The sequence below is a fragment of the Sarcophilus harrisii genome, chromosome 1, assembly GCF_902635505.1.
Source record: "Sarcophilus harrisii chromosome 1, mSarHar1.11, whole genome shotgun sequence".
NCBI classification, from domain to species: Eukaryota; Metazoa; Chordata; class Mammalia; order Dasyuromorphia; family Dasyuridae; genus Sarcophilus; species Sarcophilus harrisii.
This window is the reverse complement of record NC_045426.1, coordinates 167,304,737-167,376,825: the sequence shown is the minus strand read 5'-3', so window position 1 is coordinate 167,376,825 and position 72,089 is coordinate 167,304,737.

The following is a 72,089-nucleotide window of genomic DNA, read 5'->3' as shown; positions in this document are numbered from 1 at the left end:
AGAATATTAGAAATAAATCAAATGGTCACAGTAGGAGAATGGTTAAACAAATTGAATTGTGGTAATGTAGTCAAATAGTATAATGTAAGTGAGATTGACAAATATAAGAAAAAGAAAAGAAGTAAGGAAAGACTTTCATAAAATAATTCAGGGTGGGAAAAAAAAAGGAAGAAGGTAAAATCAGAAAACAACAAAGTACATACTAATTACCATATAAGTAAGAGAACCATATAAGAAGATAAAGGAATGGAAAGAGAGGAATACAATGAAGATTTATAAGGAGACTTAGAAGGAATGACTAAAACATTTCTATGACGTTTTATGAATTCAAATGCATTTTTTTATTTAAAATCTATGAAATCAGACAAGCATTTTTATACCATAGTATAATAATAAAGATTACAGATGAAACTGCAAATCTATTATATGCAACTTGCTATTCTTTAAAGTGTATATATAAAGATATTGTGTTAATTTCTTTTTTCATTTTCTTCCTTTTTATTCCCCTTCTCATGCCCTAGAGATGGCTACCAATAGACACAAATAAGCACACATACATATGTATGTATATGTATGCATGTCTATAAATATATATGTAAATTTTTCTATACATATCTTTACTTATCAGTCCTTTCTCTGGATGCAAATGGTGTCTTTCTTCATATGTCCTTTATTGTTAATTTAGGTATTTATAATAGTCAAAATGATTAATTCACTCAAAGTAATTTGTAAAAACATCACTTGTATACCATACTTTCTTGGTTCAGCTTATTTCACTCTTCATTATTTCATGGAAATATTTCTATGTTTTTCTAATATCACTGAGCTCATCATTTCTTATAGCATAGTAGTATTCTATCACAATCATATACCACAATTTGTTCATCCATTTCTGAATGGATGAACATCCCAGTAATTTCCAGTTCCTTGCCACTACAAAGAGAGCTTCTATAAACTTTTTTAGAACATATAGGTTCTTTTCCTTTTTTCCTTAGTCATCTTTGGAAACAGACTTAGTAGTGGTAAGTCTAGACTAAGTAGACTTAGTGCTGGGTCAAAGGCTATAAGCAGTTTAATAACTCGTTGTGTATAATTCCATATTGCTCTCCAAAAAAGTTGGATCAATTCATAATTCCGCCAAAAGTTACAAGGCAAGTTTAGCTAGTTGCATTTCCACTTAATATTGTTTTTTAAATAGATAACAAAATCAAGATTACCAACTTGTTCAATAAACTTGTTGAACAAATGAATAAAAAGGTAAGTGTGTTCTATATACTGGGCTAATGCATCTGGAGTACAGGCATAAAAGTAAAACAATGCAGAGGGGGGAAAAGATGACTTGAAGATGGGACTATGAAGAATGGCTATGGAAATGTGAAAATGACTGGTGTATGCTAATATTGGCAAGGTTTTTCTCTGTCCTGGGCTACAATTCACAAATACTTGTTGAACTCTGAGTAGTAGAATGTCCTCTTTTCATATCCTCATTTACTTTAGCATTTAATGATGTTAATCTTTTTTTGATATGAGATTTCATGATAGATAAAATATCTTTGGCAGATTTTTTCAGATATTATCATAGATTTAGAATTCTAAAGGATTTAAGATGTCTTCTAGTCTTACTCCCTAACTTTTATAAATAGGGAACATGACCTTTAAAAAGTCTAAATGACTTATGGAAGTTCACTTAGGTAGAAAGAGGCAGAGTTGTGATTTGAACTCAAGTCCCATGACAATAAAGTTCAGTACTCTTCTTGTAGAACTATACTGTTTCCTTATTAGTGAAAATAAATATAAAATAAAGTGAGTTTCTCTGACTTGGTGCATTGTCATTTTACCAGTCATCCTATCCCTTTTTTGATATTAATTTTATCCTCAATATAGTTTTAAAATTAAGAGCTTTTTTTCATTAATATTGGACTTTAATATGCCTAACACTATTTTCAGAGCATTATGGTACCCTTTTGTATACATTCTAATAGCTTGCCCTTGCTTCTGCTTTCTGCATGTGTTTTTTTTTAAGTCTTGATATGTCCACATTTTTTCTAGATAACTCCCCCTTTTTCTTCAACAGAATCTTTGTGTTTATATATCATCAGACTTTTGTTTTTGAGAATATCCTATTTGTATTGGGACAACTTTTTCATCAACTGTTAGATCATGGGATTGTGCTCACGTTTTTCCTAAACTCTTTGAAATTTGAGCTCCCCGAGACTAGTGTGAATGATTTTTACTTTCTTATCTTTCATAAATTCTTATGCAGTGTGGTAATGTTTCTCTATGTTTCTAAGAATTTTGACTTCACCAATAATATTTTCTTTTTTAGACAGAATTAGATCAAGAATAATATTTCCATTCTATACTTCCTTATATTTTGAAGAGTGAAATGATCATAAAGGCAGGTAAAATTGTATCATCAACTATATAAAAAGTATTTATAGCAATACTTTTTGTAGTAGCAAAGATCTGGAAACAAAGTGGATAATAATAATATTAGCTAGCATTTATATTATACTTACTATGTGGCAAGCATTGAGCTAAGCACTTTACAAATATGTCATTCTTCATTGATTGGAGAATGGCTAAGGAAGTTGTGATACAAGAATTAGGGAAGAATTTAGTTGAAGTCTTGGTGATTAAATTCAAGTACTCACTTGTCAAGATGACTCACTTGACATGTGGTCAGAAAATCCACTATGAAGTGGATATAATGAGAGAGTATATCCCTACCATAAGAGACAGCTGCTATAAAGTCATGGAAACAAAAGATAGTATGCTATACGTAAAGACATGTTGGGATGAGCTTACATGTGATCATTGACAATTGTCAAATTTTCAGTGTGAGCATTTACACCTCTGAAATTGATAAACACTAAAAATCAGGATTTAATTTATTGTTTTGTTGATTGATTTCAGAAATAGATGGACATTGTGTTGATAATACATTTTCAATTTTAAGATGGGTCATGTGTACTTAAAAGAAAGAAGACCAATTTGGCTGAATCATAAAGTACAAGAAGGAGAGGAATACACAATGCGCTAGGTGGGAGCTAGGCTGTGAAATATTTTTAAAGAGGAGTTTATATTTTATCTTTAGGTGATAGGGAGTCATTATTTTTTTTTGAAGAGATAAATGACATAGATCCACCCTTCAGGAAAATCCTTTAGCAGCTGTGAGAACTGCCTAGTATGGTCAGAGGGCTGAGGCAGAGAAACCAATTAGGAGGCTGTTGTAGTAATATAGGTTATATGTCACCTGGGTTTCTAGTTAAGCCTAAAGTAATTTGCATGAGATTCTCCTAATTGTAGAAGAGAATGCTAATTTGACCCTTTGGAGGGAAGAAACTTTCTTCTTTCCTTTTTCAAGAGAGACAGATGTGACTCCAGCCTCTCCTCAGAATTCATTTCAGAGAAAAGAAAGAGTAAGATACTCTTGCAGATATCTAGGGGAAGTCTGCTCTTTAACATGACTGACTTTCAATATCCCTACTCAGAGACATCAGGGAATTTCTCCTTTTGGTGAGATCAAAGATTTTCTTGGTTGAGCAAGACCTCATCTTACTCCCATATAAAGAGTTCATTTCTGATTTCTATTTTCTATTTGATTTCATGTGACTAATACTTGGTGGGAAGAAATAAAATTGGCAAGTGTTAAGCTAAGGATTCCCCCTTCTCCTTTAAGGGATTATAAATAGGAAAGCAATTGTTTTTTTTTTGAACCAAAAGTGCTCCTAGATCATCAATATTGAGGGGGGTTGCATATAAAAATAATTCTAGTATAGTAAGTACTCTTCCCATAGAGGAGAGCCTGTTCCATGGTCTTTTCTTCTTTTCCCCTTAAGGTAGTAATTTGGGAGAGGATGTACAAACTTCCAGATAGAGTCATCAATACCTCTCCATTAGCTATCTATTTATACATTTAGGCATTCTTTATAGACAGGACTCTAAATAAGTGGGAAGAGAGAAAGTAAAGACAATAGAAAGCCTTTTCAAAGAGTTTTGAGTTTTTCAAGAAGTTTTTGAGTCTATGGAAAAAGAGATAAAATAAAACCTGAGGAGATACTTAGGTGTAGAGAAGGTATTTTTAAAGGAAGAAGGAGAGCTTGTCTTGTGTGAAAGTAATAGAGAAAAAAAATCAGTAGTTAGAGAGATGCTGAAAATAAAAAGATGATTGAAAGAACTTGGGATCAGTAACACAAGCAGGGGTGTTTAATCTTGGCAAAGACAAGGGTCACCTTATTGATACTAAGAGTAAGAAAGAGTAGGAAATTATGTCAAAGGAATATTGAGATCAAGGGGAGGGCATTCAGAATGAATTATCTCATTTTAAAAATAAATAGTGTGCTTCTCTGTTGAGGGAATGGCTGGAATGGGATGGGGGAGGGCATGGTGTAACTGAAAAAAGAAGAGAAGAGATGTAAAAGTTTTTGTGGGAAGTGAGAATTGCCTTTTTGCAACGAGGACTCAAATTCATTTGGATAATATAAATTTATAGTATATCCTATAAGCATAGTTGTGTGATTATCCTGAGGTCTATTTATCAGGATTTGGGAAGATCAGAACTATAATAAGCTAAGTATTGCTAAGTCTCTATTTGAATTAAATAATCACAAGACCATGAAAGTCAAAGGATGGTAATGGTCACAGAAAGTACAGAAAGGTAGAGGGATCAGAGATCATGATAAATGTGGTTTAGAAGTAGTAAAGAATAGGGAATGATGAAAAATAGAAAGACATGGTTATATAAAAAAGTCTCAGGAGTTTTTGATTAAGGAGACAATGGGGAAATCCAGCAGTGTGATCATTTATTTCTGAGGGTGGCTGAAGTGAAATGGAAGTATAGGATTATAGAATTTAAGGAAAATAAAGAATTGAGAGTTTAGGGAGTTTGAGGAAGCATCAATATAGATGTTGAAGCTCCCTACTATAAGGACAGGAGTTGGGGAGAAGAGGAAGTTATTGAGTGAAGTACTACATTACTTGAGAGAGGAAAGAGGATAATTTGAGGGCCAAAGGACGCAGGACATTCATTGACCTTCCTGGGCCCCCTATTTCATATATCAAAACTTCTTTAATTGTGTGTCATGACCCCTTATGAGGTCATATAACTGAATGTGGGAGTCTCAGAATTATGATTTATCATCAGTAAATATTTGATTGATATTCCTATACCTATATATCCAGGGTCATGTAAGAGATTTTTTTAGGTGAAAAAGAGTAGCAAGTAGAAAAAGTTTAAGAAGTCCTACCATTTACAATACTCCTTTTTCTTAAAGATAGCGTAATTATATATTCCTATATAGTTTTGAAAAATAGTATTTTATTTTTTCCAGTTATGTAAAAAGACAATTTTTAGCATTAATTTTGAGTTCCAAAATTTTCTCTCTTGCTCCACTCTAAAATGGTAAGCAATTGACTATGGGTTATATATGTGCAATCACATAAAATATATTCCCATATTAGTCCCAGTTGTGAAAGAAGAAACAGTTCAAAAGGCGAAAAACATGAAAAAATAAAGTGAAAACTCCTGAGACTCCTTTAAATGACCATATCCTTCTATTATTCTACCTTTCCCTCTGCTTTACCCCTTCTATGCCTATTCTATTCTTCACTCTATCATGATCTTTGATCCCTCTACCTTTCTTTACTTTCTGTGACCATTACCATCCTTTGACTTCCTAATTATGGCCTTGTGATTATTTAATTCAAATCAAGACTCAGCAATTCCATCACCTACTTATAGCCTATTATTTTCCTGATCTTTCTAAACCTTGATTAGTGGACCTAGAGATAGTCGCAAAAAGAATTGCTATAAATATTTTTGTACATATAGGCCCTCCCCCCTTTTAAAAGTACATGATCCTATATAGTTTTAAAAGTTTTCCTGTAGTATTTTGGATTAGAGAGGAAATAAGAGATACATTAAATTCACAGACTAAACTCCGGTACAATGAATCAGTTCCACCAAATAATATCACATTGGTCTGGAAGCTAGAAGAACTGGTAATAATACTGTCTCCATGACTGGCTCTCTTTATGATCTCAGAGTAGTAACATTATCTCTTGTTGCCTGAGTTTCCTCATATATAAAATGAGGATTTGAAATAGGTGCTGTTTAAGGTCATTTCTAGTTTCAACATTTTATGTCTATGAAAATATTACTAAGCTCTAAGAAATGGGTCATAGCCATAGTTCATTTTTTACTGTTTTACAACAAGGTACCAAACACTGAATATTCTCCCCTACCCTAGTCTTTTTTCCCACTAATAATCATCTGTCATACATGGAAAAATCTATTCATACACACATATATGTATGCATACATATGCATGTATATACACACATATATTCTATAATGCCTCAACGTTGGTGATCTCATTTTTTGCTAACAGTGACAAATCTAGCAATCTTCCCTAGGGATTCCAGCTAGACCTCAAGCTGCTGTATTAGACCTTAACAAGCAGAGATGGGGGCTTTCTTGGCTAAACCAATGTATATTATAATAAAATCTCTTAACTACCAGCAGACTATCACTTCCAAATGGGATTTCATCTTTCTAAAGTATTTTACTTTCCAAAGCATTGTCTCGTTCAACCAAGTCAATTATGCAGGTGCATGGAGGACAAGAATAATATAGGTATTAAATTGAACAGACAATCCCCAAATCTCATTTTAATGACTGCATGCAAATCCCATTTTATAGAATACTAGTCTAGAGGAAATTCTGGTTATATGAAAGGAAAGCATCTGCAGAAAATATAGTTTCAAATCTACTCAATACCCCATATCAGTAACTTTCCTTCATTTAAAATGTGTTTATATGCCTTTGCTTCCCTTGTCCGGTGGTCCACCTTCCCGTTTAACAATCTCACCATTGTTACTGCAATCTTCCAACCTTCCCTGGAGGGTATGGGGCTAAGAAACCAGTTTTGGTTTTCTTTCTTGAGGGTATATCTCTTTCCCTTAGTTTTCTTGTTCTCAATTTTATTGAAAGCTATGAACCTACTTTCACTTCTATCTCAGGGTGATTTTCCCTCCTCCCTGCATTTCTTTTTGCCTGACCTCTGCCATTGAAATTCTGAATTGCTACCCATTGCTTTTTATGTTATCTCAGGGTATACTCTCAATTTCAACTTTATGGAAAAATCATCCTTCTCTTCTCTCCTCTATTCCTCAAGATCATAATCATGATATAATCTCTAAAATTATGGGATTTTTTTAAATGTTTCAGTCAATCACATTTATTGAACTTTCACTAATGACTAGGGGCATAGAGCCAATGAATATTACAGAAATAGAAAAGGTGGGGAGAAAGAGAGAAAAAAGGGATCTGGGGTGGGGGAGGAGAAAGGTGATAAGTAGAAGCCAATGAATAGGCAGAGAACTGGAGAATAAAAAGAAAAGAGGAAACAAAGAAGGGAAATTTGAGGGTGGGAACAGAAAAGGAGAGGAGAAAGTAGAGTGGGAAAGGGGGAAAGAGATAATGAAGAATCAGTAGAGGAGGAAAGAGGAGAAAAGGAAGTTCAGGAGCAGAATCAGAAAAAAAGACATACACAGAGAAAACAAAGAAGAAAGGAGAAAGAAGAATAAAAAATGTTTTAGTGAATACAAAAATTGCAAATGGCCAATCCTGTGAAAAGAGAAAGCCAATGATATTTTTGGCTTTTTTCAATGGCACAGTTGCCTAAAACATATTATCAACATAAAAATCTAGGTCTATAAGCTTGCAAATTCTTAAATTTCTCTAAGAGAACTTAGCTTTAAGGTGATGAATCATCTTTGAAATACTAAGATTACATGATGTGTCCAGTATAAAGTTTATAGCCTATCTATAACACCTAATATTTTAAAGAACTTTTTGATGATTTTGAGTATTATTGCCATGATATCCCTTTGGGGGAACATCAGCATTATTACAAATTGACATCATTACAAGTATCCTATCACTTATTTGTATATAGAAAGAAAGTAGAGAGAAGTTATTTAAATTACTCAAGGGATAGCATCACATCAGGAACAGAGCCACTATGCACCTTAGCCAGTAACTGGGGGAGGTTGCAGAACCTCCTTTTCTGGGAATCTTTAAAAATGGAAGATGGCCAGGCTATTTCCCTGACCATGTACAATGGACCCAACTGTTTTTTTTTTGTATAATTTCATCCCTTATTTATAATCTGCCAAACAACCAATGAGTATTCATGACATATATTATGACACATGAACATAGGTGTGACACTTCAGTAACACATGCAAGCACTGAAAATCATAAATAGCCTTTAGAGGTATAAAAGGTGGTAATTATGGGGAAGGTAGGGCCAACTTTAAGATAAGAAAAGAAACTAAGACATATGAAGACATTCTCATCCTCATACTTAGTTGGCATAATGTCTAGAGCCCTGGACCTGAGGTCAAGAAAATCCAAGTTCAAATATACCTAGAGACAAGTTCTAACTGTGTGACCCTGGAAATATATGACCCCAGTTTGTCTCAGTTTCCTTGACTGTTTATAGCACAGTGCCTGGAACATAATGGGAACTTAATAAATGTTTATTTAACTCCTTTATTCATTCTAGTTAATGAATTTTACAAAGAGCACATTTCCCTGTCCTTGAGAAATACGTTTTGAATGCTTTACATGTTCTAGAGAGAATCTACCTGGGAGGCCCCATTCAACTTGGCACTGTCTCACTCTGAAGAGGGCCAGTTTTAAAGCTCCATTTTTCTTGCAACAGATGCTGGGATTTGAGGCCAGATGCCTTAGACATGCTTTTGACACACATGCCGTGCTTAGGCCTGGGAACAAATGGGGCCAAAAAAGAAAGAGATGAGTGGATGAATACTCGTTCTTTCTTTTTGCACATGAAGGTGAATGTTTGTTTTCTTCCAGAAACTTGGCTGGCAGAGAAAAGAAAAAGAAGCTAGAGAGAAAAAAAGCTGAGGCCAGAGAGGGAACTATTAAGGATGATGTCTTTCCCATGAAAGAAAAAAGCCATTGAGCGCTTTGTGGGATGTGCTCTCTAGATACTTGTCTGGCTGGTTTCCTATCGCTAGTTTCTTTTGGAAGTCCCTTCTCAGTCCACCTCCAGGAGGTTAGAAAGAGCCCTCCCTCTCTTAAAATGGTTGCTTGCTTTTCTTTGTATATATCAAAACTCATCATTGTGGTACCCAATCCTGTGAGGTAAATCATTGGTAACCAAACATCCAGATAGTACAGTGTACAGAGTGCTGAGTCTGGAGTCACAAAGACTCATCTTCCTGAGTTCAAATTTGACCTCACACACATGCTAACTGTGTGGCCCTGAACAAATCAGTTAATCCTATTTGTCTCAGTTCTTTATCTGTAAAATGAGCTAGAGAAAGAAATGAAAAACAACCCCAATAACTTTGCCAAGAAAATCCCAAATTGGGTCATGGAGACTTGTACATGACTGAAACAACTCAACCACAGCAACCCAAACAAGGTGTTTCCATTTGGATCAAGTTGTGAACTACACTCTGGCTATAAGATGTGGTAGACTGGGTTCCTTATAGCCAATGGAAATTTAAAAATGGAGGAAACATCATTATTTTTAATGTACCTTTTTTAGTTTGCTTTTTTTTTCATTTTATTTCCTCTCATTTCTACTTTATCTCCTTCTCCCATACTTCACAAAAAAATAAATAAAACTTTTGTAGCAAAATGGATAGTTAATTATGGCAAATTCCTGACTTGACTATGTTTCAAAATGTAGAAACATAACTTGTTTTTGAAACTTCAAAGCACATATAGGCTATGTAAAATATTAATCTATTTCTAGTGTGTTAGTAGTCTTATCTCAGTAACAAAATTACTTGCCTTCAATTGTTATGACATCTCACAACATTTTGTTCTCTCATTGATGTAACTTGTTAGATTTTTTTTCTCTTACATGAAACCTAGTCTTTTCCCAGGCCTCCTCATCTAGACATGGGAGGCCACAAAAAGTAGAAAGAGAACTAGACCTAGGATTGCAGGCCCTAAAGTCAAATCTCAATTCTTGTTCTCTACATCAGAGGTGTTATTTCTAATACAGCTGGAAACAGATTAAAATGTAATTGGCAATTGGACATTGAAGGGATGAATTATAAATTGAGAAATGTCTATCAATTGGGGAATGACTGAATAAGTTGTTGTTTATGATTGTAATGAAATATTAATTTGCTATAAGATTAGCAGGCAGATTTCAGGAAAACCTGGAAAGACTTATATGAACTGATGATATGATAACTGATGTAAAGTGAGCACAACTAGAACATTATACATAATGATAACAGTACTGTACAATGACCAACTACGAATGATTTAGATCTTCTCAGAAATGCAATGATCCAAGAGAGTCCCAAAGGACTCATGATGAAAATACTATCTGCCTCCAGAGGAAAAAATTGATAGAGTTTGAATAAATGCTGAAGCATACTGTGTAATTTTTCTTTCTTCACTCCCTCCTTCTCTTTCTCCCTTCCTTCCTTCTTTCCTTCCTTCCTTCCTTTCTTTCTTTCCTTCCTCTCTCCCTTTCTCCCATTCTTCCTTCCTCTCTTCATTCCTCTCTCCCTCCCTTCCTCTTTCCCTTCTTTTCTTCTTTCCTTCCCTCCCCCCTTCCTTCCTCTCTCCTTCCCTTCCAATATAAATGTTTATCCATTATCCAGGAACAACAATCTTGTAATGACAATCAACTGTGAAGCCACTCTGATCAATATAATGATCCAAAACTATTTCAAAGGGCTCATGGCAACAAAATGTTATATACTTCCAGGATAAACTCTGAGTTTAGATTGAAACATGCTTATTTTTAATTTTTTTTCTTACTTTTTCATGGCTAATCTGGAAATTATAAAAAGTGTGTTAGATTAAACAATTTAATTTCAAAACTGCTCCATTTCTATGTATCATTCTCTTCTGAACTTTATTTTCATCAATATATTTCTTTATTTTGTTGATAATAATTTCTTTTTTTTTAAATTGCATTGCTATTATTTTTCACCAATTCACTTAATTATCTCCCTCTCCTCATAGAGGCTTCCTCATATAACTAACAAATTGAATGTAGTTAAATATCAACACATTGGACATATCAAAAAATGTATATTTCATTCTATATATTACTGTCACCTCTATCCCAAGTGGAAATGATTTGATGATGATGATGATGATGATGATGATGATGATGATGATGAAAATGATAATTCATCAAAGACCAGGATAAATTAATGAAAGAATTAATCTGTGGGTCCAAGGTCAAAGGCTTGAAACACTTTCACTGATGAAGTTTCTCCATTTACAAAATGCAGTTATTCTGTAGGTAGGGAAAAACAGGATACAATATGGCCACTGTTTCCAAGTTATCATTAGACCCAGAAGATGTCATACATATCTCATACTCTACAATGGTATTGACTGCTCCTTTTTGCTTAAAAAATATAGTAAATTCTTGGAGAACTGAAATTGCTGTATTGAAACAGTCAAGGAAATAAGCACTAATCCACACCTTCACCAAAACAGGGATCTTTAATTTTTTTATGCATGTCATAGGCTCTTTTGTCAGTCTGCTAAACCCATTCTCAAAATAATGGTTTGTTGCTTACCCTCATAATCGAAGGAAATGCTAATTTTCAGTTAGAGATTAGTGAAAATAAAGCTGTAATTTTCTTCACAAATTCACAAATTCCCTAAAATATCTTTATGGACCCCTTGTGTGTTTGTGGACCCCAGGCTAAGAATGTCTGGACTAAAATAAACTGAATATTGTCTTTTTTTTTTTCCTTCCATTTCCTTTCTTCTGGGCTTATTTTCACAGGAAATCTCTCTAGGTTTTTGAAGATCAGATAGTTTGAGTCAAAAGCAGCCCAAGCACATTAGCTTTTCAGTTTCAAGTTTCTCACTTGTAGGTAAAGCAATGAAGGCCAACTAGTTTGTTAGTAATCTCTGTGAAAACTCTGCTATCAAAAGAAGCAGAGTTCCCAGAGAGAGATGGGGGGAGCAGAGTGGACACAGCCTCTAGGTGTATTCAGGCCTGGCTTTTGTTAGCTCTGCCACTGACTTAGTTTGATAGCGCTAAGCAGGGCAGCTCCATTCTCTCTGCTTCATCCACAAAAGAGTACAGGGGCCTGACAGCAGAGCAACAATATGAAGGAAGAGGATGTCAATACAATTCATTTGCTTTCAATAGATGATTTTATAAAACATTTACTATGTATTAGGCCCCGGGCTTGGCACTAGATAAAGAAAAAAAAAAAAAGATGACAATGTGTTGTTGTCAAAAACTGAGCTATGAAATGGAATATTCAATTCTCTAGGACAATTGTTATTTTGGGAAAATTGTTTTCTGTATTTCAACAGTCGTTTTTTCATGATTTAAACACACACAGAGATATGTACATTTTTCTTTTGAGTTTTTTTTTCCAGGCTGCTTTCCAATTGTTAGTTTGCTTTCAAAGGTCATTTTCTCCAGGTGTTTTCTAATTTTGCAAAATCTCCAGCTGAAATCACCACTCAGGAGAGCTCACAACATCTCAGGGTTGCCAAGTTCCTGTGCTAACCTCTCACCAAAGTAACTACGAGTTACCTGCTGAAGATTTGGTCCCATTGGCCTTTTCTTTCCCCCTATTTTTAGTGGGGGGAGAATTGTGTTTTTAAAAAAGTTCATTATTTAATTATTACCCTCAGCAATACTTCTTTACAAAACATTTTAATAAGAAAACTGCCATTTTTAGGATCAGCTTTATAGCCTTAAATCATACTCTTTAAAAAGAATCAAATTCCCTCCAGAGATAGAAAGTGACATCATAGCATCATGCTGGGATTTAAAATGACTGCATTTAACTTGAAAACACAGACTTTGTCTTGATTTTTCATGCTGTAATCTGTTCTTTGATGGGTTAGAGCTGCACAAACCAACATACCAAAAGGGGGATCTAAGAAGTCCTGTTTAATATTGGGAGCCCACTTCAATTTATACTCATGTACCTAATCAAAATGTTTCATCTTGTGTGATGGACTCAAATTTCATTTAGAAAAAATGCATCCATTAATAATAGGCCATTAATGAGAAAGACAGGATTATCTAGACCCATTACAGATCTATTCTTCAGCTAAAACATCCAGATAGTGGATGTGTTATTATAGGAACAAGGACACCAGACCAATTTTATTCTGTATTAGGCTTTCTTTGCTATTATTGAAGGGGAATGAAGAATTTTCACCTCTGATGAGATGTAAAGACCTTGTTCTGAGGATGGACTAGATAAAGAATGTCTTCATTCCCTCTCTTACCTCTATCTCCCCCTTTTATTCTTCTTATATATCTATCTATACTTTTTTTCATCTATCTATACTTTAATTACTATTTCGACTATCTGTTGGAGCCAGTTTTGTAAAACAATTGTGTTTTCTCACTTACTAAAATATAGCACCTGTAAGATCTATGATCAAAAATAACTATACATGATTCTAGAAGACCTATATAATGACTACCCATCATTCCAGAAGACTTAATGATGAAACATTATCAAGGATGTGCTGAGATGAGCTTGAACCAGCTCTAGAGTTGATTGTTACAATATTTAGACCTCAAAAATCAGCAAATGATACAAAGCAGGGTTCAATATTATTTTGCTGATTGTCTAAACTTAAATTATTGAGAATGTTAGTAATATAGATTAAACTTGAAAGTGTCTAATGCTTTTAAAAAGTAAGTCGATTGTTAAACATTTGCCAATATGCCACTATATACTTTCCACCTCCTAACAGAAATGTGATAGATTTAGGATATAGAATGAGACACATATATTTTTGCATGAAGAAATGTATTTTATGTGACTGAATATATTTGTTATAAGAATCTCTCTCTCTCTTTTTCTCTCTCTCTCAGTGGAAGGTAGGAAGAAGAGAAAATAAAATTATATATTTTTAAAAATATATAGATCAGGTGCTAAAGATGTGAAATATTGCACGTACTTTTTTTCTTTTGAAAAAAAATTTCTTTACATCATTATCCCTTGCACTCACTTCTGTTCTGACTTTTTTCCCTCCCTCTCTCCATCCCCTCCCCCAGATGGCAAGCAGTCCTATGCATGTTAAATATGTCACAGTATATCCTAGATACAATATATGTGTGCAGAACCGAACAGTTCTCTTCTTGCACAGGAAGAATTGGATTCAGAAGGTAAAAATAACCCAAGAAGAAAAACAAAATGCATGTACTTTCAAATGAGGTTGCTGTATTCTTATTTTTACTTAAATATTTTACTTTATTATAAGAGAACTGAAAGAATGGAAGCAATCTGTAATTTGTATGTAATAAGAAAAACAGCAAATCAATAAAACTTTTTAAAAAATAAATAAGTTAACTGGGCTTCTATCCTAAAGAAATACTAAAGAAGGGAAAGGGACCTGTATGTGCCAAAATGTTTGTGGCAGCCCTGTTTGTAGTGGCTAGAAGCTAGAAAATGAATTGATATCCATCAATTGAGTATCAATTGGAGAATGGTTGGGTAAATTGTGGTATATGAATGTTATAGAATATTATTGTTCTGTAACAAATGACCAGCAGGATGAATACAGAAAGGCTTGGAGAAACTTACATGAACTGATGCTAAGTGAAATGAGCAGAATCAGGAGATCATTATATACTTCAACAACGATACTGTATGAGGATGTATTCTGATGGAAGTGGATTTCTTTGACAAAGAGAAGATCTAACTCAGTTTCAATTGATCAATGATGGACAGAAGCAGCTACACTCAAACATGTATGAGACTGCCTGCCATCTCGGGGAGGGGATAGAGGGAGGGAAGGGAAAAGTCAAAACAGAAGTGAGTGCAAGGGATAATGTTGTAAAAAATTACCCAGGCATGGGCTCTCTCAATAAAAAATTATAATAAAAATAAATAAATAAGTTACATCACCAAAGCAGTGCAGTACTTGGCAGATAAACATAATAAAAGCAGACATGGGGTGAGAGGGTGAATATAGAATCTTGTCCCAAAAATACACTCTTTTTGACTCAGATTCATTTGTGTGAAAAAAACAGAGAGACTCTTGGGTCTTTCTAGTTCTAAATCCGATAATTGTCTAGGTCAGAGATCTGTGAATTCCATCCCAGATATTAGGATCAAAATTAAAAAAAAAAAAAAAAAAAGCTTAGCCTTAGCCTGGAGGTACTTTCCCCGGTTTTGTGTGTGTGTGTGTGTATGTGTATATGTGTGTGTGTGTGTATGTGTGTGTGTGTGTGTGTGTGTGTGTGTGTGTGTGTGTTTTAAGCTGGTTATGATGGCTATGAATAAAAAGTTGGCAGCTTTTATCCGAAAGATATTGGTCTAGCTTCAGTAGGTACCTCTGAAGAGATGCTTCTCATGAGCTAGTAGCAGACAGCAGAGCCCAGCAAAGATTATATACCTAAAGACCATTTAACTCTGTGGAGCAATGGCCAGCAGAATACTATTCCTAGAAAATACCACAAGACTACAAGAGTCCAGCACAGAACTGCTCAGTTGATGTAACACATACAACAATCATTAGGAGTTCCTACAAACCAATAATGACCAGCAGAGACAATCAGAACAACATGCTTTAAAGAAATTCTATATTTAGTCTAAGCAGGGAGTAACTACATTCTGGGCCTTTGTCTCTTTAGAGACTCCTGCTAACCATCTTGGCTCTAATCTGCAGGTTATAGTGACTAGATAATCTCTTCTTAAGGAAAAGCTGATAGCTTTCTAGTCATAATCATCATACTAAGCTAACAAAAGTCTGTAAGAGGACCCTACCTAATATTATCATTATTATTTGTCTTTTCAATTCAGAAATAATAGCCTTTTATCCTAAACATCTATCTTATACAGGGCAAGAAAAATTTTAAGCTCCTCTCTAGCTTAGCATGTAAATGAATTCAAACCCAAATAAAAAATAAACTAAAAAAGCAATGTTATGGTTCATTATCACCTAACCCACATTCTTTCCTTTATTAGGTATATCTGTCAGCTGCAAAACCCCATTGCTTTAGTGCTATATTCTAGCCAGCAAAAAACTCTAGCTGTTTTCTTTTACTGAAATAATTCCTAATACAGTGATATATGTGAAGTAGATACTCAACATGTGGTTATTCAAAGTTAAAAACATCTCCTGAGCCAAGGAGCCTCTTTTTCTAATGTGGGTGGACATTCCTGGCAGTTTCTATAGTCCTCGGAGTTAGAAATATTAATAAATTGGCACAGGAGATAGAGTTTTGGACTTAAAGTCAGAACATTTATCTTCTTTAATTCAAATCTGGCCCCAGACACTGTCTAGATGTGTGACCCTGGCCAAGTCACTTAATCTGTCTGCCTTAGTTTCCTCAATTGTCAAATGAGCTGGAGAAGGAAATGTCAGTTAGCTCCAGTATCTTTGCCAAGAAAAATCCAAATTGAGTTGTGGACAGTCTGACACTGGCTGAAATGACTGGACAACAAACCTGACTACCTTATCTTTAATCTAGTTAGGAAAAATCTTGAAGCTTGAAAGGATTTCCATATAAAGACAAGCAAAAAAGACCCAATATACTTCTTTGCAATTCTCCATCGCAGGATAACTGGTTTTCTAGCTCTTCTCTGAATAATTCATTTCATACCCTGCCTCAATGCCTTTGCCCACTTTTTCTATCATTATTGGAATACCCTCCATCCTTTGCTCCACCATGCAGAACCTCTTCAATCATAACTCAGCTGCCATGTCTTACATCAGTTCTTTTCTGTCCCTCTTAGTTACTAACAGTCTATTTGTTTTGAAATTACAATACTTTGCATGTATTCTTAGTATACTTACTTATATATGTTCTCTATATCCTTTCCCTACCAGTAGAATGCAAACTCCTTGAAGGCAGACAGTTTTATTTTCTTCTTTGAATCTCCTGTGGGTAGCAAACTGCCTGTCACAGAGCAGGTGTTTAATGAATCTTCACTGAATTGGAATTCTTGTACTGAGTCAAACTCATCTAATCCTGCAGCACCTTTGGAATCAGTGTTCCTTTATCAGAACTTTATTTAGCTGAATGGTTTAAATGAAAGAAGGAGCAATCAACAAAATTGTTAAGTAAGTGAAGTTTATCTCTAGTCCCACAGCCTCCTTCTAATAAGTTATAGTAATAATAATAGCTAGCATTGACAAAATACCTATACTATACAAATAGTATAGCCAGACATTATCATAAAAACTTTCTAAATAGTATCTAAATCCCAGAAAGTAAATGCTATTATTATCTTCATTTTACAGATGAGGGAACTGAAGCAAAGAGGAGTAAGTGACTCCTCTTTAGCTCATGACAGGCCAAATTGCTCAGAAAGAGAATTTAGCATAATTGAGGTTTTTTTAAGTTAGATTTTGTGATTTTATAGTGTAAAATTTTTTCTTTACGAAAACTCCTACCAATGTAAATCAGCAAATGTTCCACATCTTATATGTAATGGGGATCTTGGTATGCATCAAACCCCCAGCAGTGGAGGTAACTTGGTCACCAAGAGCTGGATTGCACAATCCACATGTGTCTGAGACTGGACTGGCAAAGCCCAATAACCCCGATTCCTACATCAGTTCACCTTCTGAGAAAGGACCCCACTCAAGCATTCAACAGGAGGTTGTCTTGATAGATTACTGAAGAGGAGAGGGAAGGGAAAGAAGAGGAGAAAAGAGTGGAGAGAAACCCAGAGAAGGATCTTGAAAGCAGAAAGTCTGGAGCTCTAATGGAGAAGTCAGCCAGCCAGTTAATCACTTAGCATTTATTAAGCACTTACTATGAGGACAGCTGCATAGTGCAGTGGATAGGAGTGTCAGTTCTAATTTATGATTAGATCCTTTATGAAGAGGGAAAGGGACCCACATGTGCAAAATGTTTGTAGAAGCCCTTTTTGCAGTGGCTAGAAGCTGGAAACTGAGTGGGTGCCCATCAGTTGGAGAATGGCTGAATAAGTTATAGTATATGAATATTATGGAATAATATTGTTGTATAAGAAATGATCAGCAGGATGATTACAGAATCTGGAATACAGAATAAAGTGTATGAATGAGGCTGTAAAGGCTACTGAAAATTACAGAGAGGCCTGGAGAGACTTCCATGAACCGATGCTAAATGAAATTAACAGAACCAAGAGATCATTACACAAGGTAACAATAAGATTATACAATGATCAATTCTGATGGATATGGCTCTCTTCAACAATGACATAGATGATTCAGGCCAGTTCCAATGATCTTTTCATAAAGAGAGCAATCTGCAAACAAAGAGAAGGCTGAAGGAACTGAGTGTGGATTACAACAGAGTATTTTCACTCTTTTCATTGTTGTTTGCTTGCATTTTGTTTCCTTTCTGATTTTTTTCCCTTGTTGATCTGATTTTTCTTGTGCAACATGATATTTGTGGAAATGTGTGGAAGAATTGCAAAAAAAAGTGTCAGCTCTGAAGTCCACAAAACCCAAGTTCAAATCTGCCTCAGACACTTACTACCTGTGTAACCCTGGGCAATCACTTAACCCTGTTTGTCTCAATTTTTTCAATAATAAACTAAAATAAATGGCAAATCACTACAGTTTCTTTGCCCAGAAAACCCCAAATGGGGTCTTGAAGAGTCCGAAGTAACTGAAAATGAATGAATATCACCACATATCCCAGGCACTAGGGGTAAAGAAAGAGAAAATCATGGGATTTCATCAGGGGAAAGGAGATATTGCCAAAGTATAAGACAATATTTGAGCTTAGTCTTGAAGGAATGCAGGAAAGCCAGAGGGGTAGAGATGAGGAGTGAAAGCATTCTAGTTAGGGATAGTCAGTAAAAGGGTTCCTTCCAAGTTGAGACAGAAGAATAAAGTGTATGAATGAGGCTGTAAAGGCTACTGAAGATACAGATGTAAAAGTCATATGTTCTTTTCCTCAAGAAGCTGCTAACTTCATGGGGCCAATGAGTTCAGGAACCCATCCATCCCTTGCCTTGCTGCAATTCTTCCCCATTGCAAACGATAGCATCAGGCTGTGGGATTTTCAGCTGCAGAGGAGATGGAGGCTTTGTACCATCTGGCTACAGAATAGAATGAAAACTGTCCTCTGAAACAAGGGCCCCAAAGGAGAAGTTGGAGTCTATTTGCAGGTCTTTTGCTTTCCCAAATCTGTCATTTTAGTTGATGGAGAAGAAACACAGAGAAACTCAAATCCCTAAAGTTTCCATGCAAAAACACGGTCATTTCAAAGCACTGAATTAGGTGATGGAATGTCATGTATGAAGAACAGCCAGAAGACCATTGTCTGTTGCACTTTAGACTGGAGGACCGTAATATATAATAAGGCTAGCAACAAAGGAAGGATCCAAGTTATGAAAAGCTTTCACTGCCACACACACAACTTGATATTTGATCCGGAAAGTAATGGGGAACGGCTGGAGTTGATTGAGTAGGTCAGTGAAATGTTTAGATGAACTTTAGGAAAAACACTTTGAAAACAGTGTGAAATTAATCATGCCCAAAATTTTGTGCCTCAGTTTCCTATTATTTCAGATTTTTATTATGAGGGCAGCTGATTGGAAGATGGACAGATATGGGGAGAGGCTTGAGGTAGGAAAGCCAACCAGAAGGCTATTGCAACAGTTTGGGCATGAGATAACGAGACCCTGAAATAAAGTGGAAGTTACTATGAGAAAAGAAATGATAGAGGTGAAAACAAGACTTGGCAACAGATTGGAGGAATAGTTCTGCAGGCCTGGATAGAGGGATGTGTGTTTGTGTGCATATGTGTATGTATTCGTATGTGTATACATAAGTTCACAGAAATGAGAATACTGAGGAACTAGAACAAAATTTAAGCCTTATGTTTTTCTCAGCTCTTTTTCACTTTGGGGAGGAAGTGGGGAACCATTGGGACAAAAACATAATGAGTTACAAAGGGAAATGAAGGCTGTTTAGGGATATCTCCCTTAACCATTACAAGTTGCCAGTCATAAGCTCCTACAGCCTGTTTCATGCTGTAGTGATCAGAGTCAGACTTCTGGGCTGGGTGGGCCCTGAGGATGACAAGGCTTATGGAGTACTTCCTGTCTATGTAGCAATAGCACTAAACTGCTTGTTCTGCCTGTTTTTGCATGCTAAGCTCTAGGGATTTGAGTTGCTCTGTATTTCTTCTACATGAACTAAAATGACAGATTTGGGAAAACAGGAGACCCACTAGTAGACTCTAATTTTTCCTTTAGGGCCATTGTTTTAAAGGACAATTTTCAATCTATTTTGTGGCCAAATGGGGTAAAGTCTCCATCTTCTTGCAACTGGAGTTCCCACAGTTTGATGTTATTGTTTGCAATAGGGAAGAGTTTGTAGCAAGGTAAAGAATGGGCCACTGAACCCACCTGCCCTTTGAAGTTGGTAAAGAAGAAAGAAAGAAAGAGATGTTAGAACGATTAAGGCAGCTAGATAGCACAGCATAAGGTGTTGTACATGTAAGCGGGGTGACCTACGTTTTAATTCTCTCTCAGACACTTACAGGCTATGTAACCCAAGGCAAGTCACAACTAAACTCAGTCTCTGTTTCCCCATAAGTAAACTGGGAATAATAGCACCTAACTTACAGTATAGTTAATAGTAGCAAATTAAATATTTTTTGTAAACCCCTTTGTAAATTGTAAACAGCCATATTAAAGTATGAGTTGTTGTTAAAATCATTCCAAAGCAGGTTCAGGTGAACAAGGAAGTAATGTCCTTAATTTTGGCTATCCCAATAAAACTTTTGATTTATGAGTCAGTCAACATTTGCTGAATACCTTTTTTTGTTTTTATTTTTTTATTAAACCTTTTTTATTTACAAAACATATGCATGGGTAATTTTTCAACATTGACCCTCGCATTATCTTTTGTTCCAAATCTTCCCCATCTTTTCCCATCCTCTCCCTTAGCTGGCAGGTAGTCCAATACATGTTAAACATGTTAAAATATATCTTAAATCCCATATATGTATACATATTTATACAGTTACCTTGCTGGACAAGAAAAATCAGATCAAGAAAGAAGAAAAAAACTTAGAAAGAAAACAAAATGCAAGCAAACAACAACAGAGAGAGTGAGAATGCTATGTTGTGGTCCACACTCACTACCCATGGTCTTCCCTCTGGGTGAAGATGGCTCTCTTCATCACTGTACACGTGGTTTGAATCATCTCAATGTTGAAGAGAGCCACGTCCATCAGAATTGATTATTGTACAATCTTGTTGTTGCCATGTACAATGATCTCCTGGTTCTTCTCATTTCACTTAGTATCAGTTCATGTAAGTCTCACCAGGCCTCTCTAAAATCATTCTTGTAGTCATTTCTTACAGAACAATAATATTCTATAACATTCATATGCCATAATTTATTCAGCCATTTTCCAGCTGATGGGCATCCACTCACTTTCCAGTTTCTAGCCACTACAAAAAGAGCTGCCACAAACATTTTTGCACATGTGGGTCCCTTTTCCTCCTTTAAGATCTCTTTGGGATATAATCCCAGTAGAAACACTGGATCAAAGGGTATGCATAAATTGATTACTTTTTGAGTATAGTTCCAAATTACTCTCCAGAATGGTTGGATTTGTTCACAATTCCACTAACAATGTGTCAGTCCCAGTTTTCCCATATCCCTTCAACATTGGTTGTTATTATTTTCTATCATCTTAGTCAACCTGACAGGTGTGTAGTGGTATCTCAGTGTTGTCTTAATTTGCATTTCTCTGATCAATAGTGATTTGGAGCATCTTTTCATGAAGCTACAAATAGTTTCCATTTCTTCATCTTGAATGGGACTGATTGAATGAAGTATTTCTCAGTATTGAGTCACATAATCCCTACTCCCAGAACTTGGACCCTGGAGAGGCCATTTGATCTCTGAAGGGATAAACTTTGAATCCTGAGATACAGGAAGTTTCAGGATGTGATATGACCTGTGGAGGGCCGCCAGCACTGGTGACCATTGGTCAAGGATGGTCACGTCCTTTCAGTCTATCCAATGAGAAGGCTCAAGTCTTTTGCTTTTAAACTCTGAACAAGCCAGAAGCTGTCAAGGTTCCAGGTACATATGGTGGAGGTGGGATGGCTCCCAGGTGTGTCTAGGCCTCTCTGCAGGGATTAAATGAATGCTTTCTCTTTATACCTGATGGTGTCTCTGATTAGCTAATTGGGAAGGGGGCCTTGCACCTGACATGTCCCACAAAATCTGAAAATTGTTCATTTCCTTTGACCATTTATCAATTGGAGAATGACTTGAACTATTATAAATTTGAGTCAATTCTCTTTATATTTTAGAAATGAGGCCTTTGTCAGAACCTTTGAATGTAAACATGTTTTCCCAGTTTATTGCTTCCCTTCTAATCTGGTCTGCATTAGTTTTTTTTTTTTTTGTTGTTGTTGTTGTTGTTGTTGTTGTTGTTGTTGCTTTTGTTTTTTGGTAACTTTGAACTTAATATAAACAAAGTTATCTATTTTATGATCGATAATGATCGCTAGTTCTTCTTTGGTCACAAATTCCTTTGTTTATAATATCATTCTTTATGTCTAGATCATGATCCCATTTCAACTTTATCTTGGTATATGGTGTTAGGTGTGGGTCAATGCCTAGTTTCTGCCATACTAATTTCCAATTTTCCCAGAAGTTTTTGCCAAATAATGAATTCTTATCCCAAAGGCTGGGGTCTTTGGATTTGTCAAACACTAGATTGCTATAGTTATTGACTATTTTATCCCATGAACCTAACCTATTCCACTGATCAGCTAGTCTATTTCTTAGCCCGTACCAAATGGTTTTGGTGACCACTACCTTATAATATACTTTTAGATCTGATACAGGTAGGCCACTTTCATTTGTTTTTGTTTTGTTTTGTTTTGTTTTGCATTAGTTCCCTTGAAACTCTTGACCGTTTGTTCTTCCAGATGAATTTTGTCGTTATTTTTTCTAGGTCATTAAAATAGTTCCTTGGGAGTCTGATTGATATAGCACTAAATAAATAGATTAGTTTAGGTGGTATTGTCATCTTTATTATATTCACTCAACCTATCTAAGAGCACTTGATATTTTTCCAATTTTTAGATCTGACTTTATTTGTGTGGAAAGTGTTTTGTAGTTTTGCTCACATAGTTCTTAATACTCCCTTGGCAAATAGATTTCCAAATATTTTATCCTATCGACAGTTATTTTAAATGGAATTTCTCTTTGTATCTCTTGCTGTTGGATTTTGCTAGTGATGTATAAAAGTGCTGATGGTTTATATGGATTTATTTTGTATTCTGTAACTTTGCTAAAGTTGTGGATCACTCCTAATAGATTTTTAGTTGATTCTCTAGGGTTCTATAAGTATATCATCATATCATCTGCAAAGAGTGATAATTTTGTTTCCTCATTACCTCCTATAATTCCTTTAATCTCTTTTTCTTCTCTTATTGCCAAAGCTACCATTTCTAATATAATATTGAATAGTAATGGTGATAGTGGGCAACCTTGTTTCACCCTTGATCTTATTGGGAATAGTTCCATTTTATCCCCATTATATATAATGTTTGCTGATGGTTTTAAATGGATGCTACTGATTATTTTAAAGAAAAGTCCATTTGTTCCTATACTCTCAAGTGTTTTTAATAGGAATGAGTGTTGGATTTTATCAAATACTTTTCCCTGCATCTATTGAGATAATCATATGGGTTTTGTTAATTTGGTTATTGATATAGTTAATTATGCTAATAGTTTTCCTAATACTGAACCAGCCCTGCATTCCTGGGATAAAGTTTACTTGGTCATGGTGTATTATCCTGGAGACGATTTTTTGTAATCTCTTTGCTAATATTTTATTTAAGATTTTTGCATCAATATTCATTAGAGAGAGTGGTCTATAATTTTTCTTTCTCTGTTTTTGTCCTACCTAGTTTAGGTATCAGTAGCATGTCTGTGTCATAAAAGGAATTTTTAGGAGTCCTTCATTCCTTACTTTTTCAAATAGTTTATAAAGTATTGGAATTAATTGTTCTTTAAATGTTTGGTAGAATTCACATGTAAATTCATCTGGTCCTGGTGATTTTTTCTTAGAGAGTTGCTTAATAGCTTGTTCTATTTCTTTTTCTAAAATGGGACTGTTTAGGTAATTTATTTCCTCTTCTGTTAATCTGGGAAATAGATATTTTTATACATTTTCCTCCATTTCACTCAGGTTGTCAAATTTATTGGTATAAAGCTGGGCAAAGTAACTCCTTACTGCTTTGATTTCCTCTTCATTGGTGAAAAATTCTCCCTTTTCATTTTTAAGAATAACAATTTGATTTTCTCTTTCCTTTTTCTAATCAAATTTGCAATATTTTTTCCTTGGTCCAATAGTTCTGAAATTTAACCATGATATTCCTTGGGGTTTTAATTTTATGGTCTCTTTCAGGAAGTATTTGGTGAATTCTTTAAATGGTTATTTTAGCTTCTGATTGTATGACATCTAGACACTTCTCTTTGATGATTTCCTGAAAAATAGTGTCTAGGCTCTTTTTTTATCATGTATTTCAGGGAGTCCAGTAATCCTTAAATTGTCTCTCCTTGATCTATTTTCCAGATCAGTTGTTTTCCCAATTAGGTATTTTACATTTTTTCTATTTTTTTTTTTTTTTTGGTTTTGCTTGACTGATTCTTGTTGTTTCATTGAGTCATTCATTTCCATTTGTTCAGTTCTGAATTTTAGTAAATTATTTTCTTCATTTACTTTTTTTTACTTATTTTTGTATTTGTTCAATTGAATTTTTAAATTAGTTATTTTTTCTATGCATTTTTTCCATTTCATAAATTCTGTTTTTTAAGGAGTTATTTTCTTTTTCCATTTTACAAATTCTGTATTTAAGGAGTTATTTTCTTTTTCTATTTCAAAATTCTATTTTTCTGGGAGTTGTTTTCCCCCCATTTTATCAAATCTATCTTTTAATGAGTTATACAGCTTTTCCAAACCTTCTTGCAAAGTTTTCATTTCCTTTACCCATTTTTCTTTTAGCTCTCTTTTAAGATCATTTTAATTTCTTCTAAGGGAGCCTTGTGTGATGGGTTTCAGGTTATATCACCTTTGGGGGCTTCATCCGGAAACAATCTACTTTTAGTGTCCTCAGTGTCTGCTTTTAGGGCAAGGGCTTTACAAGCAAGGGCTCCCTCTATACGCAGCCGCAGCTATGCTGGCTCAGTGCTGACTTACTCCTGGTGCTGGGTGAGCATGGCCAGGTGCTGTGAGATTCTGGCCTTTTAGGGTTCACTATTTACCTTCTCTGTTTGTGTTGGATGTTTTCTAACTTTTCTGCTGATCCACTGGATTATAACCAGGACAGAGTATCTAACACTGCTGCTGTAGATTCCTTTCCATAGATTCTCTGCCCCCATGGTGTCTGCACCACCCCAGGACTACTACACTGTCTGCCCTGGTGTCTGTGCTAAGCCTGCTTGCACTTGGCCACCTCCCTCTGTTCTGATTGAAACAGACTTTTTCTGGCGATCTTCGAAATTATCTTCTGCAAGTAATTTGTTGCACTCCCAATATTCATGGATTCTGCTGGTCCAGAACTAATTCAGAGGCTGGATTTGTGAATTAATCTGAGAGTTGTGAGAGAAGTTCAGGAAGAAACGTGTGTCCTCTCCACCATCTTGGCTCTGTCCCCCAACCTCCATTTGCTGAATACCTAATAAAAGCTAAACACTATGCTAGGGACTAGGAACATAAGGCTCTCTTTTCTGTAATGTGCACAATGACATAATATTTTTATAATTTTTAAAATAGTATTTTATCTTTCCCTGATAACATATCAAGACCATTTTTAGTATTAATTTAAATAAGATTTTAAATATCAAATTCTTCTTCCTCCTTCCCTTCACTCCTCTCTTCTGAAATTGGTAGGCATTTAGATAGAGGTTATACATATGCTATCATATTACTTCATATTAATCACAGTTGTGAAAGAACTGAGTAGACAGATCAAAAGAAAAAGAAAAGTCCACAAAAAAGAAGTGAAATAGTAAGTAAGTGAAATAGTATGCCTCAACCTGTATTCAAAGTCTATCACTTCTTTGTCTGGATGTGGATAACACCATTGTATTGCTGAGAAGATCTGACTTATTCATAATTGGACATCACACTATATTGCTGATACTGTGTAAAATGTTTTTCTGTTTGTGTTCATTTCACTTTACATCTGCTCATACAAGTCTTTCCAAGTTTTCTGAAATCTGTCTGTTCATCTTTTCTTATTGCACAACAATATTTCATTACATTCATATACCACAACTTGGGGCATTCCCCAATTGATGGGAATTTACTCAATTTCCAATATTTTGCCATCATAAAAAGGGCTGCTATAAATGTTTTTGTACATATAGTTCCTTTTTCCTTTTCATAATATCTTTGGCAGATAGACCAAGTCATGACATTATGTCAACAGTTTGGTTGTTCTTTGAACATAGTTCCAAATTGTTCTCCAGAATAGTTGGATCAGTTTACAATTCCACTAATAATGCATTAGCATCCCAATTTCCCACATCCTCTTCAACATTTATCATTTTCCTTTTTTGCTATATCAGTCAATCTAATAGGAATGAAGTGGTACTTCAGAGTTGTTTTAAATGCATTTATCAAGTCAAAAGTGATTTAGAGCACATCTTCATATGCCTACACATAACTTTGATTTCTTCATCTGAAAATGGCCTGTTTATATTCTTTGACTATTTATCAATAGAAGAATGATTTGTATTCTTATAAATTTGACTTAGTTCTCTATATATTTGAGAAATGAGACCTTGATCAGAGACATTTGCTATAAAGATTGTTTCCCAGCTTTCTGCTTTCCTTCCAATCTAGGTTATATTGTTTTTGTTTGTGCAAAAGCTTTTTATTTTAGCATAACAAAAATTATCTCTTTTACATTTTGTAATGCTCTCCATCTCTTTTTTGGCTGTGATTTCTTTTCTTCTCCATAGAACTGACAAGTAGACTATTTCTTGCTCTTCTAATTTACTGATAGTGTCACTCCTTATGACTAAATCAAGCACCCATTTGACCTTACCTTGGTATATAGTGTGAGATGTTGATTTATACATAGTTTATGTTCTATTGTTTTGAAGTTTTTTTCAACAATTTTTGTCAAATAGTTCTTATTCTAAAGGCTGGGTTTTTTGGGTTTATTGAACACTATTGATTATGGTGTCTTGTTTACCTAATCTATTCTACTGATCCACCACTCTACTTTTTTAGGCAGTGTCAAATAATTTTGATGATTAATGGTTTTTTTAATATAGTTTGAGATTTGGTATCGCGAGGCTACCTTCTCATATTATTTTCATTAATTTCCTTTTGTTCTTCCTCTTGACTTTTTGTTCTTCCAGATAAATTTTGCTGTTATTTATTCTACCTCTATCAAATAATTTCTCTCCTGGATCTATTTTTCTAGATTGGTTGTTTTTCTTTGATGTATTTTACATTTTCTTTTATTTTTTTCATTCTTTTGGTTTAGTTTTATTTCTTAATGTCTTATAGAATCATTAGCTTCCACTTACTCAATTTTAACTTTTAAGGAGTTATTTCCCTCAATTAGCTTTTGTCCTTTTTTCTCTTTTTTTGTACTTTTTTCTATTTGATCAACTAAATTTTTAAGGAGTTGTTTTCTTCAGCAGATTTTTGTATCTCCTTTTCCATTTGGCCAACTATACTTTTTTTTTTTCTGAGGCAATTGGGGTTAAATAACTTGCCCAGGGTCACACAGCTAGGAAATGTTAAGTGTCTGAGGCCAGATTTGAACTCAGGCCCTCCTGACTTCAGGGCTGGTACTCTATCTACTGTGCCACCTAGCTATTCTGCCAATTCTACTTTTTAAGCAATTATTTTCTTTTCTGCTGACTCATTTTTCATGAATATCTTACATCACTTTCATTTCTTTTTGAAATTTTCCTTCTACCTCTCTTATATGTTTTTTGAACTCCTTCTTGGCCTTTTCTATGAGTTCTTCTGGGCTTGAAATCACTTCCCATTTTTCTTTGGGGTTTTGCCAATAGGTGTTTTTATATTGTTGTCCTCTTCTTAATTTGTGTCTTGATCTTCTTTGTCACCATGATAACTTTCTATGGTCAGTTTTTTTTTTGTTTTTGTTTTTGTTTTTTGCTTATCTTTTTTAGCCTTGTCTCTTTATTTTGAATTTGAGTTCTTCTGCCAGACTGAAAGGGATAGTATCACGGGTTTCTTGTACCAGAGATTGCAGGTGTTCTCTATTTATCTGGTGCTATATGATGTTGTTTTGAAATCCACAGGGGAACCTCATGCATGGTGCTATGCTGAAGGGGTGTGATGAGAGGTTGCTGACAGTGCTGGAGGTTATAGGGGTCTGATAGTTTATCTGGTGCTGAGCTGGGGTCCTAATGGATGCAGCATGTGCTGAGATGAGTTGAGTGTTTCTGCATTTCCTCAGGACACACTGAAGCATGTAGAGATTTAGCTACTGGAGGTTATCTGTCTTCCTGTGGCTACACTGAAAACAAAATTCTTAGAGTTAAGGCATATACCAGAGTGAGGTCCTAGTATTGGCATTTGCCTGGTCTACTACATGGGGATGCAGGATCTGCTGCAGGTTTGCTGAAGTTGGGGTTCTTGGAGGCTTGCTGGGATGTTTCTTGTCATGTATTGCACTCCCCTTTTACCTGAGTGAGAGATTTTTCCTGCTACTCTTGCAAGTTTCTTGGGTGCAAAGATTGTTTTACTCTGTCTGTTTTGCTAGTTCTGTTATTGCAGGATTCTTTTGGGGCACTATTTTATGGTTATTTGGAGGTGAATATGGGAGAGTTGTCAAGACATCTCCTTTCTGATGTCATTGGTCCTCTTTGAAAATGAAGACCTCCTTTTCTTCCTCATATTCCTCCTCTTTCAGTCCTCATGGGGAATCATAAACTTACTTGTGGATGGTCTGTCTAAAGAACTATACCTTTTTATTATTTATTCTTATCAAGGTGTTTGGGGTTTGGGGCTAAACCTTTTTTTCTTCCCTACTTACTTATTCTATCTTTTTGTTTGCTTGTTTTGCTTTTTGAAAAACTGAGACAATTAAATCTTTTGTCTCATGTAAATTTCATTTATAATTTCTTGAAATATATCTCTGGAAAACTAGATTTTGATAAAACTCATTGGAATTAAAGTGGAGCTACTTGACTATACCTTTAATTTCAAACCACTCTAGCTCTCCCTTGATTGGCCAATACTAGACCTGAGCCCAAGTCTTACTTGATCATTTTTTGAGGTACATGCCTCAGAGTGAGCGTAGCAATTATTTCTCTTCTGCCCAAAAACTCTGAGTGTCTTCCCTTCCCTCATTGATTCTTTTGGAAAGGTACACTAGGCTTTTATTTCAATTCCTACTTGGCCTTTGACTTCCTAAAGGGGTACTGCATCAGACCAACTGAGATCTGAGAAAGACCTTAGTTTTAAAAGGCCAAGGTCTTCCATTGTACCTTGAATAATTTACAGTTGTTCTGACTTATGTCTTGCTACTGTACTCTGATGACTCTGGAGGAGAGGGTGAAACTGATGACTTTGGTTGGGTCCAGCTCACTAAAATCCAATTCACTTGTAAGTCAAGACATCACCCATATAGTTTGCATAGTTTTCAACTAAAATATTATTATTTGGATATTTGTCTTATCTCACCTTACAAATTAAAACCTTTTTGAAATAATGTGTGATTAATTTCAGTATCTCTTTCTGTATCTAATATAAAGAACAGTCACAATATCATAGTTCTAGGGATGGAAAAGAACTTAGAGTATTATATTTACAGGTGCCAAACCATTTCCTAGGCAGGTTGTCTTGCCCATAGTCATACAAGTGCTGGGTACAGCATAGAGTATGCAGCCAAGTCCTCTTCCTCCAGAGCTAGGGCTCTTTCCATAGGTCAATAAATCTCTAAGCCACAATTTAAATTGATAATTAAGATGTTGATGGTTTTGCCATAAAGCCTGAGAGAAGAGAAGCTTTGGTGGAGATACATTCAACCATCCCTAAGCATTATTAAGAAAATAAAAGGGAGATAGAACTGACAAGTTTTAATTTCACATCTTCCACCAACTCTTATTGGACATATTATATTGCAGTTTTATTAAAGGCCACTACTGTTGGAATCTTCTAAGCTTTGGCCAACAACATGCCTGGAAGTTGAACTCCATTAACTGAAGAAGGAAATAGCAAACCACTCCATTATGTTTGCCAAGAAAACCTCAAGTGAGGTCATAAAGAGTCAGACATAAATGAAAAGCAACTAAAAACTATAATAAAATGCTTGAGAAAGCAATATTCAATGAAAATTATCAAGCAGATAATTTGTTGGGGAAATTCTTTGCTCAAAATGGAAATATTAATCTACATTGTTCCTTACCAATCTATGCTTGAAATTCCCACCTTTAGAGACACGGTAAGATATTATTTGTCTTATATAAAGACCCCTCTTAAAATGAAAATATGCTTTGGGAGATGGCATTTTAAGTAAATTCTAATTGAACATGTATCTTGGAGTAGTTGATCAGATAATTAGCTGCTACCTAGTGTAATGGGGCTCTTCTCCCCTGGAGCATGAGTAGTCGCAATTCAAGTCTACCACTGGAAACCTTGGAGCCTGGATCCCTGCCATATGTGACTCATCCTTTGTGCTTCCTAATTGGCTATCCTTATTGCTAGCCCTCTCAGGCCTTTCAGGATCTTTAATGATCACAAAATTGCTCAACAGAGAAAAAGAAACAGGAAGAGCTATGAAAGCAGACAAGGGTCTCCATTACATTATTATGTTGGGAGAGAGAAGGGCCATGCTTCCCAACATCTTATTGAAATAGCATCATCCAATCTGGAGGACTGTATCCAAGAGAGTCACCAGCTGAAAATTTTCTCTTCCTCTGCTAGGTGTGGCACCCTATTTCTGCATCTCTGACTTAGGGGCCAGTTTGGAGACTTAGCAAGTGAATGAATGAAAGACATTTATTAAACACTTACTATGTTCAAAACACTGTGGAAGACAAATAGAACAGGTGATAGTGCCTTCTGTCAAGGAGCGCACATTCTAATGGGGAAAACCACACATATAGGAAAGTTCAACTGCAAGTTGGATAGAAAGGTACCTTGATCCTTAGATGAAACAGCAGAGATATTATCTTTAATATCATTTCCACTGATAAAATCAGGTACAGAGCCAAGAACTTTGTTTTCTGAGTTTTCAGTATCTGTGCTGCTAAAGGGAGACAGATGCAGCACCTACAGAAGCAGTTACAGTTCTCTGAGGAAGGTGTCTGTATGGACAAGGATGAAAATCAGGGGTATTCCTTGGGCTCTTGGGTTTACCTGCCCAAAGGTGGTATGTTAGAGTTTGGTACTGATGAATAAGTCATATATGACCTGAAGCTGATCCCTAAATTTTCCAAATGGTAGACAGGAATGGCAGTTATATATGCTGGAAAGGAGTAAGAGTGTCCCATTAATATAAAGCAAAGCTTTTAGGGGTCAAGACTCAAGTAATCAAACACTAGTCTCTATGCCAGGCATTATATTATGTGCCAGAAATACAAAGAAAGTTAAAAAACAGTCCCTGATCCCAGGGGCTTATATTTTAACTGAAGAGGAAACACATACATATATAGGTACATATAAAACTCAAAAAAATATTAAGTTTTGATCTAAAGAACAGAAATAAGGAAAAGATTCATAGCTCAGGTTCTTACTAGGGCAAGCTAAGGGGAAGGGATGGCAGAGTGTCTGAAGAAATCGGACACCTGTAAGGGGAAGAAGCCTAAAGGCAAACTTTAACTCCTTAACAATCTTATATAGGGCAGGTCCTGCCTAAACACTACCATATGTCTGTGCTATGGCTCAGATTCAGAAATTGGTGCATTTGCATTTGGGCTCCTATTAATACCATTCAAAATGATCAGCTCCAATTTGGAATAAATAGTGGATACAAACTCCTGCCCCACTGGAAATGACTTTTGCTGATTGTCTCTGTGTTTAAAAGTCATCAAAGTGTCTCCTAATGAGGTCATTATTTTGTTTATTTTGCTTTTCACAAATGAAAAGTAATTTGGCAATGAAATTATTAATAACTCCCTTTCAAAATATGTAGACCCTCTGGATAATTCTGAATAATCCAAAATGAAACTTTGGACAGGTCTGATAAGATAAATAGGGTCAGCTCTTTGCAACCAAAGCTCATTGATGGAATAACACTTGTACCACATTGGCCAAGTGCTATGTTCTGCAGATCTTCTAGACTATTGGGAAGAAGGTTGGGTTATCTTTACATTGTCCAGCATCCAGACCACCCACAGGAAGAAAGAAGGGAAAAATAAAAGGAAAACCTCAAAGACATCTGTGAAAACTCGGACAAAAGAGCAAGACAGAATCAGACAGACAGAAAGAAAAGCCTCCCTGGAGCAAAAACAGGAGTATAAAAATGGGAGTTTAACCTTAAAGCACTGCTGAGTTAGCCAGAAGGAGTGTAGGAGTGGGGAGGAGGCTTGGAAACTGACAACTGAAAAAGTGTGGAAACAGAGAAGAGAAAAATAGATTGGAAAAGGAGTCATGGAATAGAAATCACGCAAAGTCCATCACTGGCAATTTAGGCAGGAAAGACAGAAAAGAGAACAGCCAAAGGATGGAGAAATGAACGGAAGTTCTAGGGCAATTCTGAGAATCACATCTTGCCAAATTTTGAAACTACTTTTGAACTTCACAGATTCTGACTTTGGACCCAGACTTGTATATTCAAGTTCTGTCCAGTAGAAATACAACAAAAGTTTCAAGTTGAAAGAGAATAGGATTATGAAAAGGGCTCAGGAGTATTCTTGGACATCCAATGGCTCTTACTAAATGGCATTTTGATGAGTTAAGTATAAATGAATCAGAAACACATGGATAAAATTTCTCTCAAAATATGTAGCTTTTTTTAAGAATTAAAGAGTGAAAGTGCTGACATAATATGTTTGGGGATCTGCTGAATCTATGATATGGAAAATGGAACTGGAGACATTTCACTGAACCCAAACCACAACTGAGATGTCTCAGTTCTTTCTCATCATTATTATTGTATGATCTTTTCCTTTTTTCTCCACTCATTCATTCATGTCTAATATTTTGGAAGATTTGCCCCATTAATGAATTCTGCTCTAACATCTAAAATGATAAGCATCAGAACCTCCATACAGAACTATAAATTATAGTGATAGATACATAGAACATTAGTTTGAACTTGGGAGTGTCTTTGGAGGTTATTAGGCTCATTGACCTAGAGCTAGAGGGGACCTTAAAAACTATCCTACTTAATCTTCTCCTTTTATAGGAATGAAGAAAATTAGACATATGAAATTGAAATGCTTTTCCTAAGATCTGCCAAGTTAATAAGCAAAGGAGAGAGGGGAAAATCAAATGTCCTAATTTTATAAATAAAGAAATTATCAAGTTGTCTATAGGGCAAGAGTTTTCTTCACTAATGGTCAGATTTGAGACATTACTGTACTCTGTCCTGATAATCCTGCTCATATAAAGAAGTTTTGATTTCATCTCTGAAATCACAACTATAGTTGCATAAGCTTATACAAACATGGAAAGCTTATCAGTACCACACTGACCAATATGACTGAGCATTATTAATTCTTATTTGCCAGGTAATAAAAGTAACTAGGTGAGGTTCATCTTTTATATCCTGTTATCCCTTGTTTTTACCCAATCCAATCCATGTAATAGTTAGGCATTTTGTAGTGGGAATTCCAGAGAATGGGCCAGGTGACTAATAAATGAATAGCCTTTCAATAACAAGATTCCAAGATTCTAGTACTCAGGGTCTATTTTTAGGGCAAAGTCTAAACCAGGAGTCTGAGAAGCTGAGTCAGGAGGTGTTATCAGTTCTTCAAAGAGCTGTGGCAGCTGCAAATCAAGAATGATATCCACATTTGCAGGATGAAAGAAAAGTTCTTCATTTCAGGTCAGTTTGTCTAAGCATACCTGAAATACTGATTGTGATCATTATAATAACATCTTGTAATATGGATAGTGATATAATATGTAACACAATATTTATATTTAGGTATACATATGTGTATATATGTAATATATACACACATGTACAGTGCATCTACATAGTGTCTCTGTACAATACGTGAAACAACTGTTCTTAGATTTGTAGCTACCTATGTTTGTACATCTGCAGCCAAACAAAGTTACTTATACAGCTGTCTCTTGGTATGTGAAGCTGCCCCAGATGTAGCCCTCCTGTAACTCTGCTGCTCAGAAATAAATTGTAGGCATACAGAAATATTCCTTTGTTTTCTAGCTCTGCTTAGCAGGTACATTTTCTTTTGGTCCAGTAGGATCAAATTTATAATTTATTTGTTGAACTTCTTCATAAGATTCAAACCCCTGGTGCCTAAAATCACTAACGAGTATTCATGCAGAGTTGTCTTAACTGCAAGAATAAATCCAATTAGCAGATCCACCAGGATTAGAATGGAAGCGAGCCATCTCATTTCAGGTGGAAGGAAGGAAGCATCTTTCTATCAGACATTCTACTTCAACTACCTGGATCTGGCTCTGATATTATGTTCAATTTAGCATCTGACACATTGGATATGACATCTGAGAAACCCTTAACCCCATCCACTTTGAAGATCAAGAATAACATTTAATTTAACCCCATGGTTAATGTTTTCAGAGATCTCTCTTTCTGATCTTTATAATTTTTTTCCAGGAAGACTTTGTTTCTTACACCTGGCAATTTGATAAACAATTTGAAACTGAATGCCAGTATATATATATGGGAGTAGTGGAAAGGAAGCTAGTCTAGCGGGCCATAAAACAAATAAATAGTAACTCGAGGCTACTGAGGGTTGTTTGGACTACCATGGCAGCTCCATAAAGTGTCTTCCATTAGATGGTCTGTTACTGCAAACACAGAAGGTCTCTCAGGTTGCTGGATTACTGACTGGCAGTTTGATGACTGTTTTGATGTTCTTGGGACAACTACATCTTTGAGAAAGTAAGACCTCCCAAGAATCTACAGGTTGTTTATGGCTAATACTTTTCCTCTTTACAAAAACAAAATAAGCTAACTTCCAGTTTTAAGGTTTCCATTCTTTTTATCTTAATCAGATATAACTGGCCCAAAACAATATAATTTCATAGAAATGTATTATATTTTGGTAAAAATTTTAACTTTTTAAGGAACTTTCATGTTAATTGTTATTTTACTCAACCAAGAAGGAGGATGGGGGTAAGAGGGTAGAGGGCAGATAGGGCAGTATTATCTCCATATTATAAATAAAATAGCTGAGATATAAGGGAATAAAATCTCTACAATTTAGGTTTGCCAGGTATATTCTTAATCTCATTTTCTTCTCACAATTGTTTGAGGTTGGTGCTATAGGCATTATTATCCTGGGATAACAAATGGAAATAAATAATAGATGAGACAACTGAGACCTAAGAGAAGTTAAGTGACTTCACAGTACTAATAAGTATGAGATTCTGTAATGTTTAAAATATATTGTTATCCATACATTCTTCCTCCTATTAAAATTGGCTCTCAGGAACTATATTTCATATAAGAATGAATTTTAAAAGTAGAATTTAAAAGTGTTTCCCCTCTCAGAATTGTTTATATTTTAACTGACGTCAAAGTCAAAGTCTCAAGTTAAAGGAATGCAGCCGTAGTAATGCATTGTTGGTAGAATTGTGAACTGATCCAACCATTCTAGAGAGCAATTTGAAAGTATGGTCAAAAGACTATAAAACTGTATCTACCTTGTGATCCAGCAATACTACTACTAGGTCTGTATTGCAAAGAGATCATAAAAAAGGTAAGATGGATCCACAAGTGCAAAAATGTTTATAGTAATTCTTTTTGTGATGACAAAGAATTAGAATTCAAGGGAATGACCATTAGTTGGAGAAATGGCTGAACAAATTTTGGTTTGTGATTATAAGGGAATACTATTGTTCTATAAGAAATGATGAGCAGGGAAATTTCAGAAAGACCTGGAAAGATTTACAAGAACTGATGCTGAGTGAAGTGAACAGAAGCAGGAAAACATTGCACATAGTAACAAAATTTTGAACTGATTAATTGCAATGAGAAAAAATTTAGCTTTTCTCAGCAATACAACGATCTAATACAATTCCAAGAGAATCATGATGGAAAATGCTTTCCATACCCAGAGAAAGAACTATGTAGTTTGAATGCTGATTAAAGCATACTATTTTTAATTTTTTTTTCTTTCTTATGGTTTTTTTTCCCTTTGTTCCGATTCTTCTTTCATAACATGACTAATGTGGAAACGTGTTTAATATGATTGTACATGTGTAATCTATATTATATTGCTTAGTGTCTTGGGTGGAGGGAAGGGGTGGAGGGAGGGAAAATGGAAATCAAGATCTTATGAAAGCAACTGGAAAAAATAAAATACTATTAAGTGGGGAAAAAGAAAAACAATTGAAGGAATGAATCCTTACAATGTGTGCCAAAGGGTTACTTTTCCTGATGTCCCTGAAACCACTTTACTTTGGCTAGATATGAGGTAACCCAAGTCAGTTTTCAAGTTGTTTTCATTCCTGGCCCAATAGATAAACCCAGAATTTTAAGAACTATCTTAAGGTCTCTGAAATCACTATATGTAGATAGTCACCTACTCTGTCAATATGTAAGGTTAATCATGGTCTGCTCCCTCATAGATTTTTTTCACCTTTCTCTTCCTTTTGGAGAATTAAGGAAATTTAAAAATATCAGAGTTCCTGGAGGTGATGTCTGAAGTCGGGGGGTTAGAATTCAGAATTCAAAGCTTTTCTTAGTCTTAGGACCCTATAAGAATTGGCCAGATCCAGATTATCTAGTATCTCAGTTTCTTAAGTTGCGATTGGTAACCCCATATAGGGTCTCATAACTGAATATGAGGGGGTCACAAAATTATGACTTCTTATCAGTAAATGTTTGATTTGTATACCTACTTTATATACATATATCTCGCATAAAACATTTTCAGGGAAAAAAAAGGGTCATGAATGGAAAAGGTTTAAGAACTCTTAAGAACTTAGAGCAAAAACAGTTAGTTGTCAGCTTCACAGGCCTAGATTCTGACATCCAGCTTTCCAAGTCAAGAGTCATATTTCTCCAGAAAAAACATGTTGTCAGACTTGGCTTTTCTCAGCCAAGCAGCTCAATTTTTTTTGAGTCAGTGACATGTCCTGATTAATGAGGTTCTCAGACTTCTGAAATCAATTGAATCAAACTAAAATTAATTATCAGAAGAGTCTGTCAATTCCAAATCCAGCATTTGCCATTGTTTTATTTTTACTAGCTGGACAAATTCATTCTACCATTGGCAAAGAAATCATTTGTGATTGACTGCTAGATGTTTCTGCTAATGGATCTTCCCTGGTTCCAACAGGGCTCTTCTCAAAGTAAACAGCTTAACAAAGAAGAAGAAAGAGAAGGAGGAGGAGAAGAAGGAGAAGGAAGAGGTGACTGAGGACTAGGAGGAAAGAAAGGAAAGGAGGGAAAGAGGGAAGAAGGGAGGGAGGAAAGAAGAGAAGAAAGAAGGAGGGAAGGAAGGATGAGAGGAAGGAAGAGTGAGAGGAAGGAAGGAAGGAATGAAGGAAGGAAGGAAGGAAGGAAGGAAGGAAGGAAGGAAGGGAGTAAGGGAGTGAGGGAAGAAGAAAGGGAGGAAAGAAGGAAAAATGGGAAAAATAGTTTTAGCCTTGGAAAGTCTTTTGCAATCTCATTAACTCTCTATCCAAAAACTCTATCTCCATTTCACTTTTCTCTAACGGTTTTCTCTTTCTGTTCTTTAGGTCTCCATTTTCTATGACAGATGTACCTGAGTTTCTACCTATCTATCCTACTGACAGGTGCCTCTCCAGGGCTCAGGGATCAGTGACTGGAGATGGGGAGGGGGCTGTGATGGTGGTACTGTCATGCTTTAAGGCTCAGGAAATGAGTGGAGGTTATGTGGTTTGCACATGCTTATAATGACTTGCTCAGAAGTGTGTCAGCCGGTACCATCTGTAGTGCCTGGAGCAGTGTCTGGGAAGCCGTGACAACTCAATTGCAGGCCAGAGGTTGTGAAAAACATTGGATAATTACAATTCCCTTTGAGGCAAGAACACTCTCTGCTGCCTGGTGTTAGGGAGGCCACATCTGCTAAACCCATTACTGGAGTCTCTGCTGATCATCAGTATTACAATAAAAATAGCCATCAATCTAGAAAAAATTATAGCCCCTTTGGTTGCTGCTCAGTGAGCCGATCGGATTTGGGGTCCACGAAGTTGGAAGGGCCATCAGTCTTTTATGGAAGCTCCTTTCCAAGCCATATGATTGGTCAAGCAAGAAAAGTCAAATGAGGGTGTCAGGTAGGAATAAGGTATAATATAATAGTCTTTCCAAAGTACAAGACTATTGCATCAGAACTGATTGTGGGAGAGCAGGAAAATGGGCCTTGGATTCAACACTTATTACCTAACTCAGTTAGTGTCTAATAAAGTGTCATAGAGCTAGAATGTAATGCTTTGTATGGTCAATCATCTTTATATTGATTCATCTTTCAGGCCCTTAGTTAGATTTCAAGTTTTTTCAAATTGTTTCCAAGCAGGAACCTTGGTTTGTTGTTGAGTTTTTTTTTTTTTTAATTATTGTTGTTGCTGCTTTTATTTGGGTTGGGTTTTTTTAATTCCTTATATCCCCTATAGTACTTAGCACAATGCTTATAGTGTTGTGTGAATTATTTGGGGCAAACATTTTGTTATAGCAACCATTAAGCATATTTACTTATACTGGCACTAGACTGATTCAGAATATCTGTCCTCAACTTGATTAAATCAGATTGATTTGGTTTTACTACCTTTAAATAGTTCTCTGTCACATGTTGAATTTTGTGCTATGCATACATTTAATTATTCCGTTTTGTTGGGTTTTCAATTTGTTAGTTTTAAAAATGGATGTACAAAAGTTGTATCTCTTAAGAGCATACCTCAACACCTGTTAGAGATATTGCAGGGACTATTGATATATAAAAGTCAAGCATTTATTTCAAGAATCATTAGAGTCCACAATGAAACAAGATTAGTTGTACTGAAGTATAGAGGAAAGTGTGGTTAAAAATTAAAAACAAAATCAAGACCTGATAATCTACAGTAGTAAAACATTATAATTAATTCTCATAAATTCAGCAAAAATTTTCCAGGGGACCAGGGAACTGGAAAGTTTATGATTAATTCTCTTGAAATGTGGCATTAGTTTCTTGGAGTTGGAAGAGCCATGAGAACAGCAAAAAAGCAAATGAATGAATGAATCTGCTAATTATTGCCACAAGGTAAAAAATGCTTGTCACAAGTAAAATCTTATCAAAATGAATGTTGAAAATTACCTTTACCTGTAATTACAAAAAATAAAATACTATTAAGAAATAAAAAAAATCAACATTATACTAAAACTTGCCAGAAAAATTCCAGTTGAGATGATAGTAAAATCTGGGCATCTACATTAGATTATAAAACATCTATTTAAAAAATGGTTTGGAGGTTTTTTGTTTTTACTTTTGTTAGATTTGGAAATCTTGTTCTCATTAAAGAAATAATGAACTCTGATAAATACACTGAGATATGGAGAAACAAAATTGTTCTAGAATTATGGCACTTTCCAAATCAAAATCTAATATTATAACAACCATGCATTCTACACATCATGAAATGTAAAGGAATGTATCCAAGAGATGGAGACAGACATACTTTGGTGGCCTTGGAACTTATCTAATTAGGTACTATTGAAAAATCTTTGTGTTCTAATAAAAACTAGACATGGAAATATGAGCTGTTCATCAATGATATGTTTAATATCTACAGTAATAAAAGTACTCTCTACTAATAAAGAATTAATGATTAAATATTAAAATCTTTTTAACTCAATACAAAATCTGGTAAATAATTTATCATTCCATATCCCTCTTCCCTTTCTCTGCCAAAATTGTAAAACATTATCTATACACACTGCTTCCATTTCTACTCCTCACTTACTCTTCATGCTCTCACTACAATGTTTCCAAAATTATTCCTTTTCTGAAACTGCTATCTCCAAATTATCTTTCCAGTTAGATTATTACAATTCCTCCTAATTGATCTCCCTACCTTGTCTCACTTTTCTTCAGTCCACTCTCCTTACTACTGCTAAAGCGGTTTTCCTTATGTGTGGATCTTACCACATCACTGTCAATTTAATAAATTCCTGTGGGTAGTGCCTCCCTTTTTCAGAGTCAGAAGCCCTAGATTTGAATTCTGGCTCTATTATTTATTGTCTCTGTCTAGCAGTCACTTAAACTTTCTGAGCTTTCCTCATCTATATTATGGGGACATGATTTCATGATCTCATAAGGTTTTTGTAAGAAAAGTGTTTTATAAACCTAAAATTCTATAAAAATATGACTTATTATTATAATTAAAATGATGACAATGATAAATTGGTAAGCACTGTATAGAATATATTTTAAAAGGCCTTCCTAAACAGAGTTGCTTATTTTTAGAAGCAGATTTTTTTTTCAGATACAGTGCTGCATGAAATTCTCCAATCTTTCTGAGAAAAGCAATTATGGTAAGTTATTTTCTTTAACCCACCAGAAAACAAAACAAAAAGCAGGATAACGGCCCCTGGGCAATATGCTAGTTTTTCATGGTGGCCTCCTCCAAAAACACTAACAATTTTCCTCAAGCAAGGTTACTATGCCTATAGGAGTGCTGATAGTACAATGCTAAGACTGCTCCCCTAGCTTTTTTACCTTATAAATGAAATAAGAAAAGGAGAATAAAGTTCCTTTCCCTGGCAATAGTGCTTTCTCCAGCATGACAGGGGTTAAGGGATCATGTGTGATGTGCTTTTAAAATAGATAAAATCCTCCCTCTGATTAGTGACTGAACACCAGAAATGTAAAACCTAGGAAGAGACTGAATTACTAGTCTCTTCCTAAAGTTAGAAATGGGAAATAGTACAATGTGATACTATTGATCAACCCTGTTGTTGTTTGCATATGATGTTGGATATGACTTGTATAGTCTTCAAGTAGTTACTGTAAAGCAGAACCAGCACCCCCAAAATTATCTGCCTTGTAGTGCTACAGGTTCCCATAGAAGACATTATTCTTGGACACAAAATACACACATTAGTAATATTCTATTGATGCATTGATTATCTTTGAGCTCTTCAGCAATTCAGGCAATGGGTGCCCAACCCTGAAATTGCCAATTGTCCTCTTGTTCTTTCTCGTCCCTTAGTCCCTTTCATGTCTCATGCCATTTACGTACATAACATATTTCATTATCATTCCATCTGCATAGTCAGACCTTCAACATTTCCAACCATACTTCAGTAACAGCTTCTAAATTTGTCTTTCCCAATCCCCAAATTCTCCCTTCCTTGATCCATCATCCAATGACCTGCCAAATTAATATCTCTGAGATGTAGCTCTTACCACAAGACGTCCCTTCTCCAAAACCCTAAGCTAGACTGGTACTTGGGCATTGAGTGACCAAAAAGAGAACTATTTAGCTTTATGCTGTTATTGCAAAGTTTTGTAGAAACAGAGGCTTGTCTCCAATAAATAGTTCTCCGAAGTTATGAAAGCAACTTGGAGCTAGAGGACCCAGTGCTGTTCCAGTGATGGGCACACACAATAGAGATTACCACTGGACTATATTACCAGAGATCGATCATTGACCTTCAGGGAATTGCACCAACTGGATTTTCTAATCTGCTCTTTGGATGCATTCTACAGAGCAGGGAGAAGCAGTTTTCTTCCTTTCTAGCTTTTAACATTTCTGACATTTTGTGTTAACAGTAGATTGCAAAAGGCTTCAGTGTTTCATTTCTTTTCTGTCCTAGGACTAGAAAGAGAAGTATTAGCTTGTAATCAAGAGAAAGAGACGGGGTATAAACAGGTAAAACCTAGATGAGCTTAGTTTTATCCCTTCCAGAAGGGAATATAAGGGATTGAGTACCTTCCCCAATACCAGCCAACTGAAAGTGTTGCCAAAGTATGAAAGGGACGGGTTCCTAGAGGCTAACTCCTCATTTTACAGATGAAGAAAAATATCCAAAGGTAGCAAGTGGCAAGGCTCACTTCAAACCCAGATACTCTTGACTCCAAATTTGGTATCATTTGCACTGCACCATGCTTCTTTCCCCAATTTTACTAAACTTTACTATCTTATTTATCAATTCAAATTGTGTAACAATCCTCAGAAAGGCCAGTAGGTCTCTGAGACATGAACTTTAACAGCTTCAGCAAGTGATAACTTATCTTCTTTTAATACGAGAAGAGAAAGAAGTTATAAATTACAAAGACCAAAAACAAAAATTAAAAACAAAAACTAAAAACAAAAACAAACTCCTCAACATCACAACATAGTTAAATATTTTAAAGGAATCACTGTCTCCATAACACATTATAATAAGTATTAATAATGATAAACCTGAGTCATAAAGAAAATTATATCCCATATACTCTATTTTAGATACAGAAATAATCATACTAGCAATAATAATAATAGCTAACATTTACATGTTGTTGTTTACTATTATATACCAGGCACTGTGCTCAGAACTTTGCAATTATTATCTTATTTGAATCTCACAACATCCTTGAACACAGATGCTCTTATTATCTCCATTTTACAGATGAGGCCCAGGGTCACATAGCTAGTAAATGTCTAAGGCTGGACTTCAATTCTACTTTTCCTGTCTCCAAGTCCAGTGCTCTATCTACTGCATTACCTACCTGTTTTAAGTATTTAATGCATTTGAATTTTTTTATCAGAAATTATTGTATTGAAAGAAGGTTTAAGCCTTAACATCCCATTCAAATGATCCAGATCTTAACTTTGGATAATTTTAGTTATATGAAAATGTTGTTGTTGTCATTTTTTAGTCATGTCTAACTCTTTGTGATCTCATCTGGAGTTTTCTTGACAAAAAGATTAGAGTGATTTACCATTTTTCTCTCTAGCTCATTTTACAGATGAGAAAACTAAGGCAAACAGGGTTAAGTGACTTATCTAGAGTAACACCGCTAATAAATATCTGAGGTCAGATTTGAACTCATCTTCCTGACTCTAGGCCCTGTGCTCTATCCATTGCACCACCTTCTTTTGTGTGATACCTTAATTTGTTTTCCCTTTCTCTACCAAATGATGCTGAATAAATGGATTGTTGCTCTATAATGATAAAAAAACAAGCAAAAAAAGCAAGTATATAATCCTATTGTTCTTTAATAATAACTTCCCCAAAGCCATTTCTTACAAGATTTTATACAACACAAGAAATCATTTTTTTGGAAAAGGCACAGACTTTCTTTGTCACAAGGGGGTTCTCACTGGGTATGTGTGGGATTGAAAGACAGAATGATGTTTATATTCAGAAGTGACTGTGACATTTTTAAAAAAGCATCTATAGAATGTTAATTCTAAAAAGAAATAAAGGGAAGAGAAAAAACACATCTAACAGTGAGGAATGGAGATGAAAGGAGGAGATGGAGATTTTCCTGGTCATAGCAGCTTCCCTTCTGTCTATAACCATACCATGGTATGCTTGAAGCACACCACTGTGTTGAAACAGAAACATTGGGATTACAGGGGCAGTAAGGGTGGTGCAGTGGATAGAGCTGTAGAGTCTGGAGTCCAGAAGATCTGAGATTTCATCATCAGATAAGGAACCCTGAACCCAGAGAGGTCAATGACTTGTCCAATATCATGCAGGTGAGTGACAGAGTTCTAGCTTCCAAATCTAATGTGAAGATTTTTTTCAGAAAGCAAAACAAAATTTAAATAGCACCACAAGATCAATAAGCAACAAGGAAATAAAAATTCTTGAGAAGCATCCAAGTCATTGGAGTAATAATTCACAAGCCCTTGGGTCATGGGGTACAAGTCATGAAGTATTGGATAGTTTTTTGAATATATGTTTATTCTGCATCAATAGTATCATCTGATTACTTTCAACTGCACCTTTGGAAAGGATAAGTTAAAACTGAATTACTTCAGGTGCATTACCCTGCATTCGACCATTTTCTGCACTTTCAATAAGAAGCTTCTGAAGATTGCTATGTTAGAAACTATATATATAGGACTGAAATTAAGGGAATTTATTTGGTTCATTTGATATCACGATGATATCATGAAAAGCAGCATGAAATGGATAGAGAGCTGGCCTCAGAATATAATGAATTAATCAATTAATGAATCAATTAATGAATCAAGCATTTATTAAGTGCTTAACAAAATCCAGATACTATGCTAGCTTTTGGGAAGAAAAAATACAAAAATGAGCTGTCTCTGCCTTCAAGAAGCTTCCACTATAATAAGGGGAGTGAACATACATACATACATACATATATATGTGTATATATATATATATATATATATATATATATATAGTAATGATAGCCAGGGAAGTAAGTAGAGATCTGGAGAGTCAGAGGGATGGTGATGGGGTAATTAGGTGACACAATAGATAGAGCTCTAGGATGGGAGTCAGGAAGACCTGATTTTAAATTTGGCCTTAGACATTTATTAGCTGTGTGACTGATTCTAGGCAAATCACTTTATCTCTTTGCCTCAGTTTCGTCATCTGTAAAAAATGCTCTGGAGAGGGAAAAAGGCAAACTACTCCAATATCTTTGCCAAGAAAAACACAAATGGGGTCATAAAAAATTGTACACAGCTAAAATTACTGAACTACACAACAAGTTGATTTGTAAGCCGATTGATTCATTTGGCACATATTTCTAGCACATATTGTTTACATAGACCAGAACAAACCTCAGTGCCCTAGACAACTCACTAGAAGGATACATTCCAGAGAAGTATTGGTAGAGGGGATTTCCTTACCTGTAGGAAGTTCCCTCTCTACTAACAAAATTACAGGTAACAGACCTTAAAATAAAAAGTCATCATAATTTCAGAGCTAGAAGCAAATTTAGAGATCATCTCTCTTCTAACAACCTAATTTTATAGGAGAGGAAACAGAGACCTAGAGAAGTGAGATATCATGTTGATGATTACCAGACTCACTTAATTAACTGATAAATTCAAATCTAGATTTCATCTACCTCTGAATCCAGTATTTGTTCTACTAGAACATGGAATGTCACTCTGAGAAACATAGACTGCCCAAATGGGCTGTATTCTCCTCAATGAATATATCCTACACCAAATAGATCTTTCAGGTTGAAAGCCAGATCTGGGTCGAGGGGAACTGCTCATTACTATTGTTCTGCTTATATAAAAGTATTTGTAAAATGCCTTAGCAACAAAAATATTCACAGGATATTAGATTTAAAGCTAAAAGGATATAGAGAATGGTTGCCAGGGAATTGTGGTCATTTCAGTTATGTCTGATTCTTCATGACCCCACTGAATTTTTCTTGGCAAAGATACTGAAGTGGCTTGTCATTTACTTCTCCAATTCATTTCACAGATGAGGAAACTGAGGCAAATAGGGTTAAGTGGCTTGTTTAGGGTCACACAAGTAATAAGTATGTGAGGCTGGATTTGAACTCAGAAAGATGAGTTTTTTTCACTTTTTTGAATTCAGACTTAGCTCTCTAATCCTTGAGCCACCTAGATGCCCAGAGGGCACTTAAGAGGTCCTATAGTCCAACTTGCCAAATTTACAAGTATCATATATGAGGCACTAAGGAAACAGTCCTATAACAATAGGATCACATACACATAAGAAATATTCTATGAGAAGTTGTAACTTGATCATACACAGAGGAAGTAGTAGAAAAGGTGATTAAGCCCATGTTCTTTACCTACAAATCTAGCAAACTTTTTACTGCACCAAAATGTCTCCTATATATTGTAGGGAATAAGCAACATTTTCTAACACAGCATCTATTTTTTGAGAAGGTCAAGTTTGTTGTTCAGTTGTGTCTCACTCTTTGTGACCCCATTTGGAGTTTTCTTGGCAAAGTTTTCCAGAGTCATATGCTATATTCTTCTCCAGCTCATTGTACAAATAAAGAAGGTGAGGCAAACTGGATTAAATGACTTGCCCAGTGTCCCACAGCTAGCTAAATGTTTGAAGCCAGATTTGAATTTAGGAAGATGAGTCTTCCTGACTATAGGCCCAGCACTCTATTTATTGCACCACCTAGCTATAATTTGAGAAGGTCAAGATAATTACACAAATAATGCCTTTAATTTGCCAAACATCCCTGAAAGCCAATTAAATTTGTTTTTTTAGTCAGCAGATACACAATATAAAGGATATAGTCTACATTTAGTATAAAACGGTTGAAGGCTTGGCTTGAATAAGTCGATAGTAGAGCCAGGAAAAGAAATGATATTGCTTGCCTCCCATCCATTTTTTTTCTGACTGTGATGTGATTTTTTTGCTTTCAGACCCTTCTTCCCTAAGTCATTTGATCTAAGTGAAGTAGAATAGGAGAATAGGGGAATAGGGCAGGGCAGAGAATCAGTGGAATAAAGGGATTCTTGAGCAATTTTTCTTGGAACAGTTGGGACAAAAGGCCGCTCTGAAAAGTGTCCCAGAAAAATGATTTTCCCAAGGTTAAAATAGACAAAGGAAAAGAGATGCACAGATGTGCTGTCAAGATGGCTATGGGAAGAAAAGACTTTTGATCAGAGAGAGCCAGCGCATCAGGTAGGAGAAAGGTTTGAAATTCCAGCCTTTTGTGGAACTGGTGCAAGTTCACATGTCAACACATTCACCCCTTTTCCCATATGGCAGAAAACATTTTATGCTATTTTCCATCATCTTGATTAACCTGGTAAATAATATGTGTGTTTTGCTTGGCCAAAGACATGTAACATGGGTATCAAAATAGCTGTCTATGTTAGCTCATGACAAGAACCAGGTTTTAACAGCTAAAAAGAGCAAATCTAGCCTGCTCTTAACGTTGTGTTTGAGCTGGGGCAACGAGGGTGGTGAAGGGCCTTGAGAACATGCCATATGAGGCTTGGTAGAAGAAATTTGGCATTGTTAGCTTGGAGAAGTGAAGACTTAGAGGGGAATAAGGCAGTTGGCTTCTGGCTTCAAGTATTGAAGGGCTGAAGCAAGGAAGAATTTCTGTGTTTGGCCAGAGAAGATACTTTATTATTCAGCTATGTCTGACTCTTCATGACCCCATTTAGGATTCTCTTGGCAAAGAGACTGGAGTGGTTTACCGTTTTACTCTCTAACTTATTTACAGATGAGGAAACTGAGGTAAACAGAGTTAAGTGGCTTACTAAGGTTACACAATTAGGAAGTATCTCAAACTAGATTTGAACTCAGGAAGATAACCCTTCTTCCTCACTACAGACCTAGCACTTTATATACTATGTCACCTAAATGCCCAATGATAGAGACAGATAAAGCTTTTATTAACTTTTTACTAAGTCCTGTGCTGAGTGCTGTACTAAGTTCTGGAAATGCATATACAAATATATGCATATACATATATATCATATATATACATGATATGTGTATATGTACATGTATATTTATGTATAAATAAATACAAACAAGCCCTCAAAAAGCTTATTGTTTAATGGGTAAAATTAACACATGAAGGGTATTAGAAAAAAATAGGAAGAATTCATTCAGGTGAATGATGAGGAGGTTGTTGGACAAGTGGTATGGAAGTAGGGATTCCATAAAAGGTCAAAATTAGAGGAGCAAGAGTAGAATCTCACTGTATCTTTGTCCCTGTCTCTCTGTCTCTCTCTGTTTTTGTTTCATTCTCTATTTCTATCTCTCTGTCTCTTTGTCACTCACTATTCTTCCTCCTCCTCTCCAGCCCTCTTGCTTTGTGTGTGTCTCATTATCTTTCATTCTTTCTTCTTCTCTGTCACTGTCTTTATCTGTCCATCTGTTTCTGTCTCTCTCTTTCCCTGTTTGTTCCTCTTCCTCATCCCTACTCCTCTTTTGCTTTCCTCAATCTCTTGTGTCTCATTGTCTTTCATTCTTTCTTTCTTTCTGTCTCTCATTCTCTCTCTTTCTCCTCCTAGAATATTTTCCCATGAAGACAGAGGAGGTGGAAACAAGTGATTTTTGATGAAACTCATATACTACTTAGTCATTTCACAGGAAGAGTATAAGGTTTCATGATACTTTTTTTTCCTCTCTTAAACCCAGGAAAGAGTCAGAGTGCTATGGAATTGTGAAACTCATCATCTAGATTAGGTCTGATAAATCCCAGTCATCTCAGCTTACCTGAATTATTTCTTTACATGATTGACACACCTGAAGTGGGAACCAAGAAAAACTAAGAGCAGGATAGTGGGAACATGTGTTTTTTTTTTTCCTAAGAGCTACTGGAAAGAAGAGGGGGAAGCTGCTGTCTCCATTATTCCAATTCCCTCATGACAGAACTTTCAAATAATTCCACTTTTCGTGACGGAACTAGTAAAGGAAATATAGACATTCATAGGAAAAATATCAATAAACAAGCAGTCATTAATAGATAGGACTTGGACCTATGATTTAACTGATATGGACAGTTCCTGAAGGAAGAAATTCCCACTATTCACTGAAGTCGGACCCTTCTCTGCAATTTATAATCTTAAAAAATTGCCCAGAGCAGTCAAGGGAAGTGGCTTGCCCAAGGTCACATAACCAGGATATGGCAGAGGCAGGATTTAAGGTCCAATCTTCTTGACTTTGAGACCTACTCTATCAATCATGGCCATATCAAGCACCAACCCAATTGCCTAAAATACAAAAACAAAAATGAAACAGTTACTGGTCTCATGGAGTTTACATAGTTACAATGATTTTCTATGAGGCAAGCATTTTCTAAAGAGTTTGTTATTTGTGTCATGAGATACACACATATGTACATGTAGACACACATACAGACACACATAATTGTTGTTATTGATGATGTTGTTTAGCTTTAATTTTCAAAGAGAACTATAGACGCCATATTTATGCATGAATTGGATTTAAGTGAGCAGAGTTGCACAAGATCATCAACCTTACTCTCTCTTCTAGATCATCAAAGTCCACAGGCAAGACAAAAATCAAGACAATTGACTATGGCCCAGGATGCAATAGGTGACCTTGGTGTTTTCAGTCTGATCAAGCTCTAAGCCCTTCACAATACCTTCTTTAACCACTTTCATGGTCTTTGGGACAAATTACTCTCATCTACCCATTCTGTTTGTGGATATCTTCACATGCTTGGGCTAGACGTCTAAGTCATCAGCAAGTTACCCTCAACCTGGTTTAGTCTGTCTGCAGAGATGGTTTTACTATAATGTAGTTACTATACATGCTATAGCTTCTTGGAATCACAGGTGAGAGTTGAGTACCAGGTAGACATTAAAGGTGGATGAGCTGCCCTGAAAAAGTCTTGGAAAGATTTATATAATATATATTAACATATTATTATAATTATATAATATATTAATTATAATGCATTATATAATGTAATGTTAATTATCATAAAATGATATAAAATAATGTATATTATATATATATATAAATATATGTCTGAGGCAGAAAGAATACATGTATTTGTGCATGCATATATTTGTGTGTGTAGCTATATAGATACATCTCCTTTTCAGTCATTTCTCTAGACTGCTGGAAAAAGGACGGGGAAACATTTATAGAATACTTAATAAATTGGGGCACCTTTGGGAATACAACATGTACCTATATAAATATACATGTAAGAAAATATGAGGTAATATGGATATGAGAGGAATAGGATCTAGAAGGTTACTTAATAAATTGGGACACCTTTGGGAATACAACATGTACTCATATAAATATACATGTAAAGAAAATATGAGGTCATATGGATAGGGAAAGAATATGAACTAGCAGCTGAAAGGATCAAGGGATACCACATGTAGGAGAAGGTGCCCTTGAACTGAAACCTGAAGGAAATTAAGAATTCTAAGAGATTGAGGACAGAAGGGAGTACATTCTAGGGAACAGCAAAAAGGCCAATTCAACTGGACCAAAGAATTCTCAAAGGAGAGTAATATATTATAAGACTTGAAAGATCGGCTGAAGCCAAGTTGTAAAGGATTTCAAATGGCAAACAGAAGAGTCTGTACTTGATTCTAGGGGTAATAAAGAGCCATGGGACTTTATTGAATTGAAATGTTATTGAGTGGAGATGCTGAAAGTTTCTTCTATCAGTTTGAAAGTAATCAGAGTTATAGTGATTTTCTGTGAAGCAAGCATTTTCTGAAGGAGACTGTTATTTGGGTTTCAAACAACTCCCTCCTCCTTTTTTCAGTCACTTATCTGAACAGCTAAAAAAATAGAATGGGAAACATTTGTGACTTCATAATAAAATGTGACTTATTGAACATCATATCAAATCAAGTTTCATTCTCTGTAATCTAGAAGTCATTTTGAAAAGATTGACACTGATTTTGAATCATCTTCACATTCTTCAGATCTTGTCCTCAAACTACCTTTTCAACCTTATTGTATGTTACTCTTCTTTAACCATACTTACTTTCCAATAAACTGGAAAAACATTTTTATAGTCAAAAGTTCTGATAAAGCCCTCATTTCCAAAATATATAGAGAATTGACTCTAATTTATAAGAAACCAAGCCATTCTCCAGTTGATAAATGGTCAAAGGATATGAACAGACAATTCTCAGACAAAGAAATTGAAACTATTTCTAGCCATATGAAAAGATGCTCCAAGTCATTATTAATCAGAGAAATACAAATTAAGACAACTCTGAGATACTACTACACACCTGTCAGATTGGCTAGAATGACAGGGAAAGATAATGCGGAATGTTGGAGGGGATGTGGGAAAACAGGGACACTGATACATTGTTGGTGGAATTGTGAATATATCCAACCCTTCTGGAGAGCAATTTGGAACTATGCTCAGAAAGTTATCAAACTGTGCATACCTTTTGATGCAGCAGTGTTACTACTGGACTTATATCCCAAAGAGATCTTAAAGAAGGGAAAGGGACCTGTATGTGCACGAATGTTTGTGGCAGCCCTCTTTGGAGTGGCCAGAAACTTGAAACTGAGTAGATGCCCATCAATTGGAGAATGGCTGAATAAATTGTGGTATATGAATATTATGGAATATTATTGTTTGGCAAGAAACGACCAGCAGCATGATTTCAGAAAGGCCTGGAGAGACTTACATGAACTGATGCTGAGTGAAATGAGCAGAACCAGGAGATCATTATATACTTCAACAACAATACTATATGATGATCAATTCTTATAGATGTGGCCATCTCTAGCAATGAGATGAACCAAATCAGTTCCAATAGAGCAGTAGTAATGAATTGAACCAGCTACACCCAGTGAAAGAACTCTGGGAGATGACTATGAACCATTACATAGAATTCCCAATTTCTATATTTTTGTCCGCCTGTATTTTTGATTTCCTTCATAGGCTAATAGTACACTATTTCAAAGTCCAATTCTTTTTGTACAGCAAAATAACTATTAGGACATGTATACTTCTATTGTATTTAATTTATACTTTAACATATTTAACATGTATTGGTCAACCAGCCATTGGGGGGAGGGGATGGAGAGAAAGAGGGGGGAAATTGGAACAAAAGGTTTGGCAATTGTCAACGCTGTAAAATTATCCATTCATATAACTTGTAAATAAAAAACTATTTTAAAAACATACTTGCTTTTTCACTGTTCTTCGTTCCTGACACTATATGTCCCCTTTTCATGCCTTTGCACAACATCCTTCATGCTTAGAATCACTTTTTTATTCTCTGTTTTAAATATTGAGACACTGTCTCTCTTGTGTACCATTCTTCACACTGGTCCATTATTTGCCAAGATTCTCTTTGCCATCTGGTAGCCATATCGACCATATCAATTATGTCCTCTTTTAGTGTCTGCTATTTGAGAAAACTGAAGAAAATGCAGACGAATCCCAACTGAGCTTTTAAACTTGTCACATTGGCAGGAACTGGAGTTTCTAACAATATCTTACTGCTCTCTCCCATATCCTTCACTTATTTCCCTCAATATAAAATTCAGTCTTGTAAATGTTTACTATATACAAACCATGCAAATGTTTACACTGAACAGTTACCCTGAATCCAGAGAAGCTCCTTAATCCATAAAATTGTCCTAGCATAAACAAGTCTACATAGTTCAAAGAATGCAGCCTGTTCTTTGCACCAACCATAATTTCTTTTCAAAGTTCAAGCTTTCTAGTTACAACAGCCTAAAGAATTCGTCCATGTTCACGGTTGTGAAGTTTTAATGTGAGGAACTTCCTTTAGGCAAAATATTATAGTTTTTGTGATTCAAATTAAGTCAGAAAAAGATAAATATCAAAGAGTGGAGGGCTTTATCCTAGAGCAAGACAAAAAAAATGGAAAGAAAGTATGAGGGGGAAAGAAAAGGACAGAAGAAGTAAAGAGAAAGCAGAAGAAGGGACTAGATTGGGGGGGGGGGATCTTTGCTGTAAATCTATCTGATTTAAAATTTTATTTCCTGTCTGAGAGAATGATATGAGGAAAAGAAAAGAGTAGAGAAAAAGAAAGAAAGGAAGAAAGGGAGGGAGGGAGGAAGAAAGAAAGGAAGGAATGGGAAAAGGGGGGAAGAATGGAAGGGAAAGGAGGAAAAAAGAAAGAAGGAAGGAAGGAAAAAAGAAAGAAACAGAGAGAAAGAAAGAAAGAAACAAAAAGAAAGAAAGAAAAAGAGAGAGACAGAGAAAGGAGGGAGGGAGGAAAGAAGAAAGGAATGAAAGGGAAGGAGGGAGGGAGGAAGGAAAGAAGAAAAGAAGAATGGATGGAGGGAGGGAGGGAAGGAGGGAGGAAGAAAGAAAAGACTAGAGGGAGAGAGGAAGGGAGGAAAAGAGAAAGGGAGAAAATGGAGAGGAGAGGAGAAGAGAGGAGAGAAAAAAGGGAAAAGAGAAGAAAAGAAAGCCTCAAAGGAAAGGGATAGTGAGGGAAAAGAGGTTACATGCAGGAAGTATATTTTTAAAAATAACCCAAAGAATGCAGGAAAAGAAGGCATGTTATAAACTATATTTTTTAAAAATGAACTCAAAAGAATGGATATTTTGACTATAACAATTGGCAAAATAGAGTCTCCAATTCATCTTCCCCACAAGCAAACCTAATGATTTGTCCCAGTGCCAATCTATTTGAATTAGTTAAATAACTCACCATTTACAAGTTGAGGAATTTCCAAAATCCCCTTTGCAGGAGGCCACCAGGACTTTCTCAAGCAGTCTGTTTGATCTTTAGTCTGGATGGCAGTGCTTGAGTATGGTTTCTAAGTAAGACAAAAAAGGCATTCTTCCCCATATCTTTAGCCAATTGAGACCTTTCAGGTTTTTGAGTCCTTGGTTGTTCAAAAGGAAGATGACAACTTAGTTCCATGACAAATATCAGGTAAAGCAAGTGACCAGATTTAACTACAACAAATATAGTGAAATACTTCATCTATAAGGTCACAAAAAATCATTTTGGAGGCTGTATCCAGTCATGTAATTTCACCCCTCTACCATAGCCTCTCCTCAGCTGTTCTGAACTGTGCGGTCTTAGAGAGCTGTCTATTACACTGACATTTGAAGTGACTTCCCCAGGTTCCCACCATCAACATGGCAGAGGCAAATGAGAGCCCAGCCATTCCTGTGTCTGAAGCTGAGCCTTTATCTGCTGAACTACATTTCCATGATGTAGGCTGAGAGGAGAAAAAGCCAGAATACACTATTGAGGTCATTGAACCCATGAAGAAATGGAGCCCAGAGAGGCCATAGGATCACAGTTCTAGACCTGGAAGGAAGTTTAAATATCCTTTAAGCCAAATTCCATCTTATGCAGATCAGGAAAGAGCCTCAGAAACATGAGGTGACGTACCTCAACTCAATGGAATCCAAAGTCCTGGGCTTGACCAGTGGATCTCCCTTCAGTTCCTGAGTGACATTGGGCAAGTTGTTGTTCATCTCTCTTGATTTTCTTCATCTGTAAAAGAAGGAAGTTAAACGTGATAACCTCTAAAGTTATAAAATAATTCTACAATATGTAATTCTGATTCATAGAGCTAGGATTCAAATCCAGACAGCTTATATGAATTGGCCAAAATCACACTAATGAGAGGTAGAATTAGAACCCAGTACCTCTCAGTCTCAGTCCTGGACTTTTTTCACTAGTCAACACTGCTTTCACTCATCCATTCAGTCAGCATATATTATGAAGTACTTATTTATGAAGCAAATAGATAATGCAATTCCTGTACTCATGGACCTTACCAGTCCAGGAAAGGGACTAAGATACATACATAGATTACCAAAATAGACAGTATCATTTAAGATATTCATTAGATTACAACAAAACCAAATCCTTCTTCAGGTTTGAGGGCAAGGGACGTTACTGACTTGCTAGAATCTTGGAAAGCTTCCTAGAATTAGTTCCAAATAGTGGGTAGGGATACAAAAGGTGAAAAATGGGAAGGGAAGAAAACATTCTAAGATTAAGAAATAAAAAGAGCAGGGGCACTGAGAATAAAAGGCTCAGCACACATTCCTGAGTAAGGCATAGAGTAGCCCATTTTGCCTTCAGTGCAAAGCACCTATAGTAATGAAACATTGGGGAATGACTGAACAGGTTGTAGTGTATTATCATGATGGAATACTACTGTTCTATAAGAAATGTTGAGCTCAAGAATTCTAGAAAAATATAGATAAACTTGAATCAAATAATGAAGAGTGAAATTATCAGAACCAAGAGAATGTTGTATATAGCAACAGTAATACCATTTTAAGAATGACTTTGAGCAAATAAGTAATTTTGACTATTATAAAGACCAAATTAACTACAAAGAACATGTGAAGAAAGACACCATCTACATCCAGAGAAATAATTGATATATAGAAACATGTATAAAATGGTTTTAGATACATATGTATATGTATGTATATGTCTCTCTAGGTATATATATATATATATATATATATATATATACACACACACACATATTTATCTCCAATTATAGCCATCTCCAGAGTGGGAGAAATGTTACAAGATAACTTTGTTATATATTTTAAAAATATATGATTTGCTATTTCATGTACAATCATCTTTTTTTATTCTACATTCATTTTTTGTAAGACTTTTTTCCAAATTTTTCTCCCTCCCTCTTTTACCTCCCACCTCCCCAAGACAGAAAGCAATCTGATATAGATTAAATATGTATTATCCTTTTTTTTCTATTCTACTATGTTGTGAAAAAACAATTGGTTTGTTTCTGAAGTTCAACATAAAATAAATAAAATTCTAAAAACATATATGATTGTGGAGAGTCTTGAATAAGACTTGTAATTTTGTGTAGTATAATAAGTAAGAGGGAGGTATTGAAGATAATTTAACCAAGGGAAGATGTAGACAGATCCAAGCATAAGAAAGATTATTTTGAAAGATTCAAAAAAGAAGAATGATATATGTCTGTGTTTGTTCCAAATAGGTAGTGCAGGAAAAACTGGGGAGACTGAAGAGTCTGCATCAGTATGGGAAGGGAGATTTTAGCTGGAATATGAGAAATGTAGCCTTTTCTAAGCATTATTGACCAATAAGCTATAATGCCTACAGTGTCCTGGGGGCTGCTCACATTTTTTCTTCACTAAGTTTCCATTTAGTCCACTGGTGGATTTCATCCATGGAAACAGATATTTGGTTTTATAATGGAAACTGGAAAATGGTATTATCTTTACTTAAGTTTGCATTAGTGTAAATTTTACTGGAGTGAATGGTTTCTAAATTTTGGAGGATATGCTTATTTGCAAAAAATTTTTAATGTGTTAGTGTGTGTGTGTATGTGTGTGTGTATGTGTGTGTGTGTGTGTGTGTGTGTGTGTGTGTGTGTGTGTGAAACAGAAGGGTGTGGGAGAGTGAGAGACCTCTGTGAAAGACCCTTTATTCTTCAGTGGCTTTAAAAACAATTTTTCTCTACCTACATAGAAAGCTCTGTATTCTTGGAAATTTGGCCAGTGATGTACTTTCTTGCGCCAATTCAGAAACCACCATCATTTCTGAACTTTCAGGTCCAAGAAAGTTTGGCACTTTGTCGACACACACATTATCCTAACTTTCACCTATTTTCTTGGCAATTTGGTTCTGAATTTCAATTTTTTAAACTCTTCTTCCAGGAGAGGAATTTTTTTTTTGTGCTTCCTCAGGGGACAAAACCATGTAGTGGGCTTATACTGCTGCTGGGATTCAAAGAACTTCTGCATGGAAAATGGTTCAGGAGGATCACTATAGTGCTTGAATCAAATCCACGTGTACTTAAGACACATAAAAAGAAAGAAAAAGAAGTAGGACAACTAGGACACTCCACTTGGCTACAACTTGTCTGTGTTTATAGTAAATGCCTTTGCTTGGTTCACCCTGAAATCCTAACCCTGGCCCCAGTTGGGTAGAATTTAGGGAAATGAAAATCTGAGTCAGAGTATATTTTACCATTTGCACAGGCTTAAATGCCCTACAGGGGCACCAAGTTTATTTCATTACTCTGTAATATAAGGTACCAAGAAGTCTCTCCCCACACGCTTCTTTTGCCATCCAAAACCAAGGTGGACTCAAGAGAGTTAGAACTGACTCAATCTCTCCCCTATGAGGTGAGGTCATTCAGCTGAAAAGGAATATCTCCCCAAGAATTAATTATCTCATAAATACATTATAAATCTCCAGTCCAGGTAGGCTTTTCCAAGGACCTAAAAAAAAAAGAAGGGCTTTCTGTAAGAAAGAGAGGGGAAAAATACCCTCCTTTCATTATGCAGAGCAGGGTTCCTGCTCTGGGCCCACAGGACTTTCTGGTACCATTGGTGTTGTCAAAGTCAAGGATCCAAGTTGGGGTTGACTCTTGTTCTACAAGAGTCAATTTCCCCATTCTGGGTCTTGCCAACAATGACATCATTCTTTTGGATTATTAACAGCCTTTATCAATGAATATTACCCAGCCAGTCACATTCTAGCTATCATGTATGTTTGTGTGTTGGTCAGTGGAGCCAGATTCCATCCACTTGATGTCCAGCTCAAAAAATGCCTAAAATTGCTCCACAAATAAAAAAGGAAGTTCATCTGAACTTGTTAAAACAGATTGAGAATATCATGGATTATAACATACTATTGCATGAATTGGGGTAAAAATCAAATCAACAGATATTTATTAAGCTGACTCTCTTTGCAAAGTCTATGGAAGCTACTAAGGGAGATGCAAAGATAAATAAGTTATGACCAGTTATGACCCCTTTACTACGCCTCTTTACATAGCACTTTGTGATATATATATATATATATATACATATACATATATATGTGTGTGTGTGTATATATATATATATATATATACATACATATATATGTATATGAATACTAGATCTGGAATCAGAATTAATCCATTTCAACAAACATTAGTTAAATGCCAGCTATGTGCATGGCATTATGCTAGGCACTAAGAGAACAAAGGCAAAAAATATATATATACATTCCCTGCCTTCAAACAGCTTCCATTCTACTGGGGAGTAAGGGAGTGGTGCTATCCTATATACATAGATTAAGTAAATATAAGATAATTTGAAGAAGGAAAGTTCACTAACTGGGGAGGAGGGAAAGCTTCTTATAGGAGCATTTGGGGAGGTAAGGAATAGATATCTTGAAGAAGTTAGAGAATTTTATTAGGTAATTATAAGGAGGGAATTCATCCTATGCATTTGCAAAGACGAGGAGGCAGAAGATGGAATGTTTAGTGCCAGGTATCCCTAGGATAGAAATTTGTTTGGAACACAGCTGGAATAAAAGGGAAGAAAATGAACTAAATCTGAAAAGTTAGGTGGCAGCCAGATTGTGGAAGACTTCATATGCAAAGTTGATGAGTTGGGCTTTTTCTTTTGTTTTGCTTTGTTTTTTAAAGAGAGGCAAAGGGAATAACTGAGCAGGAGAGGGATATGTCCAGATATTTATCTTAGGAGTATTAAGGTGATAATTTTGCGGAAGATGGATTGAAGAAAGAAGAGGCTGGAGACAGGAAAGTAATTAGGAGAAAATTAGTTTCTTCATCTGTAAAGTGAATTGAAGATGGAAATGGCAAACCACTCCAATATCTTTGCCAAGAAAACCCCAAATGGGGTCATGAAGACTTGGACACAATTGTAATGACTAAACAACAAAATTGCGATAGTCTAACAGGGAGATGATGAGGGCTTGAACAAGGGCCCTGCCTATGTGAGAAGAGGGAAGGAAATACCGGAGAGGCTGAATCAAGAAGACTTAGCAAATGATCCAATAAAAGGTGAGGAAGAGTCTAAGCTGATTCCTCTGAAGTTGTGAAACTAGGTGGAGATTTAGGTCAAATCATGGCCTCAGATAAATCACTCATTGATTATTTCATAAACTCATTTTCTTTATGTGTAAAATGGAGATAATTGTTGTACTAGTTACCTTGTGGGGTTGTTGCAAGTGTCACATGAGATGCGAAGTGCTATGTAAGCAATATAATTGTATAACAGCAGTCATAATATTTCGGACCTTGAAAAAAGTAATAATAAATACTTTATTCACTTATTGATGAAAGAAATACTTAAACAACAACAAAACAATAACAAAAAACCAATCCAATGTAAACAGTAAAAACTTGACAAAACTATGAAATGGTGGTTAATTCTGGTTGCCAGTGCTAGTGTTTTTAGGGCTGGATGCTTTTATTTCCTTCTGTTAATGGTATTCCCCAATGTAGGGTTAGCATTTTTCTTCCACGGCTTAGTGGTAACTTACATTTTCCCATGGTTTTTTTTTTTTTCCATGAGATAAGAGAGCAGTAGTGAGACACTTTTGTGGGAAACTTGCTAACCTGCTTTGTGTGGGAACTCCAACATTATTATTAGGAGGTTATTATCTAAACAAATGGCTTAGGTGGTAGAAAGAAGGGAAGCTAATTAGCAATTTATTTTAATCAGAATAACTAATTAGGTTAAAAAATTACACAAGGGATCAATGTCCCTGTCACCAGGACATAACTGATCACTCAGGAAGGTCAGTGAGGAAAGGTCAGTGAAGATGTCTCTCCCTCCTCCAGAGCAGCCAGATTCATTGTCAGAGTCTCTATTTTTTCATTGAAGGATCATGTATCTCCATAACTTACTTTCAACTAAGTCTATCCTTATCCTTGCCTACATTCTTCTTCACTGCAATTAACCGCCTTAAAATACTCATTTCAGACAACATCAGTGTAGAAAGAAGCCTGTTTTGGGTCTTAAACAAGGACCACATAAAGAACTGGAACAAACTGTTAATTAGATGAATGTTAAACCGAATTAAAGCTCAATTTATTTAAATTGCACCATGAATACACTGTCTATCTATAGTACTATCTAAGCCTTATGAACAGTACCCTATGGGCCAGACTTCCCTGGGGAAGTTGGTCCACTCAATTTTGGAGCTGCCACACTGGGCCTGAGCTGAGGAGAAAGTGAGACTGGTGACTTTGCATAACCCTCCCTCACTTAAATCGAATTCACTTGCTTGTCATGGCATCAGTGGTTGCCTTCAAGAACAAAGGACAAACAACAACAACATCCCATCTATCCATCTGCCTCAGGCAGTTGTGTTCTGGCCTGCTCTGGTTACAGAGACCTAATTGAACGGCCTAGGGTTTCACTTTCTAGACATGTGATTTCTCAGATCAAACTCCCTTCCAGTTCACTAATATGTGTGTATGTATATATCATATGTATGTGTATATACAACACAGCTGTATAGGTACACACAGATATTATGTAATAATTATAACACAATTATGTATATAGCATTTGCTGTCACGGAAATTCTAATATGAGAAAAACAGAAAAAAATGGCAACAGAGAGACAGGGACAATGAGGAGAGATAGAAACAGAAACAGACCTAGAATTTTATTTATTACTTTGCCCTTCTTGAGGACAAAGACTATATCAATATTTATCTGTATCCCTAGAAATTAGAACATGGCTGGCACAGAGCAAGTACATAATACATTGTTTTTAATTCATTCAATCATAGAGATGGACTGACTCTGTGGCCTGTCTATCCAACTGTACGTTTTAGTCTGGACAATGGATGTTCTTTATCCATTTGTTTTTTTTCCCATGTGGATAATCAGACAAAACTTTTAAAAGTGATTATAAGTCTAATTTAGAAGGCTCTGCAGTGTTCTAATTTAGGATATGTGGTGGATTCCAGGCCCAATACTCTCTCCACTGTGCTGTCTAGTTGCATACACACACAAACAAACACACAGAGAGATACAGAATCAGGAAGTTCTGAGTCAAGAAGCCTGAGTTTAAATCCAACCTCAGACATTTATTAGCTGTATGACCCTGGGCAAGTTACTTAACCCTGTTTGTCTCAGTTTTCTCACATGTAAAATGTACTGGAGAAGGAAATGGCAAACCACTCCACTATCTCTACCAACAAAGTACCAAGTGGGGAAGAGTTGGACAAACATAATTGGAATGATTAAATAACAACAACATGTTTATGTGTATGTATACATATATACATATTATATATATTCTTATACCTTCTCTATTAAAAACTACTAAGACCAGGAACTGTGGCACATACTTATGTAAGTATATATGTATATTTTATATGTATGTGCACCATGCATGGCTTCCATAGTTTTCAAAGAATAAATATATGTATATATATATGCATATACATAGATATTTATGTTTATACATGTATATCTCTACTTATATCTATATACATGTATCTACATACATATGTGTATATATATATATGTATATAATATATATATATATTCACTGAATCCATGATTAGGTGTCTATACTAAGTTCAGTATTAACATGGTGAGTCTCCAGGGAGTGGGAAAGCCCCAAGCTCCTAAAGAAGGACAAGAAACAGAAAAAGTCTGAGGGAGGGAGGGATCTCCTTTACACTTCCAACATGACTGAGAACAGGAAACACAGTCTTTTAAAAAAAAAAAAGTTATTAAACAGGGATAGAATGGGAAGCTAAGATATCAGATGTTCTATTAACTAGACCTAAATGTAAGCTTTTTAATTAATTAAACAATTAAATAAATTTAATTCATTCTTTCTTAGTCTCTGATAGAAAATTCAGCACTAGGCAGAGACAGAGCATCATAGGACCGATGGCCCAAGCTCCTTGTCCTCCATAGAACAGACCATCCCCATCCATTGCTTCAGTTCCTCCCTTTGCCCCATAACCACTAAGAGTTACAGAGCTGCCCTGCTGAACAGCCTGGGCTCTTGCTCGTTAATTGAGAACATGCACAGCTTAGCCCACAGAGCATATTTGGGAGCTGACATTTACCCACAGTTGTTGTGACCTGATACCACTGTATGTAACTAGAAGAGGAGAATGCTCTGCTTTATCTGAAGGGGCTGTGCCACATCGTGACCATAAAACTCAATTAGAGATGGAGAAATTTGCTAGGATGTCTCGTGAGCTCATGCTGAAAACATGTGTTCACCTAAACTGAATTGATGCTGGAGACCTGGGAGATTCCCCGCCCTCCACACCCCCACCAACACTCTGATATCAGTTCTAATACAATACCAGCTTGATTTTCTCATTCTGTAGTAAGATATGATCTCATTTCACCTGAATAATTGCAGCAGCAGCAGTAACAAAGAGATCCCAGGAAAAAGCCCTTTCTGATGTTATCTGGGGCTGTCTAATAGTCAGTGCAAGTTTAATGAGCTTTGATCTGGGTTCCAACCAATTTAATTCTTTCCACTATCTAAACTGAATAGGAGCATTTATTAGATTTCTTCACTTGTGCTCTTTACACCATAAAAACAATGATTCATTTTTCTATCTCCATGTTAACTGGACCTTAGTCCCTGTTAGAGACTTCATGAATGAGTTAGAGTGAGAAAAACACAAGCCAAACATTGGTTGAAGTCCAATCTTGGGGGTTATGGAGGAGGCCTTGTATACTGAATACTGAGTCTTCCCTCTGAGTGAACTAGACCTCTCCTGGGGAAGCTTGTCAAGGCAGAGTTCGCTTTGTGAATGGTGTGATATGTGCTTGCTGTAGAAAGGGCCAGGTCTCATTTTACAAGGTTTGTGCTTCACAGAAAGCCCCTGGAAATGATGGATGTAGCCAGCCTTCTCTCCCCTTCAATGGATCCTAAAGGTCAGGACTAAGCCAAAAGGTGAAGCATCATTTCATTAGAAGATTTATCTTCAAAGTATTTGTAGCAGAAACTAAAGGTATGGAGTTAAAGGGCAATCTGTAGAAGTTTGAAGTTTTCAGGAAAAATGATGAGGGCCTGCATCTGAATTAAGGAAATGTTGCCTCCTCGCCATCACCACCATCACTACTACCACCATCAGCTCTAGGGGTATTTTAAAAAAAATTGTTTATTTTTTGTGCGTACCCTTTGATCGAGCAGTGTTTCTACTGGGCTTATATTCCAAGGAGTTCTTAAAGGAGGGAAAGGTTCCCACATGTGCAAAAATGTTTGTGGCAGGAAACTGGAAACTGAGTGGATGCCCATCAGTTAGAGAATGGCTGAATAAATTGTGGTATATGAATATTATGGAATATTATTGTTCTGTAAGAAATGACCAGCAGGATGATTTCAGAAAGACCTGGAGAGACTTACATGAAGTGAGGCTGAGTGAAGTGAGCAGGACCAGGAGATCATTGTACATGGGAAAAACAATCAGTTATGATGGACTTGGCTCTCTTCAACAATGAAATGATTCAGACCAGTTCCAATGATCTTATGATGACGAGAGCCATCTACACCCAGAGGGAGGACTGTGGGAACTGAGTGTGGATCACAACATAGCATTTTCACTCTTTTTGTTGTTTGCTTACATTTTATTTTCTTTCTCATTTTTTCCATTTTGATTTGATTTTCTTGTGCAGCAAGATAATTGTATAAATATGTATGCATATATTGGATTTAACAAGTATTTTTTACCATGTTTAATATATATTGGATTACTTGTCATCTCCGGAGGGGGGAGTCAGGGGAAATTTGGAACACAAGATTTTGCAAGGGTTAAAGTCTTAATAAAAAAAAATTGTTCATTGTTGTAATAAATATAGCCAAGGATTTTAAATAGGGAGATTCTTACACCTGCCTTATATGCAGATTCAATGGCTTGGGACCAGACAGCAAGGCAGAAGAGTAAAAACAACTGATTTTTGAAATACAGAAGGAAATGGAAGCCTTAGCTCCTGTTTCTTACATGTAAGGGTTAGCATTGCAATTATTGCACTGACTAAGACAGCATCAGGTCAAAAAATGGGAACAGAGCAAGTTGTAGAGGGATCTTTATGAAGTTTATCTACACACACACACACACACACACACACACACACACCAAACATTCACACTACTGAACAAGCATTTTATTATTCTGATGTGGGCTACATTGCAAACTATACTTCAGTAATCGAAATCTTTGACCTGAAAGGAACCCTCCCAAGAATTATCTGGATTTCTGGTCTTTAAGGTTAAGTCTTAACTATTCTCAGATATAACCCAAGCTGTCACAAGTGCTCAGACCTGGTTTCCTGAGAAAGAGTCTGTTACTACTGACTCAGCCCTTCAGTCTCTTCCTCCTGAAAGGAGCACCTACAGTCCTTGTCACTAACAAGCCTCTCTGCTCGGGGGGAGCTTGAATTGAAGGATCAAAGAATTATATCTGGAAGCCATGTTAGAAGTCTAATATAGTACACCCTTCTCATCGGACAAAGAAGGACAATGAAATTCAGAAATATCAAGTGATTTGCCAGGTCAAAAGAATGGGTGGGTGAAACCTCCCCAGCAGCAGGGAGTTGAACCCAAGCCCAGTGATTACTGTCTTAGGTTCTTCCCACTTCCTTTCAAGCCACCCATCCATTTCTTAATTTGAAGAGCTGCCCTTCTAGTCCATGGAGGCAATGGGGTGCAATACCACAGGTTTCAAGAACTAACCTAGCAGATAACCCCAACAGGGAAAAAACAAAACAAAACCAAAAACATGTTTTCTCTCTGCTCAGATTTTGTTCCCAGAGAGGGAGGTAGTTTGACTTCAACTTGATCAGCCTTATCTAGCCCTACACTTGGAAAGTTCTTGGAACAGAAATTCTTGGTCCATCAGCCAAGTCAAAATAGACTTGATCAATCAGATAGCACACAGCTCAGAAGAGTTCAGGTATCCTGGTTTTCAGAGCAGTTTCAACCCCTGTAATAGCTTACAAATAAATCTGTCATTCTCTACCAAGGTCCTTTGATTTTTTTTTCAGTTGGTGTCTTGTTCCATCTGTTCTGATGCAGGAGGCTGAGTGGATCCTGAGAGGTTACTGTCTTCACACATAGGGTTTGAAGAAAAGAATTATGGGGATTCAATCATGGTTGCACTGATGGGCACTCAAAGTGGTGATGGTGTTTCCTCAAGAAGATTGGAGGAAAGTTCTGAGTCATAAAATATTCACTATTGGTATTCAAATGATGAGTTTGGAGGCAAGAAAGCGTTTTGGCAAACAACGTATATATATATATATATATATATATATATATATATATATACACACACACACACACACATATATATATATATATATATATATATATATACACACACACACACATATATATATATATATAAAACACACATACACACACACATATATGTATATATTATATATATATATATATGGCAAGAAAAAACCAATATATATATATATATATGTGTGTGTATATATATATATATATATATATATATATATGTATATATATAGATAGATAGATATAGCTATATGACTCTGGCCTAATGCTACATTATTCCTCTTCATTCACTATACAACCTAGCCTAACTTATTTCTGTTTCTTATATGCAACACTCCATCTCTGACTTCTGTGCACAAATTGTCTTCCATGCCTTACCATGCACTCCTGCCTCATCTCAGCCTCTTAGAATCCCTAGTTTCTTTCAACTCTGCTTAAGTAGTACTTTATTGAGTTTTCTTGACCCAATTAGATGCTGGTATCTTCCCATGCAAGATCATGGGTTTTTCTTCAGTTGTTTTCAGCCATGTCTGACTCTTCCTGATCCCATTTGGGTTTTCTTGACAGAGATATTGGCGTGGTTTTCTATCTTCTTCTTCAGTTCATTTTACAGATGAGGAAACTGAGGCAGAGTTTAATGACTTGTCTAAGGTCACACAGCTAGTGTGTAAGGTCAGATTTGAACTTATAAAGATGTGTTCCTATCTACAGACTTAGCACTCTATTCAAAATATTTTTCTACACTTACATAAAAGTGGGGGTTGACTGACTTAATCAAGATACCCAACCTCACCATTTAAAATAGTTGATAAAAGTCTAATAGTTTAACCAAATGAAATCAAACAATCAAACAGCCTTTAGATTAAAAGATAACTGTAACTGAGTGATGTTTCTCAGGAAATAAGGGTTCATTGGCTAAAGAAACTTGGTCATGCCCTAGGGATCATTCATAAATTATCAAGTGAGTTGATAAGGGGATCATTCAAAGGACTGGAGTAAGCGTGGCAACCCTCTAAAACCTTGAAGAAGGAGAGGAGAAGAAAGGAAAAAAGGGAAAACATAATTTACACAATATGTTTATTGTATATTTTAAAGGAATAGCATTAGAGATTTGTACATTACAGATCTGCAATTTCATAATCATCTTTTTTATTATATTGTATGGAAATGTTTGTTATATACTATAAATTAAAAAATAAACGAATGAATGAATGATAATCTATTTAGAAGAGGGAGGAGAGAAAAAGAACAGACTTAGCCTTTACCTAGTTATCCTTCTGAATTCTCTTTGGCTGATATAAGCTTTAAAAGAAATGAAGAGTACTGCAATTAATGATAATAATAATTGCTAGAATTTAGAATAACAGAATAATAATAGCTAGAATAAGAAGTGAAGATTTGTAAAGTGTTTTATAAATATTTTTCATGTTGTACTTCCTATTTTATCATTGGTGATCTAGAGGCATCCTCCAGTCATAAGCACAGTGTCTACATTGAGAGTCAAAGAAATTCTGGACACAAATTGCAAGAAACCCCATAGAGAAACTAAGCCATGTTAAAGGGTAACTTGTTAAATAAATTACAAGCAGGAGGAAAATATTTCCAGTGTCTGGGGGCTGTGAATTATGCCTTTGCCACATATACTCTCTAAGTTTGCAGCTACCTTCCCATAGAATTTGTATTTGCTTCTGGAAAAGCATGTCACAAATCTTGTATGTCTGTATTGTGGAGATGTTTTATACATTGTTTTTGTTGTGCCATCTTAGCAAATACCCTTTTCTAAAAGCCACTTAAAACTGATTAAAATTATTCTCAATGTTGAAAATTAGTTTGGGGTGTATTTGGAAAATAAAATACTATTAAAAGTGATTCTCAGTTGATGGGAAGGACATGAGTGGAGGCTCAGAACCACTCCTGACTGCTGAGGAGTCTTCCTAGAAACTTCAGTAGAAGATTTAATTTTATTTAATTTTAATTTTTAATATTTAATTTTATTTCAGGACAAGACTGGTCTGTGGGAATGGGAGTTGAGATAAGGAGCTTTAGAGCTAATATGGGTTATACTTATACATGTATGTGCTATTGTTCTCAGTAAAATGTACACTTCTAAATATAGAAACTTTTTGTATTTTTCACATTTTTGTTGTTGTTGTTTGCTTGGTTTTTTTTTTCCTTTCTTTTGTTTTTCCCCTTTTTACCTGATTTTTCTTCTAAAAATGATGAATATGGAAATGTTTAGAAGAATTGCTTATGTTTAACTTATTGTTTGTTGTCTTGGGGAAGAGAAAGGGGAAGAAGAGGGAGAAAATTTTGGAACAGAAGATTTTGCAAAGGTGAATATTGAAAACTATCTTTGTATGTATTTGTAAAAAAATAAAATACTATCAAAAGAGAGAGATGATCATAGAAACAATAATATTGTTGAATATGGGTCAAGAGAGTACTTGAAAGAGGCAGGGAGAATCAATGAGATTTGCTTCTTGTTCTAGAAAAATGGCCTGCAGTAAGTTTGCTATCCTGGAAACTATTTCCTAAATTGGGCCAATATACAAGCACACAAGGAGCAGAGTGTAAATACCTAAATACCTAGAATGGGAAATACCTACTGTGAGAAATGTTCTGACTGATGCAGGTCTCAATTCACCTGTGGCTTAATAAATGAATCTCAGACCATGTTTCAGAGAAGAAAGTGACCTGAGAGGTCTATTTCCAAATCTTTATTTGGTGAGATAGAATGGAATATTGTGTAGAATGTTGGACTTGGAATCAGAAAACTTCAGGTACAAAATCTGACTCAGGCACTTGCTAGCTGTATGACCCCAAGACCCTTGCACTTTCTGTCCCTCCAATTCTCTCTATCTGAAAGATGGCACTATAAGAGCACTGACTTCTCAGAATTTTTGTAAAGCACCAAATGACATTGTATATATAAAAGGCTTTGCAAACTTTTAAGTATATTTAAATAGAAGTAGTTACTATAGATGAAGAAACCAAAAAAACCCCAGAGAGGATAAATAACTTACCCAAGATCAGGTAGGAAATAAGAAACAAAAACTTGAGCCCAGGTCCTCAATTCCAAATCCAGAATTTTTTCTTCTAGGTCAAAAGTCCAAGGGAAAGATTGTTGTTATTATTATTGTTGCTATTTATTCTTTATTCTTGAAAAGGGGACACAGGGAGATGATGCAATTATAGGTAAATGAATTGGATTTAAGTAAGGGAGGGCTGTGCAAAGTCACCAGCTTCACTTTCTCCTGCAGAGCCATCTGGGTCCAGTGGCCAGATATAGATCAGAATTACTGGAGATGGTCTTGGATGCAGCCTAGGGAAAAGCTAATAAATAGAAGTATGTATAAAAAAATTTTACATACATCTATCTACCTTCCTATATACACATACACAAATACATATCTATCTATACACACACACACACACATATATATGCATCTGTCTCCCTACATATATTCATATGTCTATCAATATTCATATATCTGTCTATGTACATCTACATATATACACAGCCATCTACATATAATATACATATATACACCTATATACATATACCTATATATGTATATATATATATACACATTTATCTATCTATCTATATACAAATATATAAACTATATACATACAAATAATATATATAAACCCTTATCTATTTCATATATATATATCTATTTATCTATATATACATGTATATATATATACATTAATCTATAAATATACATACATATGCACATATGTATATATCTATTTATATTCATATATATATATATACATCTATCTACCTATATACATATATATGTATACATATAAATGCATCTATCTATCTACATGCCTATACATATATCTAGCTATCTGTCTATCTATATCTATTTTTGTCTAATGGTAGCCATCTCTAGGATGGAGGGGAGAAGAGAGATAAAAAAGTGAACAAATTTAGACAATAATTTTATTATATATTTTAAAGGAATAGCAAACTGCACATAATAGATTTGAAGTTTCATGTGAAATCTTTTTTTATTATATTGTGTTATGGAAATGCTTGTTTTATTACATAAATTAAAATAAATACTTTTTTAAAAAAGCTCCAGGGAGTTATATATAAGTTGAATGGATTGCTTGGTGATTATAGTTAGTGAGAGAGGCAGAATTTGAAACCAGATTTTCTTGATTACCAGCTCAGGCTTTTGTCTGCATTGCAGCACACACATTCTCAATAACAACTACAGTTTTGATTTCAGTGATGCACATATACCTTGCACTACTTCCTAAGTATGCAGCTATTTAATTACCTTTCTGGGGAAAGCAGAGACAGAGAAGGAACAAACAGTAGAGAGATGGAAACAAGAGCTGAAACCACAAAAGACCTGTCTTGAAGGTCTTTTGAAAATCAACTAATAACAAATTATTTATATCTCAAGAAAATAAGCTATTAAGACAAAACATCAAGCATCTTATTCTTGCAAAGAATTTTCCAGAATCACTAAAACTAAGATATTTCTATTTGAAAAATCTGAATAAATGCACATTTACTGACATCATCATCTGTTTTTTCCCCCACTTCCACCTCAGCCAGCCCCATCTCCTATTGCTTTTCAAGTTAATAGATTAAGGGAAGGGAAATAAGTTTCTACTGAACATTTACACAGCAATGAAAAAGGAAATGACAAACCTTTCTACTATTTTTGCCAAGAAAGACCTAAATGGAATCATGAAGAGTTGAACAAAACTAAAATGACTGAACATGTAACAATCCCTGTGCTAAACACTTTACAAATGCCATCTTATTTGATCCTCACAACAACCCTAGGAAATAGGTATTATCATTATCCCCATTTGACAGTTGAAGAAACTGAGGTTAAGTGTCTTACCCTGATCATAGAGCTATTAAGTGTCTGAGGCTGGATTTGAACTCAGGTTTTCTTGATCCCAGGCTTAGACTGTCTACAACACCTCTCAGCTACCTATCCACCTAAGGGAACATAAGACAATGCACTTGGGTTTACTTCACCAATAGAGTTTCCAGAATATATACAGAAAATCATCTCAAGAATGCTTTCAAAGATGTACCATTCCATGAATCTCATGCCTTCATCCCCTCAGATCTGGAAATACCTTTAACAAGGGTCCCTCATGAATTCCCAGATTTTTCCCTCATAAAGAAATACAAAATTTCAAAGTGGAATTTTTCTGGATTCATGAATTTTCACATCAGATTTTCTTTTCCAAAATCCACTTTTTTCCCCCCATCAATAAAACCCAGGTCTAAGTTTGACTGAGTCGATGGCCATTCATTGATTAACAGTAGATTTGAAATGAGGTAGAGAAGGGTCTTTTTTACCTAGTTAAAAAATCATTTTGGAAGGGGAGTATTCAGAGTTGTTATTCATATTTACTTTGAGCACTTAAAGACTAAGCAATGACCAAGTGGGACTTGGGTAGGAACTACTGTTGGCCAATCAATGAAAGGCACAGTGATTTGAGTTTAAGGAATGGTCTTTAAGAAAGCAGTGTAGCCCTTAAATCCCAAGATATCTTTTGAGGTATTAATGATCAAAATTTACATTTCTTTGGGCACAGCACTGGAAGGTAGGGTATGATAACCCTTTGTGGATAGAGGAAGAGGAAGGAGGGAAGGGAAAGGAAAGGAAAGGAAGAAAGGATAAAATGGGGTCACAAGAAGAACTTAATATATGGATTTCTACATAGCCTTGTTGTTTACTGGGTAACCTATATATGTAAGATAGTATAGAAAATAATATTTATTTTATATTTCAACAAAGTCTTACTTTTCTTCAGACTTACTTAAATTTCTACCAGGCAATAGGTGCATGGACCAGTGCTCATTATAATGAATAATAGAAATAATGCATTTATTGGGTTTTATTGATGGGGGAGGAAAGTGGATTTTGGAAAAGAAAATCAGAGGTGAAAATTCATGGATCCAGAAAAATTCCACTTTGAAATTTTGTATTTCTTTATGAGGGAAAAATCTGGGAATTCATGAGGGACCCTTGTTAAAGGTATTTCCAGATCTGAGGGGATGAAGACATGAGATTCATGGAATGGTACATCTTTGAAAGCATTCTTGAGATGATTTCCTTTGTTTAAAGCTCTTTTTAAAAAACCACATGTAATTATATTCAAGTATTCAGAAAGCTAAGCCCCAAACCATCGAAAGCAAGAAATTCAAAGTTTTGATTGCCACTGCAGGCCTCATTCAGTGAGAGGAGCCTTTATTCTTCTCCCACAGCATGATGACTTCAGAATGGAATGTAAGTCTGAGTCTCCACAGCTCCTGGCTTCAATCGGGTTTGATGGGGCGGCATTCCTTCCCATTCAGTCAAGATTTTTGACATTCGATAAGATTGATTTTTTGATCAAATGTGATAATATTTGTAAAGCACTTAACACAGTACCTGGCACTCAAATGCATGTTCCCTTTCCTTCCCTTTAATCTTTTATCAGAGGCTGAGAGAGATTAAATGATTCATTCAGTCACAGAAGTGACTGAGGAAAGATTTGAACTTAGGCCTTCCAGACCCTCGTCCATTATGTAACATTGTCTTTGGCTATAGCATCCTATTCAGTCCTATGGATCCCCATTCTGTTATCCAAAATATTACCCCTTGTTTCTAACTTCCTGGCACCCACAAATTTGATAAGGATATCATTTGTACATTCATCCAAGTTGTTACAAAAATGTTTACCAGAACTGGCCACAGCTACTCAACTGGAGATTCTGCACAGAATCATGTGTCCAGTTGGGACACTCACATGTTACATACTAATCATGACATCCAAAGACGGGTCAGGAGGCTGTTCTCTGAAGCTTTTCAGAGCCTGTCAACTTGTCAAGTCTGCAAGCAAAGTCTGAAATTCATTCCTCAGGGCTTTCTGATCCTGTAATTATACCACTTCCTACATGCTCTCTTACATGCATTGATACTGTCTTGTTATTAACAACAGATGAGATCCTCGGTTTTGCATTTATTCATTTAATGAGCATGTATTATTCTAGGCTTTATGAACCAGGCTTTGGACTAGGTGCTGTAGAGACACACAGATACCAGCTAAAGTGCCTTGCCCTCAAGGAATGCTCATTCTATTGAGTCTCATGGAATCATGTATTTCTTACATCTTCTTGGGACACCAGGAAGAAACAAAGTAATCCAGAGACACCTGGCTTTTATCCTGAATGGATGAAGCCTTTATGTGGTTTCACAAATTAGCATCAGGTCATGCACTTGAGAATGAAAGAAATTAAGCTTTATCTAAAAAAAAATGAAGTTTTCAGGCAGGTATGACTTATACTTGAAATGTTAACTATTCCCCAGAATTCTTTATGTTATGTGTACTTTCTTGGGTTTTTGAAGTATAAGTGCAGTAATCAGATAAATCTGTATGATATAATTATTACCAAAAAAAAAGAATGAAAATGCATGATACTGTTATGAATCATTTCCAAAGAGGGGCGAACTACAGAATTGATTGGAAACTGTAGAGAAGTCTCCACTGGAGCTCCAC